We start from the raw sequence: 72089 nt of genomic DNA on the forward strand, positions 1-72089 counted from the left end.
GCAAAAGTATATGACACTAGTTTTGAGACTGTCGTAATTGTTTGATTCGGAGCATGGTTCTCTTTGTGTTACTGTACTTAGGAGTGATGCTATGAGGAAATAATGATGTGTATTGTGATCCTTCTTTCTATTGTACTGATTTTGTGAAGAATTATTACATATTGTCCTGAAACCATATAACGGTATGACTTTAAAATGCTTTTGGAAATCGGGGAATATTATGAACAAATTGTGAAGTTGATGACTACAAATGTAAATGACCTGTTTGTGATTGTGGAAATGAAGTATACCTTGTTAAATAGGTAGAACCTTGTTAATGGACTCTGATATCCGGTTTCATTATGCATAATACGATTTGAACTTAACTACAAAATGGATCTCTTTTGAAAACGATATATAATTTTGGTTAACGACTCACCTCTAAGTGACTTGTACTATGTGATTTATTCAAAGAAAATATGGGAATGTGTATATAAATTATGTAGCCAAGGAAATGATATCTATTATATTTTTGTATTTGAGAATTATATGTTTCTATATTGGCAAAATGATACTCTGGAACTTAACAGGAAATATCGTGATTATAAACCTGCCTACCGAGAATCTCATACCTTGAATGTCCTGCAATAGACTCTTAAACTCTTATCTCCTCCGATATATGATCCCATGAAATGAATATATGGAATTATCCTTTAATTCTACATGCCTGAAATAGACATCAAAACGACTAGTTGGATAAAACCATAAGATGTTTATTATGTGGAGGACTTTGGAATAACTGTGAATTGTTTAAACAACGGAAATACGTGAACATCTATGCCAGAATGGGACAATAGTGGGAGACTGAGCTTTCTAATCTATTGCATGGTAAAGCAAGTTTGGGGGACCAAACTTATTTAGGGGGGGAGAGTGTAACAACCCGATCCTCATATATGTTTCTAGTACACTTTCAGTCCCTTAATCTCTTACATTTAAAAGCCACCGCGAAATTTTATGTGAAATTAAGTTTAAATACGCGAATCCTATGGTTATGGATGCATAGCTGTTTAATAAGAGAAATTTGTCACAAGTATAATGTTTGAATTAGAAATTGAGAGCCTTAGAGGCTTGATAATTTGAAATTGATTTCACATTTGAGATTAGCATAATTTTTACGTCATAATGAGCACTTTTGTAAAAATTTGATTTGGGATGACTAAACTGATTGAGTTTTGTCCTATTCAACGTGTTTTATATTATGTATATATATATATGCCTTTTGATCATTGGTATGAAGAACCCAAAAAATATCCCTTGAGTGCATTGGAAGAGGAAAGTTAGAGAGGTAGAAGGGAAGTCTAGCAAGAGAGGAAGATTGAGTAAATTAAAGGAGCTATAGAGATTTTAAGCTCAAGGTATGAAATCCTTACTTTTGCTAAGCCTCTTGAGGATTGATTGTGAAATTCTCTTATTAATATGGAAGTTAGGGTTATGCTTGGAAATCAAGAATGTGGTGGTGTGGAGGTTTAAGCTTTGTAGAGAGGAATTATATCTTATTTCCTTACCTTGCATCTTTGAACTCATCTAAATGTTGGAGGATCATGTGCGTGTGTGTGTGTGTGTGTGTGTGTGTGTGTGTGTGTTTGGAAATTTGTGAATTGAATTGAATTGTGTTGTGAACTCAAAGGACTAAAGATCTATTTATATTTAGATTGATGTATGTTGGTAAAGTTTATTTACATGATTTTTAGATCATGGTTTAGCAATTTATAGACTTGTTTTGAGCCTTGTAAACATTCACCAAAAATGAGATTTTGCTTGAAATTCGGACTGCTCTCACAGGGGAAATCGCCGCACGTGCGGGGGTCATGGCCGCACGTGCGGGAAATGGCAAAATTTTGGGGTTCAGCTACTGCTAAAAAGGCACGTGTGGGGCTACCCAGCCGCACGTATGGGACCAACCGCCGCACGTGCGGGGTTCACAGCCGCACGTGGGGCCCAAGCTGAAAAACGCTTGTCTGCTCCGTTTTGTGTGTTCAACCCTCGGATATTATTAAAATAATTATTTGATACCCTTAAAGTGTTCGTAAATTCATTTGAACGAAACGAATCCAAAACTGAGTTAAAAAGGGAAATGAACTAATACTTGAGTTGTGTGTATGTAGGGCACATACCAGGAGCGTCTGCTACTCCACCACGACACTGTGAGTAGTAGTACTATAATCGTACATTTACAATCGTTAATAATTCTTATTATTAACGCTTTGGTCTTTATAAGTAATTACGTTAACGTTTATGTTGTTTGGAAATCGATGAGAACGTTGAAAATTTTTGTGTACATCGGCATGACTTTGGATCTACTGTGCATTCTGGTTACGGTTAATAGTTAGCATTAATGTGCTACAACTTGTAAGTTACTTATGATTCCGCATAAGAATTACATACGAATTGTTAATATTGTGCAATTGATTGACGGGAAGGAATTGTGAATGTAAACCCCGCTTACGGAAACATGATATTTTGAATGTCCTATTATGGACTCCCATCATCTTGTTTGGTATGGCGCATGTTTTATGACATTGAAATCTGCCTAAAAGGGATTATTGAAATGGATAATCGGATAGAACCGTGGGTTGCTTTATACGTCAAAGAATTGAATATCAACAACATTGTTATACGACCCATGTTATTCTGTGAATTGGTCCGCTCTCATGAAAAGTACCGTAATGACGCATGTGCTTCTGTAAACAATTATTATTAATGCTCTGTTATACGTAAGACAACTGTGTTAATCTGTAACACACGCTTTACTTACAGCTAATGATTGCCACTATCATTCTGTTATCGCATGTTAATTATGACGTAAATAATTCAAAGAATGTAAATGAATGATTGTCCATATATATATAAGTATTCATGGCATCCTCAGCAAAAGACCCTTACTCGGGGGTAAAAATACCATGGTCTTATGGCCCTTGCCCGGGGGTAATAATACTGGGGTTCATGTATGTTATGCTATACTATGACACTATATGAATGGTTCGGTCTTTAAGACCTAAGGATTTCTGGTATGGAACAAAGTGTTGTACGGAACTAAGTGTTGTACGGAACTAAGTGCTGCCATGCGAGTCACCTCTAGAATCCATACGAGCCACCTCTTGAGTCCATACATATGTGAACTGAGGCCTATGGCCGTTTTGTGAAAGTTATGAGGCCTATGGCCGTTTTGTGAACATTATGAGGCTTATGGTTGTTCTGTGACATATGTGAGGCCTATGGCCATTCTGTATGATCCACTAGTATGAAACAAAGTGCTGCACGGAACTAAGTGCTGCCATGCGAGTCACCTCTAGAATCCGTGCGAGCCACCTCTTGAGTTCATACATGCATGAAAAGGGCTTAATGCCATTATGAAAAGGGCCTAATGCCATTCTATTAAGGGCTTAATGCCATTCTGTTAAGGGCACTTAATGCCACTTTGTTAAGGGCTCAATGCAACTCTATTCAAGGGCTTAAAGCCATTCTATTTGAAGACTGGGCCCAAGGCCGTTTTGGAAACAATTACAAGATAAAATTAACTACATGTATTTTACATTATATACGTATTGATATGCGTTGTAACTCAAGTTGATCATTTAATTATTTAATTACTATTATTCACTGAGGTTGTCTCATTCTGTATTTTGTCTGATTCTGTAGGTAGCAAATCTGGAGGTCAGCCTTAACCCTCGATGGTCATCTCCCTCTTGTCAACCTCTGTGTGTCCAGGCATTTGAGCGAAGCCTGCCTATTTTTGTGGAGTTTTACTAAGTTTTTGGCTTGTACGTTGAGTTTCCATAATATGTTTCCAATGTTTTTGTTATACGCCCAAGCAAGGGGCGGTGTTTGTATATGTATATGTAAATATTCACTATCTAATGCACTGATTGTGATCCTGGCATGAAGTGGTCGCTCAATAGATGTAGTTTTTTTATTTCATGTTATTTTATAATATATGATGCTTCCGTTCAGGCCCCGTATGTAATGTATATCAGGTTAAGTGTCAGTTTCTGTATAGGTCTTTCCCAAACTTTCAGGGGTGAGTTTGGTGCGTGACAGAAATCATGGTCGAGCCTTGAGTATTCAAATATTTCAAATACCATGTCAAAGTCATGTTGTACGACTCATATATGATCGAACCACCACTGCCACGCGAATCGTCGCCAAAAAATTATCACAGAAAATATCTATGCGTTAAGTGTTTTGAACTATGGAGGACATATTGATATTTCTTGAAATCATCATAATGCTTAACAACTCTCTGGTCCTTTGGGAAGGATACCCGCGCTGAGAAGGTTAGTGTCATCATCTGTGAAGTAATTGCAACTAACATTGTGACGCTATAAATAAAATGAATGACGTTATAGACACATGTCCACAAACAAGATTCACCCAAAAAAAAAAAATTGCCACTTACCAACATTGCACTCAATTATAGCTCGAAAAATACAAATCTGCAACCAAAAGAAAGAAATAACATAAATTAGTTAGAAAAATTACACCGCAATAATATTATCCATCAACTAAAAAGAAAGTAAATTCAATCCTGCAGAGAAGCACCCATTTTTCTAAAGGTAGCAGATTCTAAACAAATTAGAATTCTTACATCTGTAAACATGCTCATGTGACCATTTTAATTATAATTCTTAAATCTCATCTACCCTCAAATTGATGTGACCCACCCATGATTCATGAAACATTCTCTTTCACAACTCCTAATTACAAATTGACAACTAAATAACCAAAACCCGCCTAATTTCCAAAACATGGGACTGATTATGGGACTGATTACCTCCCATGTCTTTCCTTCTTGTTTCTTCATTGTACATGGTGTCTGTGACCATACTCATAGTCAGTTTCCCTTCTGGTGCAGAGGTGCTGAGAGAAATCATCAATGTCTCCCAGCTGTCCGGTAAAGAACTGAGCAGTAGTACGGCTTGCATTTCATCGTCCAAGCGCATCTTGACGGTTGTAAGCTGATTCACCAGATTTTTTAATTCATTGGTGTGCTCAGCGATAGACACACCATTCTTCAATTTCAGATTTACTAGCCTTCTCATCACCAAGGCTTTCTTTCGGGCGGTCTTTGACTAGTATATGTCGTTTAACATTGTCCAAAGAGCATAGGCATCTGTCTCTTGGGCAACATGATGGAACAAACTGTGGTCTATCCATTGTCTGATACAAGCGACAGTCATGCGGTTCATCTTTATCCAGTCATCATCTTTCACTCCTTCAGGTTTAACCCCCTTTACAAAAATAGGGCCAAACGAGTCTTTTAAAAAATAGGATGACTTCCATCCGTGACTTCCAAATTACATAATTGGAAGGAGTTAATTTGAACGTAGATTCTGAAGTTGATGTGGAATCCTCTATCGCATTCTTCCTTTTACAAAAAACTTCGAATGAAAAATCTAACCATACGGATGTGTCCGAAATACACAAAATAGTCAAAAATCGGTATTGGATCGTCAAAAGCAGACATAGAATGGCTGAGATCAGTCCAAAACAATTTGAACAGTTCAGATCTGCAGGTGTACCTTAGCCGCGCAGCAGCGGATCACTCTCTGCCTCTGGGTTAACTAGTCAACAGATGACGTGGACAGCAACGTGGCAATGATTTGCTGACTTGGCAGCCACGTGCTAGTGACGTGGCGTTTACGTGTCAGACACGTGGTAGTGATCTGGCGATGACGTGTCAGACACGTGTCAGCGACGTGGTGATGGCGTGGCAGCCAGGTGGCCGACGACGTGGCATCTAACATCACACACATGCGCAACACACTCGTCTTCCTCCTTGAGCAGCGCGTGTGGTGCGTGGGAGAAAATGAGATCACGCTCCGGCTCCTCTTCACGGCGCGTGGGGCGCGTGCAGAGAGTGGGATTCACGCGCAGGCTTTGGGTGGCACGTGAGAGCTCGTTCAGGCTCTTCTTGGGCTGATCTTTGCAGTACTGGAGTCCTCTCTTGAAGTCCTTGCTTCTGGTATGCTCAAACTTGATTTCTAGGCAGTTTCAAAAAACACACTGTTTTTGTTCCGAAACGCAACCAATTCGGCTCTGATACCACTTGTTAGGACCATAGGACACCAGAAATCAATTCCACACAATAACACAAGAAGATTTATGTGGTTCGGCAATTGCCTACATCCACGGAGAGATATCCACTATAGAATTATGCTGGAGGGAGATTAAAGAACTCACACCTCGCAACTCTCTATAGAACTCTCTGACTCACAGATTATACTCTCCTCTGTGTATCACTCCCATATCTGTATTCAACCCCTCCTCACTCATCTCAATTTATAACCAAGAGAAGAGGAGTAGGTGAAGTGACAACCATGAGTGGGCTTGGTTGTGCCACCTTCACCATCCACCTTTGGTGAGTTGGTATTGCCTCACCAGCTTCCTTTACCACATGGTGCCACCCATACCATATGGATGGCGGGCTCCTTACCATGTGGGTAGTGGATGGGGCTAACATGTTCGTTTATTACGCTCCATTTAATTGGTCTGTTGCAGTTTATGATTCCTTTGCCAATAGCATTCAGCCATTTTGATGCATATAGTAGTCTTTACCTTATACTTGAGTTGAGTTTGTATACTGCTGCACGCATGTTTCATTAATCATTTGAGGATCAGAATTGTATCATATTGTTATATAAAAATTAAGAATGGAAAGAGGAATAATAACAGAAAATATGGATAGAAAATTATTGCAATATTCATAAAAACTTAAAAACAAATGCAAGCTTATAATTATTATCCCCATCATTGCAGAGGAGATTGAATAATGAATTCATCGAGGAGTCCATATTGATTCAGCCCTCTCTGCATCTCTACTAAAACCATTGGATAGGTTACGCTCAAAGCTTGATCGGCATAATATTGGTTGATGTTGGTTACATGTACAACATAACAAAGAAAATTAAAAATACAAATAAAAAAGAAAAAGAGAAGAGACTATAGCTCCAACAACACTAGCATCAGCTGTTGCAGCTTACGGAACTCACCTAGCTCAAGTATTAAGAGCAGAAAAGCAGTCTAAAATTGCACACAAAGAAAACGAAAAGAGAGAGACAGAGATTACCATTTTCCATCCCTTTGTCTAGTAGTCCAACACATGCTGAACTGTATGTCTCATGAATCTAGACAAATCTAATCTTGCATTTTTTAAACCACCATGATGTTTGTGTCCTCGGTAAACATACCATAATGGAGTACCTCTACTTAGCACTTGATGCCACCCTTTAGATAGTTTCATGTGATTTCCAATGTCCTTTAAAGCCAGCTTAAATTTCTTATTGTCGATAAAATGGTGTTTGTCCCAAACGCTACACATAAATTCGCAATGCTGGGCGGGGTCCATAATTGAGCAGTTGTGCTTAATGAGTATCACATTTCCCCTGTGGAAGAGATAATTTGAAATATAATAGTGACGGTTAAATAAAGAAAAGAAAGAACCATCAATAATTTAGAAATGTATAAAAATAAAAAAGCTACATTAAAAATACCTCCAATTAAGGAGAAGGTTTAAGAAATCTTCCAGCTTTGTTGGCACATCCATTCCTTTCAAAATAACATTACGAACTAAGAATTCTAAGCACAAAAGTTCCTTGGTCCCTCCAGATTTTGTACGTGGTTCGGTTACTAGATCAAAGAAATTAGGAGTATGATTAACCACTACAACATTATTCTCGTTAAATCCAGTAGTCACAAAATTTTGATTATGTAAGTCCAATATGAACTTCAACAGGCACCTACGAAGAAACAATTTCAAAATAAGTTATGCTAAATGACTAAATTTTATTTATCAAAATCTAAATTACACTATATATGGGTATACCTAAATCAAATAACGGGCTTTTTCTCCAAGCTGCAAATGTAATCCCCTGACAAAAGAAAACTTGTCGTATGAAATCATGGGCGAGCCTTGAGTGTTCAAATATTTCAAATAGCATGTCAAAGTCATGTTGTACGACTCATATATGATCGAACCACCACTGTCACGCGAATCGTCGCCAAAAAATTATCGCAGAAAATATCTATGCGTTAAGTGTTTTGAATTATGGAGGACATCTTGATGTTTCTTGAAATCATCATAACGCTTCACAACTCTCTGGTCCCTTGGGAAGGATACCCGCGCTAAGAAGGTTAGTGTCATCATCTGTGAAGTAATTGCGACTAACACTGTGACGCTGTAAATAAAAAGAATGACGTTATACATACATGTCCATAAACAAGATTCACCCAAAAAAAAAAAAAAAAAAATTGCCACTTACCAACATTGCACTCAATTATAGCTCAAAAAATACAAATCTGCAACCAAATGAAAGAAATAACATTAAATTATTTGGAAAAGTTAAACCACAATAATATTACCCGTCAAATAAAAAGAAAGTAAATCCAATCCTGCAGAGAAGCACCCATTTTTCTAAAGGTAGTAGATTCTAAACAAATTAGAATTCTTGCATCTGTAAACATGCTCAGGTGACCTTTTTAATTATAATTCTAAAATCTCATCTACCCTCAAATTGATGTGACCCACCCATGATTCATGAAACATTCTCTTTCACAACACCTAATTACAAATTGACAACTAAACAACCAAAACCCGCCTAATTTCCAAAACATGGGACTAATTATGGGACTGATTACCTCCCATGTCTTTCCTTCTTGTTTATTCATTGTACATGGCGTTTGTGACCATACTCATGGTCAGTTTCCCTTATGGTGCAGAGGTGTTGAGAGAAACCACCAATGTCTCCCAGCTGTCCGGTAAAGAACTGAGTAGTAGTACGGCTTGCACTTCATCGTCCAAGTGCATCTTGACAGTTGCAAGCTGATTCACCAGATTTTTAATTCACTGGTGTGCTCGGCGATAGACACACCATTCTTCAATTTCAGATTTACTAGCCTTCTCATCACCAAGGCTTTCTTTCGGGCGGTCTTTGACTGGTACATGTCGTTTAACATTGTCCAAAGAGCATAGGCATCTGTCTCTTGGGCAACATGATGGAACAAACTGTGGTCTATCCATTGTCTGATACAAGCGACAGTCATGCGGTTCATCTTTTTCCAGTCATCATCTTTCACTCCTTCAGGTTTAACCTCCTTTATAAAAATGGGGTCAAACAAGTCTTTTAAAAAATAGGATGTCTTCCATCCGTGACTTCCAAATTGCATAATTAGAAGGAGTTAATTTGAACGTAGATTCTGAAGTTGATGTGGAATCCTCCATCGTATTCTTTTCTTTTACAGAAAACTCCGAATGAAAAATCTAACCGTACGGATGTGTCCAGAATACTCCAAATAGTCAAAAACCAGTATTGGATCGTCAAAAACGGACACAGAACGGCTACGATCAGACGAAAACAGTTTGGATAGTTCAGATCTTCAGGTGTACCTTAGCTGCGCAGCAACGGATCACTCTCTGCCTCTGGGTTGACTGGTCAACAGGTCTGATGATGTGGACAGCAACGTGGCAATGATTTGCTGACTTGGCAGCCACGTGTCAGTGACGTGGCGTTTATGTGTCAAACACGTGGTAGTGATCTGGCGATGATGTGTCAGACACGTGTCAGCGACGTGGCGATGAAGTGGCATCTAACGTCACACGCGCGCGCAACATACTCGTCTTCCTTCTTGAGCAGCGCGTGTGGCGCGTGGGAGAAAGTGAGATCACGCGCCGGCTCCTCTTCACGGTGCGTGGGGCGCGTGCAGATAGTGGGATTCACGCGAAGGCTTTGGGGGGCGCGTGAGAGCACGTTTAGGCTCTTCTTGGGCTATTCTTGGCAGTTTTGGACTCCTCTCTTTGAGTCCTTGCTTCTGGTATGCTCAAAACCTGATTTTGAGCAACTTGATTTCTGGGCAGTTTCGAAAAACACACTGTTTTTGTTCCGAAACGCAACCGATTCGGCTCTCATACCACTTTTTAGCACCATAGGACACCAGAAATCAATTCCACACAATAACACAAGAAGATTTACGTGGTTCGGCAGTTGTCTACGTCCACGGAAAGATATCCACTATAGAATTATCCCGGAGGGAGATTACAGAACTCACACCTCACAACTCTCTATAGAACTCTCTCACTCATAGATTATGCTCTCCTCTGTGTATCACTCCCATATCTATATTCAACCCCTCCTCACTCATCTCAATTTATAACCAAGAGAAGAGTAGGTGAAGTGACAACCATGAGTGGGCTTGGTTGTGCCACCCCCACCATATACCTTTGGTCAGTTGGTATTGCCCCACCAGCTTCCTTTACCACATGGTGCCACCCATACCATGTGGATGGTGGGCTCTTTACCATGTGGGTAGTGGATGGGGCTAACATGTTCATTTATTACTCTCCATTTAATTGGTCTATTGCAGTTTATGATTCCTTTGCCAATAGCATTCAGCCATTTTGATGCATATAGTAGTCTTTACCTTATACTTGAGTTGAGTTTGTATACTGCTGCACGTATGTTTCATTAATCATTTGAGGATCAGAATTTCATCATATTGTAATATAAAAATTAATAATGGAAAGAGGAATAACAGGAGAAAATATGGATAGAAAATTATTGCAATATCCATAAAAACTTAAAAACTAGGGCAAGCATCTAATTATTATCCCAATCATTGCAGAGGAGATTGAACAATGAATTCATCGAGGTGTCCATATTGATTCAGCCCTCTCTGGATCTCCACTAAAACCGTCGGAGAGGTTATGCTCAAAGCTTGATCGGCATAATATTGGTTGATATTGGTTACCTGTACAACATAACAAAGATAATTAAAAATACAAATAAAAAAGAAAAAGAGAATAGACTATAGCTCCAACAACACTAGCATCAGCTGTTGCAGCTTACAGAACTCACCAAGCTCAAGTATTAAGAGCAGAAAAGCAGTCTAAAATTACACACAAAGAAAAAGAAAAGAGAGAGACAGAGATTACCATTTTCCATCTCTTTGTCCAGTAGTCCAACACATGTTGAACTGTATGTCTCATGAATCTAGACAAATCTAATCTTGCATTTTTGAAACCACCATGATGTTTGTGTCCTCGGTAAACATACCATAATGGAGTACCTCTACTTAGCACTTGGGGCCGCTCTTTAGATAGTTTCATGTGATTTCCAATGTCCTTTAAAGCCAGCTTAAATTTCTTATTGTCAATGAAATGGTGTTTGTCCCAAACGCTGCACGTAAATTCGCAATGCTGGGCAGGCTCCATAATTGAGCAGTTATGCTCAATGAGTATCACATTTCCCCTGTGGAAGAGATAATTTGAAATATAATAATGACGGTTAAATAAAGAAAAGAAAGCACCGTCAATAATTTGGAAACGTATAAAAAAAAAACTACATTAAAAATACCTCCCATTAAGGAGAATGTTTAAGAAATCTTCCAGCTCTGTTGGCACATCCATTCCTTTCAAAATAACATTACGAACTAAAAATTCTAAGCACAAAAGGTCCTTGGTCACTCCAGATTTTGTACGTGGTTCGGTTATTAGATGAAAGAACTTAGGAGTATGATTAACCACTACAACATTATTCTCGTTAAATCCAGTAGTCACAAATGTAATCCCCTGACAAAAGAAAACTTGTCGTATGAAATCATGGGCGAGCCTTGAGTGTTCAAATATTTCAAATAGCATGTCAAAGTCATGTTGTACGACTCATATATGATCGAACCACCACTGTCACGCGAATCGTCGCCAAAAAATTATCGCAGAAAATATCTATGCGTTAAGTGTTTTGAATTATGGAGGACATCTTGATGTTTCTTGAAATCATCATAACGCTTCACAACTCTCTGGTCCCTTGGGAAGGATACCCGCGCTAAGAAGGTTAGTGTCATCATCTGTGAAGTAATTGCGACTAACACTGTGACGCTGTAAATAAAAAGAATGACGTTATACATACATGTCCATAAACAAGATTCACCCAAAAAAAAAAAAAAAAAAAATTGCCACTTACCAACATTGCACTCAATTATAGCTCAAAAAATACAAATCTGCAACCAAAAGAAAGAAATAACATAAATTAGTTGTAAAAATTACACTACAATAATATTACCCATCAAATAAAAAGAAAGTAAATACAACCCTGCAGAGAAGCACCCATTTTTCTAAAGGTAGCAGATTCTAAACAAATTAGAATTTTTGCATCTGTAAACATGCTCAGGTGACCATTTTAATTATAATTCTGAAATCTCATCTACCCTCAAATTGATGTGACCCACCCATGATTCATGAAACATTCTCTTTCACAACTGCTAATTACAAATTGACAACTAAACAACCAAAACCTGCCTAATTTCCAAAACATGGGACTGATTATGGGACTAATTACCTCGCATGTCTTTCCTTCTTGTTTCTTCATTGTACATGGCATCTATGACCATACTCATGGTCAGTTTCCCTTCTGGTGCAGAGCTGCTGAGAGAAACCATCAATGTCTCCCAGCTGTCCGGTAAAGAACTGAGCAGTAGTACGGCTTGCATTTCATCGTCCAAGCGCATCTTGACGGTTGCAAGTTGATTCCCCAGATTTTTGAATTCACTGGTTTGCTCGGCGATAGGCACACCATTCTTCAACTTCAGATTTTCTAACCTTCTCATCACCAAGGCTTTTTTTCGGGTGGTCTTTGACTGGTACATGTCGTTTAACATTGTCCAAAGAGCATAGGCATCTGTCTCTTCGGCAACATGATGCAACACACTGTGGTCTATCTATTGTCTGATACAAGTGATAGTCTTGCGGATCATCTTTATCCAGTCATCATCTTTTGCTCCTTCAGGTTTAACCCCCTTTGTAAAAATGGGGTCAAACAAGTCTTTTAAAAAACAGGATGTCTTCCATTCGTGACTTCCAAATTGCATAATTAGAAGGAGTTAATTCGAACATAGATTCCAAAGTTGATGTGGAATCCTCCATCGTATTCTTTTCTTTTACAGAAAACTCCGAATGAAAAATCTAATCGTACGGATGTGTCCAAAATACTCCAAATAGTCAAAAACCAGTATTGGATCGTCAAAAACGGACACAGAACGGCTCAGATCAGTCCAAAACAGTTTGGACAGTTCAGATCTGTAGGTGTACCTTAGCCGCATAGCAGCAAATCACTCTCTGTCTCTAGGTTGACTGGTCAACCGGTCTGATGACGTGGATAGCAACGTGGCAATGATTTGCTGACTTGGCAGCCATGTGTCAGTGACGTGGCGTTTACGTGTCAGACATGTGTTAGCGACGTGGCGATGACGTTGCGTCTAACGTCACACACGCGCGCAACACACTCATCTTCCTCCTTGAGCAGCGCATGTGGTGCGTGGGAGAAAGTGAGGTCACACGTCGGCTCCTCTTCACGGCGTATGGAGCGCGTGCAGAGAGTGGGATCCACGCGCAGGCTTTGGGGGGCGTGTGAGAGCGTGTTCAGGCACTTCTTGGGCTGTTATTTGCAGTTCTGGACTCCGCTCTTGGAGTCTTTGCTTCTGGTATGCTCAAAACCTGATTTTGAGCAACTTGATTTCTGGGTAGTTTCGAAAAACACACTATTTTTGTTCCGAAACTCAACCGATTCAGCTCTGATAGCACTTGTTAGGATTATATGACAGCAAAAATCAATTCCACACAATAACACAACAAGATTTACGTGGTTCGGCAATTGCCTACGTCCACGGAGATATATCCACTATAGAATTATCCCGGAAGGAGATTACGGAACTCACACCTCACAACTCTCTATAGAACTCTCTCACTCACAGATTATACTCTCCTCTGTGTATCACTCCCATATCTGTATTCATCCCCTCCTCACTCATCTCAATTTATAACCAAGAGAAGATGAGTAGGTGAAGTGACAGCCATGAGTGGGCTTCGTCATGCCACCCTCACCATCTACCTTTAGTGAGGTGATATTGCCCCACCAGCTTCCTTTACCACATGGTGCCACCCATACCATGTGGACGGTGGGATCCTTACCATGTGGGTAGTGGATGGAGCTAACATGTTCGTTTATTACGCTCCATTTAATTGGTCTGTTGCAGTTTATGATTCCTTTGCCAATAGCATTCTGCCGTTTTGATGCATATAGTAGTCTTTACCTTACACTTGAGTTGAGTTTGTATATTGCTACACTCATGTTTCATTAATCATTTGAGGATCAAAATTGCATCATATTGTTATATAAAAATTAAGAATGGAAAGATGAATAATAGCAGGAAATATGCATAGAAAATTATTGCAATATCCATAAAAACTTAAAAACTAATGCAAACTTCTAATTATTATCCCCATCATTGCAGAGGAGATTGAATAATGAATTCATCGAGGTGTCCATATTGATTCAGCCCTCTCTACATCTCTACTAAAACCATCGGATAGGTTACGCTCAAAGCTTGATCGGCATAATATTGGTTGATGTTGCTTACCTGTACAACATAACAAAGATAATTAAAAATACAAATAAAAAAGAAAAAGAGAAGAGACTATAGCTCCAACAACACTAGCATCAGCTGTTGCAGCTTGCGAAACTCACCTAGCTCAAGTATTAAAAGCAGAAAAGCAGTCTAAAATTACACACAAAGGAAAAGAAAAGAGAGAGACAGAGATTACCGTTTTGCATCTCTTTGTCCAGTAGTCCAACACATGCTGAACTGTATGTCTTATGAATCGACACAAATCTAATCTTGCATTTTGAAACCACCATGATGTTTGTGCCCTCGGTGAACATACCATAATGGAGTACCTCTACTTAGCACTTGGGGCCACTCTTTAGATAGTTTCAGGTGATTTCCAATGTCCTTTAAAGCCAACTTAAATTTCTTATTGTCGATGAAATGGTGTTTGTCCCAAACGCTGCACGTAAATTCGCAATGCTGGGCGGGCTCCATAATTGAGCAGTTGTGCTCAATGAGTAGCACATTTCCCCTGTGGAAGAGATAATTTGAAATATAATAATGACGGTTAAATAAAGAAAAGAAAGCACCATCAATAATTTAGAAACGTATAAAAAAAAACTACATTAAAAATACGTCCAATTAAGGAGAAGGTTTAAGAAATCTTCCAGCTCCGTTGGCACATCCATTCCTTTCAAAATAACATTACAAACTAAAAATTCTATGCACAAAAGGTCCTTGGTCACTCCAGATTTTGTACGTGAGAACTTAGGAGTATGATTAACCACTACAACATTATTCTCGTTAAATCCAGTAGTCACAAAATTTTGATTATGTAAGTCCAATATGAACTTCAACAGGCACCTACGAAGAAACAATTTCAAAATAAGTTATGCTAAATGACTAAGTTTTATTTATCAAAATCTAAATTACACTATATACGGGTATACCTAAATCAAATAACGGGCTTTTTCTCCAAGCTGCAAATGTAATCCCCTGACAAAAAAAACTTGTCGTATGAAATCATGGGCGAGCTTTCAGTGTTCAAATATTTCAAATAGCATGTCAAAGTCATGTTGCACGACTCATATATGATCCAACCACCACTACCACGCGAATCGTTGCCAAAAAATTATCGCAGAAAATATCAATGCGTTAAATGTTTTGAACTATGGAGGACATCTTGATATTTCTTGAAATCATCATAACGCTTAACAACTCTATGGCCCCTTGAGAAGGACACCCGCACTGAGAAGGCTAGTGTCGTCATCTGTGAAGTAATTGCAACTAACACTGTGACGCTATAAATAAAATGAATGACGTTATTGATACATGTCCATAAACAAGATTCACCAAAAAAAAAAAATTGCCACTTACCAACATTGCATTCAATTATAGCTCAAAAAATACAAATCTGCAACCAAAAGAAAGAAATAACATAAATTTTTTGGAAAAATTACACCACAATAATATTACCCATCAAATAAAAAGAAAGTAAATACAATCCTATAGAGAAGCACCCATTTTTCTAAAGGTAGCAGATTCTAAACAAATTAGAATTCTTGCATCTGTAAACATGCTCAGGTGACCATTTTAATTATAATTCTGAAATCTCATGTACGCTCAAATTGATATGACCCACCCATAATTCATGAAACATTCTCTTTCACAACTCCTAATTACAAATTGACAACTAAACAACCAAAACCCGCCTAATTTCCAAAACATGGCATATGTGGCTTTCTGGACAAAACATCGAGAATCAACATATATAAAACCTTCATATGCTGATAAAAAAAAAAAAAAAGCTTCACATCAAAATCTTTCCCTTTAAATTCAAATTATGATATGATATTAGAAATCTAACTTGCATTTCAAACTCTCTACATTAACCTAATCATGGAGACAATCTTGCCTTTTAAAAAGTCTTTCTTATACAAAGAAAAAGAAAGGTAAAAGTTTCATCCAATTTTGACAAAAAAATTCCCATGGTCAATTCCTTTAACTTTGAAAAAATAAAGAACATTAACAAGAGAACTAGAGAGCTTGAGGGCTCTATTTCAAATACAGAATCAGGGAGTGGCATCAAAACAAAAAGAAAAAGAAACCATTATACATTATTCTTTAAACCATAACAATTCTTGAAAATAACTCAGTCTTTAAGTGAAATCATAATGTTGCATGTCTTAGATCAATATATACGAATTCTAAATATATGTACTGTGTGTGTCCATTTCTGACCACACTGCCAAATAGGTACTCAGCTGGAGAACACCGACAGAATAGATTAAGCCCAAACGACCTGTCAACAAAAAGAAGAGATTCTGGCGGTGGTTCGTCCACCCGGGGCCACTCCAAGGATCAAGTCAGTTATCTCTCAAAGATAGCAAAAGTGCTTAACTCACTATTCAGAGCATAAAAAGCATACCTTAGACCCATGGGGGTGCCTCACTTTTATAGCCAAACTGAAGTCCTCTCTCATTCTAAGACTCTTGTCCCTTATCCGCTTATCCCGAATTCCGGTATCTTCGCAGATAACCTCGGCCTAGCCGAGATGATCTCGGCGTCATGACCCGGACACGTGGCATCCTGGCTGGTACTTTGGTGGCACCTCGGCCACGTGTTGTCATTCAAAAATTATGTCCCTACAACTGCCCCGTAGGTTCTATTACCTCGGCATCCAGAGGTGATGGAACCTATATCATTTCTTCCATTTAGCACGTCGGCTAAGCTCGCTTCATTATCTACTGTCAAAGTCAGAACTCGTAGGCTCAATATGACCAAGACCTATAGTCTGCTTTCATCAATGCCTTAGAACCAACGACCAAGTTCATTCAAGTTTCTCAGCCGAAACCGTCCTCCTAGCCGAGGTATTTGCTTCAAGAACTCCAAGAGTTCCAGCACGCGTATGAGCTGGCATGCACAGTATTTCAACCGTTTTTACCACGCGTCTTTCCCCTACTGGACCGTACCTGATATGCGCCATCAAGTTGCATTACTTTACGTGCGCCATCTAACAAGTGCGCCGTCTAACAAGCACGTCATCCAAGGCACCATAATTGCCATTTTGCCGCCATTTCATGCTTTTGACCAAAATCAACTCTCTCTCCGTCTTTTCACTTCTGCATCTTCGTTCTTGTTCAAACTTTCTCTGTCAAATCCTCCATTGCTGCTTTTGCGAAGCTTTCTGTAACCAATTTCACTCTCTCCCTCCAATGAGGCTTTCGTTGCACTTCTTTGCTTACTACCACCGTCTGACACCGGTCTACCTCACACCGGCCTTTTTGTAATCTAAACAATCATTCTTCAATGTTAGGTTGAAGTGCCTTCTTTCTTTTTCTGAATGCTTTCTTTAATTTCTTCTTTCAATGTGGTTGTATGTGTCTTCTTTTTACTCTTGCATGATTCTATACTTAAAATAATTTGAATGTCTTCAAAATACACCTTAACTGTGCAATCTCCTCGGGGTGTAACACCTCGGTTGTACCCACTAATCGGTTTATCTCAGCCTCGGTTTAACACTCGAAAATATTTTTTTCAATATTTTCACAAGTGTTATTTACAACTCAATACTTCACTTTTAGCAAGACTTCTGTCCTCAAATTTCTTCCAAGTCTTGCCAACATGGTAATCTCGACAAATATATAGATATTTCTTTCAACATAACCTTGGCTTTAACTTTTAAATTTTTTCTCAAAAATTTCAACAAGTGTTTAAACCAATCTTCTTTTAACATAAGATCGGTTAACTTTAACTTGTAAACTTAAATTTCAACAAGCGTTAAACGTGACATCGGTTTCACTTCAACTTGTAAACTTAAATTTCAACAAGCATTAAACATGACCTCGGTTTAACTTCAACTTGTAAATTTCAATTCCAACAAGTGTTAAACATGACCTCGGTTTAACTTCAACTTGTAAACTTAAAATTTCAACGAGTGTTAAACATGACCTCGGTTTAATTTTAACTTGTAAATTTCAATTTCAACAAGTGTTAAACATGTCCTCGGTTTAACTTCAACTTGTAAACTTAAATTTCAACAAGTGTTAAACATGACCTCGGTTTAACTTCAACTTGTAAATTTAAAATTTCAACAAGTGTTAAACATGACATCGGTTGAACTTCAACTTGTAAAATTTAAATTTCAACAAGTGTTAAACATGACCTCGTTTTAACTTCAACTTGTAAATTTCAATTCCAACAAGTGTTAAACATGACCTCGGTTTAACTTCAACTTGTAAACGTAAAATTTCAACGAGTGTTAAACATGACCTCGGTTTAACTTCAACTTGTAAATTTCAATTTCAACAACTATTAAACACGTCATCGGTTTAACTTCAACTTGTAAACTTAAATTTCAACAAGTGTTAAACATGACATCGGCTTAACTTCAATTTGTAAATTTAAAATTTCAACAAGTGTTAAACATCACATCGGTTTAACTTCAACTTGTAAATTTCAATTTCGACAAGTGTTAAACACGTCATGGGTTTAACTTCAACTTGTAAATTTCAGTTTCAACAAGTGTTAAACACGTCCTCGGTTTAACTTCAACTTATAAACTTCAATTTCAACAAGTGTTAAACACGTCCTCCGTTTAACTTCAACATGTAAACTTAAATTTCAACAAGTGTTAAACATGACCTCGGTTTAACTTCAACTTGTAAATTTCATTTTCAACAAGTGTTAAATACGACCTCAGTTTAACTTCAACTTGTAAATTTCAATATCAACAAGTGTGAAACACGTCTTCGGTTTAACTTCAACTTGTAAATTTCAATTTCTACAAGTGTTAAACACGTCCTCAGTTTAACTTCAACTTGTAAACTTAAATTTCAACAAGTGTTAAACATGACCTCGGTTTAACTTCAACTTGTAAATTTAAAATTTCAACAAGTATTAAACATGACCTCGGTTTAACTTCAACTTGTAAATTTCAATTTCAACAAGTGTTAAACATGTCCTTGGTTTAACTTCAACTTGTAAATTTCAATTTCAATAAGTGTGAAACACGTCTTCGGTTTAACTTCAACTTGTAAATTTCAATTTCTACAAGTGTTAAACACGTCCTCAGTTTAACTTTAACTTGTAAACTTAAATTTCAACAAGTGTTAAACATGACCTTGGTTTAACTTCAACTTGTAAATTTAAAATTTCAACAAGTATTAAACACGACCTCGGTTTAACTTCAACTTGTAAATTTCAATTTCAACAAGTGTTAAACACGTCATCGGTTTAACTTCAACTTGTAAATTTTAATTTCAACAAGTGTCTAAACCAATCCCAAGCATCATTCTTCAACCCTTTGCCCCCTAATGTGAACTTAAGTTCCACTTGGGTTCTCATTAGGCCCGTGGCTTTGACCTCGTCGCCGATGTAAGATTCGAACAAAGACTGGCAGAGGTTATTAACCTTGGTCTCTTTACTAAGGCACTTAGCTTCTATCCGTGTTTGATTTTGCCGATATGACAAGTCCAGGTTAACCCAACTTAGTTCAACTTTATTATATGCAAGTAAAGTTTCTACTCTTCCATATAATAAGTCTAAGTTATTCGTCATGTTTCAATCAGAAACATCGTCATAGGGCTGGTCGATCCTATCGCATAGATTTCAAAAATCAAACTCGCACTTTATTATTGCTTCAAAAGTTATGCCCCATTGCTGGCAACCTTTCTCAGGCTGAGGTCCCTAACTTTGAACTCTCATGGGCTAACCTTCCTGTTGTAAGCCCTAGCAAGTTTTTGCCGGTATGCCCCCAGTCGAATTGCTGTTCTATCACACGTTGCAGGTGGATTTCAAAGCATTTTCATGCTTTTTTACATAGGCTTCAGCTTCCTTTTGCATGTAAGGCCAAAAGAATCCCTATGATATTGCTCTATGGGCAAGGGATCTGCCCCCTGCATGGCTTCTGCATACTCCTTTGTGGACCTTATATAAAAATTCTTTAACTTAGGCCCAGCTCTTCTCTTCTCAGACTTAATCATCTAGGCCGAGATCTTGTGCTCTGGGATCTGGGATCCGAGATCTGGAATCTGGGATCTACTCACTTGGGCTGAGCTCTTGTCTTCTTGTATCCAGTGTTATCTCAGCTTCGCTTCGGCGAACCATTTCTCTTCTCTTGTTTGGACACCTTTGTCCCTGGCGTGTCCTCCTCGGCTCTGGCATACTTTTCTATCCTGGCAATCAGCTTCTCCATGCTTTTCGGCAATGTCTTTGCCAGTGATTTTTGAAGTAGGCAATCATTCTTCAAGCCGTTTTTAAATGACACGATCGCCACCTCTTGGTTGCATCCTGGTATTCGGTTGAATACCTCATAATACCTTTTAGCATAGGCCCTAAGGCTTTCATCCTTGCTGATCTTCAGGGCCATTAGGGCGTCCACCCTCAATGGCTGTAGCTTGTTTGTCACGAACCGGGCCACAAACATCTCGGCCAGGCCTTCCTAGGTTCTCGCAGTTCCCTTTGGCAACTTGTGAAACCAGTCCAATGCAATTTCTCCAAAGGATAAGGGGAACACCTTGCAAAGCAATGGCTCATTCCCATTGTACAACGCCATCGAGTTCAGGTACAAGCCGACGTGAAAGTTGGGGTCCGACTTACCATCATAGATCTAGAATCTTGGCATGCTAAACCTCTTTGGGGCTTCGAATATGTCCAATTCTACCGAGAACGGTGTTATCGGCTTGACCGGGGAGGTTACCTCGACATCTTGTTGCTTCCTTTGTAGGTGATCTCCCAGATCCTCTTTGGTCCATCCAGGAGCTCGACTATCTCCTAACTTCAGCCTTTTCGGTGCACTACTCCCAGTTTCATTATGGGTCCTTTTGGACTTCCCTTCATTGGTTGCGTCGAAGCACAACTCCTGCCCTTGAACATGCCGATGTTCTTTGGGGTCGGCTTCCTTGGTGTGATGCGTCCTTCTCGATTCTTCCCTTCTTGACTCTCCTCACCCGACCTCCCTTGAAGGCCGGTGACAGTGTTTTTCGGTCTTGGTGTGCTAGGGGACTGTAGGGACTGTTTTCTGCCCCTCTTTTTGGGCATCCTCCTTTGCTTCTGGAATCGGCGTATCTTGTAGTGGGAACGGTGGCTGCATGACATTATTCTGCATCATGAAATTGACCACTGTTTGTAGGTCCGCCAATTTGTTCACCATGGCCTTTACCTCATCGTCCCTTCGTAGGCATCTTTCTTTCCATACCTGGAGGTTGTCCTCGTTGTAATAGCCGCTCTGGTCCGTTTTCTTTGGTACGTCGCTCTCCTAGCCAACGTCATTTCCTTCGTGATTCTTATCGTGAGTCTCTTTGTTGTAGTTGTCGTCTTTGACGTTAAGGTCTACAGGTTTCCCACTCCCATTAAAAGTGTCGTCCCCAACCTTCTCTTTATGCCCGTCGTTGGCCATCTATTCTTTTTTCTTTCCCACAGACGGCGCCAAATTGTGTGTGTCCATTTCCGACCACACTGCCAAACAGGTACTCAGCTAGAGAACACCGGCAGAATAGATTAAGCCCAAATGACCTGTCAACAAAAAGAAGAGATTCCGGTGGTGGTTCATCCACCCGGGGGCACTCTAACGATCAAGTCAATTATCTCTCAAAGATAGCAAAAGTGCTTAACTCACTATTCAGAGCATAAAAAGCATACCTTAGACCCATGGGGGTGCCTCTCTTTTATAGCTAACACAAACCTAGTCCCAATAGAAGCCTAGCTTCAATGGACTTAGGATTATTGCTAATCTTGGACTCCCAGTAGGATTGGGATAAACTCTCTAAGAGTCTTATCTTTACCCAAACTGAAGTCCTCTCTCATTCTAGGACTCTTGTCCCTTATCCGCTTATCCCGGATTCCGGTATCTTCGCAGATAACCTCGACCTAGCCGAGATGAGCTCGGCGTCATGACCAGGACACGTGGCACCCCGGCTAGCACTTCGGTGACACCTCGGCCACGTGTTGTCATTCAAAAATTATGTCCCCACATGTACATTATTGGCGATTTTACCTATGTTTTTAGTGGGATTCTGCAATTCAACCAAAAGAGAAGATAGAAAGGAGAAATTTACTGTAAGCGACAGGGATGGAAGACGAGAGAGAGAGAGAGAGAGAGAGAGAGCGCAAAGATATATGGAGTCCAGTAACGGATATGATTTTGTATTTTAATGCAATGATTATCATAATATTTTCAGGAATTCAAAGGTATTTTAAGGGATTCTGCAATTCAACCGAAAAGAGAAGATAGAAAGGAGAAACTTACTGTGAGCGACGGGGATGAAAGATGAGAGAGAGAGAGAGAGAGAGAGAGAGAGAGAGAGAGAGCGAAGATATATGGAGTCCAACGGATATAATTTTGTATTTAGTTGCAATGATTATCAGAGTAATTTCAGGAAGAGTTTTTTTTTTATTTTATTAGTGTATTGGTGTAATTCAAAGGTGTTCTAATGCTAGGAGGACGATTTGTTATGGTATATGGTAGTTATGTTATGGGCGGTTATTTTATGGTATGTTATGATATGTTAGTTTATGGTATATGGTAGTTTATGGTAGGTTATGGTATATGGTATATGTGTAATTTAAGGGTGCAAAATTTTTATGAAATATTCCATAACAACATTGTGAGGGCCAGAAAAATATAGGTACTAGCTTATTGGGCTTAACCTAAACAAAGCCTACAATGGGTCCAACCCAAACAAATATCACACCCCCCATCTATATAAAGGGGGGGCATCCCAAGTGAAAGGTATGTCTCATCTCTCTCTACAAAAACACACACCCCTTCAAATATATACACTAACTATTTCTTGATGAAAGGACTAACTTCATCATCGGAGTACTCCCGGCCGGCAACCCTGGTTGGGTGGCACCGACTATGTTCCTCATTGCAGATCTACAGGGGTGGAGCTCTTCTCTTCGTTGGATCTCTACAACATCCATGTGAGAGGATATTTCATGGTCTCACAAATGGCGCCGTCTGTGGGAACGACTGAATAGGATCAACGAAGAACACAACAAATATACTGCTGTAAGTAAACATATATGGGTTGCTTTGAGGTTAGTGCACTTTCTACAAAAGCAAAATCAATCTCAAGTAATACGGCCCACGGCTGGGTCTCATTTTCATTTTGATTCAACTTGATTTGCAATATGCAAATCTACGTACATATAATATTATATATATCTGTGATGTAAGTAAGCGTATATTGGTGGGTTGCTTCTTGCACATCAATTTTTGCCTACAAAAAGCAACAAGAACAAAATCAAAGTAGAGCATTTTCACTTTCTCTCTCTAAAACTGGATTTCAGACTTTCGTTTATGGGAGTTTCATTTCGGCATTGTACAAAGGGTGGCTCTGCCAAGTCCACGCCTGTAATTGTTTCTTTATTTAGGAATTGTTTCTTTATTTGAAGCTTTATATATTTTTATGTTGCTTTGGTAATCGTCCCGGCTGTTAGCGTAATCTTCGCACTCACAGGTAATTTAATATTTTTTATTCCATAGACTGCGAGAATACGAGCCAATCTATACGGCTCAGGTTAATGCCATAAAAATATTAATATATATATATATACTTATATATGTATAAATATAATAATAATATAAGAATAAAAATTGGTCACACTGAGGCCATCTATACGCCTCATATTATTCGGCAATATTCCGTATTCGGCGTCTCCATTGGCCCAGTTCATGCCGAATAAATACCAACTTCTTGAACTCGCACAAATGTTATTCAGAACTTGCTGATCATGTGAATGAAAATAATATTTGTTGTAAGATAATAACTATTTGCATAAATATTAATATTGACTTGCATTGATATGTGTATGTAAAAGGTATCATACATAGCTTGCCGGACTTGTTTGGTTCCAGAGCTACATATTGTCATTAAATCCTGGCTGGGTCTTCATTCTCTCTCTCTAGAAAAATTTCATGAGTTATTATAGTAATTTATGGTCGTCTTTCGACCGGCTATATATGAAGCTAATTAGGAACTCCACTTGTAAGATGTGTTCTTGGTTAAGGTTACAGCTATTAATATACATTCGGACTATTCGGCTAGTGTGTCAGCCTTGTAATTGCTTTCCTTATCCTTGGTTCAATTTACTTTAAGTAATTTACTTCTTGAGATTATTAGAACATGTTGCATTTGACTGATTCACTCTCTTCGGCATTCCTTTTTGCCCAACTAATTTTTGGAGTTTGTATTTAAAGGTTTGAAAGATCTATTATTGGCCTCATAAACAGCACGTTCGGCACTTCCTAAACTGACCACAAAGCTTGGCGCTGCTCCTTAATATAGCACCAGCACCTCGGCAAGCCAAGAGGAGTATTGATCGGCACCAACAATTGGGTCAAGCTCGACAAGCACCAAGAGGATGGCCGTGGAAATCAAGGTATTGCCAACATAAGTGTTTAAATTAACCCACTGCTACACGGATTGACAACATTCCTCGGCAAGTTATTCGGCAAAAATTACACTATAACATTTCTTATTCGGCACATTATTTTGGCGTTCGGCAATACTGAGAACTCAGGCAATTGCTCGGCAAAGCTCCAAAGCTACTTTCGTCATTTATTCAGCTTATATATTCAGCATGTCAACAACTGCAAATTCACAACTTATTCGGTACAAACATCTCGGAAATTCGGCTAACATTATTCGGCTCATTGATTACTCGGCAAGACTACTCGGCCACACACGGTAACATGCCCCATAGCATTGGACATCCTTGGCACAAAACTACAATTATTAACTGTTATTAACTTGCCTACCTCTTCGACAAAAATCCCATGCTTATTATCTCGGCATAGAACTAGCATCTCGGCTTGCCGAAATCAACATCTAAATATACAAGAGGACTCGCGTTAAATCAAGGAGTCCAAACCTACCAACCTGAGCAGCCAAGAAGTAACCAAAGTTCACTGGAAACTGCGAAATGGACCACATTTTCCGAACATTAAAATTTTCAAAGTTGTCGAAATCAAGTTTTGATCATACCAACGTGAAGTACTCATTGAGACGAGTCCAACACAACAAGCCGCGTCAAAATCAGAGCTCAAACGAAGCCGTACGGACCGCTCAAATTTTGCCCAGAAAATAGGTTCTTTCTCTGAGGAAGACGATCCAGCAAGATATAAAGAAATGATCATGTGCTTTGCGGTTGCGTTACACCCTGTTGACTTGAGCCGTTAGATCCATTTTGGCTATAATTATGCCATCAGGAGTCTGATCACAGCGATCAATAGTCCTTTCCAGCTATCTGACGCATTCCGGGACTATCCGTATAGTCAGAATTTGCAAATTCGGCTCAAAATATATATTTATATATATATATATATATATATATTAAATAAATAAATAAATAAACATACAAATAAATTGCAGATTTGATTCCGATATCACCAAGCACCCTACTCCGTCTCGGTTTCATTCTGATTTCGCCACAGCAACGAACAGGGGCACAGAATCCGTTTCAAATCATTATCGGCCTACTCGGCAATTTTGGCCCAAGTCAATTTTATTCCTTCCGAATAACAAATCTTATTCAAAAGCAATGGGGCAAATATACGTTGGACAAGAAGCTCAACTTCACTAAATTTGCAACCATTGCCAACCAAGTTCTTAGCAAATCTAACTCCGAAGGAATGCCGACACACCGCGTAGCTAAGAAAAATCACCGACCAAACGATCGGCACAATCGCCGACCCAAGTGTAAACAGACACCGATGTTTTGACACTAGTTACTCAGTAGTGCATCAACTTTACCCGGCAAGATTATTCGACCATTGTTAATTCAACATTATGCATGATCATTATTTGGTCGTGCATCAACTTTATTTGCCTAACAACATTATTTGGCAAAACATTTGCCCACTGGGACATCAGTCAATTTTTCGCTTTCCAATTGGGGCACATCAGCCGATTATCATCTCGGCACCTTTGATATGCATGCATACTCAGCCAACTTGGCACAAACATTGCAACGACGTTTACTTGAGTTACAAACTCCCGCTCCTTTTCACATAGCTTCAAGCAAGCGCCCGTTTTGGGGCAATACATTACACACTTGGCAGTCGGCAGTTTGCATATTTTTGTGCGCCTTCATTTTACCAAAGCCGAATCTTCCCTGCAACATAGGGCAATGGGAATCTACATTCCTTCCGACTAACACTTGGCATTCGAAAGCAATGGGGCAAGTGTATCTTGGACTAAACGCAAACCGAGCAACTCGGTAATTAAATAGTTGGCCCAATATCTACTTAGCAATTCCATACAAGCGGAGCAATATTATTGGTGATTAATACGTCCACCTTATTCGGCACAGGATACATTATTCAAAGTCCTTGCCATATTAGCACTTAGTTGCCACTAAAAATCAGCAAAAGTCTCCAAGTACAGCGCAATCTTCGCACTCGGCCCAGAGCGCCGATTAGCAAGGACCTACACCCATGCCCGGGGGTTAAAATACTGCGGTCTACACCCATGCCTGGGGGTTAGAATACTGCGGCCTATACCTACGCCCGGAGGTTAGAATACCTCGGCCTATACCTACGCTTGGAGGTCAGAATACCGCGGCCTATACCTACGCCCGGAGGTTAGAATACCGCAGCCTACACCCTTGCCCGAGGTTATAATACCGCAGGTCTACACCCTCACCCGAGGGTAATACCGTGGTCCAATTTTTGACTGATATGTCTACCTTATTTAATCTATCTTATTTGGTTCAGGTAATCATTTCCGTGTTCGGCCTATAGAAATATTTCTAGCTCGGCATGAAAGTCCATATTTGGAAGCAATCTTTGCACTTGACAAAATACCACACCCTTGCCCGGGGTTATAATACCGTGACCTACACCCTTATCCGGTGGTTATAATACCGTGACCCATCGTTACAGAGATAGTACTACCCACTGGGCTTTAGCTCACTTCTCTCCTTTATATACATATATTTGTGCATACATTCATACATACCTACATTCATCCAACCATTCATTCATTTATGTTATTCATTTATCAAATTTATTCTTTCTCAAAGGACCTAACATCTATTTGAACTGCATAACTCGGCAATCAAAACTCTCATTCCTTCTACAGAAGACAATCAAAGTTTTGGGGCAATTGTGGGAGCTAGAAAAATATAGGTACTAGCTTATTGGGCTTAACCCAAACAAAGCCTACAATGGGTCCAACCCAAACAAATATCACACCCCCCATCTATATAAAGGGGGGGCCTCCCAAGTGAAAGATATGTCTCATCTCTCTCTACAAAAACCCACACCCCTTCAAATATATACACTGACTATTTCTTGATGAATGGACTAACTTCATCATCGGAGTACTCCCGGCCGGCAACCCCGGTTGGGTGGCACCGACTATGTTCCCCATTGCAGATCTACAGGGGTGGAGCTCTTCTCTTCGTTGGATCTCTACAACATCCATGTGAGAAGATATTTCATAGTCTCACAAATATCTTTTTCATAACTCCAACATTATTCAAAATGTGATTCTAACCAATTATAGCGACACTCAGTACACTTCAAATTTTTATATTATATTTTTTAATAAATTTTGAATTTAATAAAAAATGCCTTACTTCAATTACAAATTTGGGCCAAATTAAACCCGATTGAGGACCATGAGTCCATGGTTAGAATAGACGAAGCAAATGGATCGATTTGGTTGGGTCAAGACGAGTTATGTATTTAAAATAATTTAATATAAACTAGCTCATTTAGGTAACGTTTACGTTTTTTATTTATGTTTACAAAAATTTTATAAACTGATTTTTATTTATTTTTAGAAAAATATAAACTACAAATGCGTTTGGTTAAAACAAAATATTTGAAATTTTTTAAAAACATAAACTAAAAAATATGTTTGTATAGACCTAAAATAAAGAGCTTATCTTTTTTATACTTTAGCTAGTGAAAAATGAAGAGCGTGGTTTGAGTTGCTCTAATATTACTCTTTATTTATTAAATTATGGTTGTTTTTTAAGGTTGATATTTTCTCAAGTTTTGATTCAGTAATCAATTTTTTTAATGAATTTATTGTTAGAAGTGCTCTTTTCATGTCAAAGTTAATTCGTAAAAGTAAACATAAATTCAAAATCAAGTAAAATTTTCATCCATTTATCTTCTATTTGATTGAACAATATTTATTTATTTATTTTGTGTGTGTGAAGTAAACTAATATATAGTCTAATATACCTTTGTAATATATAAATTGATATAATTAATTTAAGCTTCTTCAATTTTTTGGCCCGATAAAAGGATCAAACTAATTAGTTAAATGTTGAATGTGCTCAGTTGAAAAATGATTTTAAATATTAATGTCTACATACAAATTTTTTATTTTAGAAATTCAGTAATACTAAATTCACAACCAATGTTCAATTTTGTCATTCAACGTGTACCAATAAGGACTTCAAAAGCCCATTTACCATGGATATAATCACTACTGAATTTCCAATACTGAATTTCACTCACTCATCAAACTGTTCAAAACTATTAATTAGATTTTTTTTTCTTTTTTTTCATCAAACTGCCCCATAATTATTAAACCATTCAAAAATTTTAATGTAAAATTGCAAAAGCAATCGGCTAATTTGCTAAAGAAGACAATGAAGCACTAAAACTTGACCGTGAACATATAGAGAAAAGAGTATACAAATAATCAAGCCAGTATAGAAATAATGCCAAAGGCCACCATACAGAGGTCACGAACAGCATGGTTCTGATTGGTGACCGGTGATCCGCTCACCCACTGCTGTTCACACAGGTTGGCATCGTCCTTAACATTAGCTGCACCTTATTTTGATTCTCCACAGTCATTGGAATCCAATGCAATGACTGCTCCTGGTAGTTCAATTGACACAGCTTTGTTGTATTCTTCAATACATGTTCCTAAGAATTCGAACTCATGGGTTTGATTAAACAGTTTTCCTACAGTCTGTAATGTTTGGTTAGCTTTAACCAGGACTTGTTGAAGACTGATGCGAGCGAGCCCTTTGACATCTCCTTTCAAACTCTGAGGGTCTGATTCTAGAGATGTGACACAGAGGTTGAAGTTATTGGTGCACCTGCACGTTTGGCGAGTCAAATTACTGTTTTTCTGTGAAGTTGAAGCAGAGGATTGGATTGATACTATAAGGATGGCATGAAGTAAAAAAAGACAGAACAATCTTTGAGAGATCCACATTGCCATTTTGTGTAGAGAAATGATATATTTGTTGATGATATTATCTGGTCTATTTTCTTAGTATTTATAGATACAAAATGTGAGACCTTCCATCTTCATAAATATTTTATACAATAAAGTTTCAAGTGGTAAGGTCCAACACTCAAGTATTGTATAGAATATTTAATTCATTTGAAGTTTCTAACATTTTCATAATATTTCTTTGTAATTTGTGAATGTACTTGAATGAGTTTGAATGATTTATGAATGTAACCATAAATGGCTTTGAATGATTTGTGAATTTACATAAATGGAATTGAATGATTTATGGATGTGCCTAAGATGGCTTTTGAATGGTTTGTTTGTGAAGGCATATATTGTAAGAAAAAAATTAGGAATACTTACTAACACATTTTTTTTTTTTTTTTTTGGTCCAGCCATCCGGTATCCGACCCTTCGGGCCGACTAATCCGTGATAGTTAATCTTATCAAAACATGTGAGTGTGCTGGTAAAATTGTTAATAAATGTGTTAATATCGCTATCATTGTTAATATTGTAAATGGATTTAAATGTTCAAATCTCTTCCATGCAACTTGGGTTCATATTGAATTCTAAAGTTATTTATCAGATCCATTCCAATTTTAAATAGATTATCCGAGTTATTTAAACTTATTTCTCATACTCAAGTTGTTTTTTGAAATAGTATTATTAAAAACAAGCACTATTTGATTTGATTTTCATAAACTATTTTCTGGATTTTTTTTGAATAAAATATAAAATAATTTGATAAAAATAAACACCAAAAAGATAATTTTATATTTGAAGAAATTATTTCTAGTCTTCATCTTCAAAAGATAAAATTATATGAAAATGACGAGCATTTTTTTTTTCATCATATTAATTAATTTATTTTTTTAAAAAAAAAATTGAAAACAAGTTCTAAAATTCAAATCAAATAGAGCCGCTACTTCTGTGACCTTCAGCCATGATTACAAAGAAATGGAAAATAAGATCAAAATAACTCATTTATTTCCAATATAACTTGGGTTTGGTAAAAGACTCAATAATTCTAACTATACCTCTTAAAAGTGATAAAAAAATCCAAAACAAAAAAATCAGTCATACTAAAAACATGAAAGGTATTGACAGAGAGAGAGAGAGAGTGAAAAAAAAGAAAAAAGAAAGTAATTCCCAAATTCATCTCCCAAAAGAGTGCAGCAGCCAAAACAAAATCGAATAACAGAGACAACATTCATCCCCAATGAACAAGTAAATATTCTATTGAAATGTTATAGATTTTGACAGATTGACGTGAGATTTACAACCCTTTAATATTTCCTCACAAATCACCGACCTCCCGGCTCCTATAATCTTTGTATTTCCAAAAAAAACCTTTAAAACATGCGTCAACTATATACCAAACAATCTGTAAACCAAAAATAAAACATGAATGCAACGATAATACCACCTCATCGTGCACACGTGGTATCACAGTTGTATTGAATTTTTTTGGAGGTAAGAAGAGCCCCAAAAGCAAGTGTCACAAAACAAAACAACCCCTACACATAAAATGGCCATTACAAGAGTCTATGAGTCTATCCCCCAGCACTTGGGTACTCAGGATTTGCATTAGTGATCAAGCACTCAACATTGGGTGGCAGATAGTTCGAATACTCTGGAGCTGTCTTGCAATTTAATATACCTTTGTAGTATTGTTAGCAAAAAATTTGGTCTAGGCCAAATCGACAGGGGTGATTCGACAGAGAAGCCAAACTTTTACAAATAACAACAAATCAAGCAATTTATAGTCTGAACGTCCTATGCATTGACAGATTCAAGAAGTTCTTTGGAGGTTGTAATGCGAAGAAACAAGAAGGAATAAATTGAAAATCAATTGTTGAACAGACAAACTTGGAATTTAATCAGTAAAATTAAACTTCCAGTTCAATGTACATGACAATCGATAGAGAATTCTTAGTTATAGAAACTGAACTATAGATAGACTACTCCTAAGTAAGAACTAACTAAGTTAAGTTACTCCTAATGCTACAAAGGTTATAGATTTGTTTGAAGATCTTTTTAACTTCGAATTCCCAGCTTTTATATTGTTGGTCTTCAAACTCCACTTCTGCTCTGCTGCCACGTGTCCCATCATATAGCCAGTTACTTCCACTTCAATGTCCATGATCTCTACAACTGCCAGTAACTACTTCTCTGTTGCAGCTTTTCTCCTTCTAGGAAACATGACACATATCCTATATGCCTTGTATGCTAATTTTATGGCTTGACGCCTGGGCCATGTTTGGCCACATTCCACTCTATTACTAGACGAATCGACAGGAAAACTGCAACTGCCACGTCTGTCGATTTGACTATTTCCTTTCTGTCACTTGCTCTGTATTCTAGGCTTCATATTCACTCGTTTTTCACTTGTAAACTTGTGGAAACTCGTGTTCTTTAAACCTAGCATCCGCTGGACCAATTCTCTGCATTTGTTACATACAATCGACAGAGAATATACAATTTTTAGTGTCAACAATGCCCCCCTCATTCAAGACAAAAAGGAGTTTTTGCCTTGAATGATTATTTAAAAGAAATAAAGTTGGACATTTAAATATTTGGGTTGTTTATCTGTAATTTGTAATAAGGCCCAAATGCTAAAAATTAGTCCAACATAAATTCCCAGAACTTTGAGTAAGCGCAACTGATCAAACTATCAAATAAAGCCCAAACTTAAAAAGGCCCACTACAAGCTATTTGAATGCCAGAATTCAAATCACCATTTCACTATTCTCTATCTCTCTCTGCTATTTGCTTCTTTAACCCTCTGACTTCGAAAAACCCTTCTGCTCACACTCTCTAATGGCGCCCATACGAGGTCAGGTCAAAGGAAAGAAACAAACTGAGTCACCACCTGTACAACGCTTTCCAATCAATTTTCAGCAGCTACTGCGTCAAAACATCTTTAACAGCTGTATTATCCCACGCCATAGCAACTCTGCAGAAGGAGAACTGGGCCCTACTTTCAATGTAATCATTCCTGATGAGCTTACCCAATACTATCCTATTGCAGACACTGAAACATTACTCTTCAACAAAGCAAAGCTATCATGGAACCATTGGGATTCCAGCCCTAATCCTCTACACATATGGCAAAGACCTAATCCAGACTGGAAATGATGGGTCCAACGAATGATGATATACGACATTGATCTCTGGAGAGCTTTAGGTATTTACGATGCCATCAGGTTATCAACTTCCTCTCTAAATATGGACAAATGGGCCATTAGTGCTGCTACATGTTTTTGGTCTTCATCATGTAATTCCCTCATTCTAAAATGTGGTATGATGTCACCTACTATTCTTGATGTTGTCCATTTGACTGGGCATAATATGGTGAAGAGTTTAATATCTGAATGTCGTATTCTTTGGCAAACTCTTTAATCTCATCCTCATTGAACATTGTACCTTGATCGACAGTGATAGATTGGGGTAAACCAAACCTATGTATCAAATTCTTTTTCAAGAATTCAATAACTTGGACCTGTGTCACCACTTTTAAAGGTATTGCCTCTACCCATTTAGTAAAATAGTCAGTGGCTACCAATAAGTAAGAATGTGCTTTAGAAGATGATGGGAAAATTTGCCCAATTAAATCCATTGCCCATCCTCTAAAAGGCCAAGGTTTAACCACTGAATGCAAGCTGGTAGCTGGTACCCGTTGAATATTGCCATGCTTCTGGCAACTCTGATATCCTTTTGCATACATTATGCAATCTTTTCTAATGGATAGCCAAAAATATCCATACATGTTAATTAGCCATCTCATTTTATCACCAGCTTGATGGGCCCCACAAATTCCTTTATGTGCTTCAGCCATCGCTTTCATTTGATCTAATTTACCAATACAAACCAGAGTCAAACCATCATGAGCCTTCCTAAACAAATCATCTCCCATGACAACATAGTTTAAGGCTTGAAACCTCACCTGCCTACTGCTTTTTTCATTGGAATTCAATAGGTACTTTATTAAAGGGAATCTCCAATCTTCTTCTATCACATCCAAAGTGAGAATAGGTAGGAAATTCCTACACCTATTTTTAAGTGCAGAAAAGTTTCTTTTCTGAATTCAAATCACCCTTTCCTGAGCCCCTTTAGGTATTTTAGTCCAGAAGCTACTTGAGCCATCTCATTAGCCTCTTTATTCTCCAGTCTAAACCTATGTGTGAATGTGATATGGTCAAAGAAACTAGTTAACCATTTGACCTCAATTAGATACTCTTCCAGAGCACCACTGACACATTTGAACTCTCCCAAAACTTGTTTAATGACCAACTGGGGAATCTCCAAAAACCTAGAGGCTTCTAATCCTGAATTCTATGGCCAATTCTAAGCCAATTATCAAGGCTTCATATTTAGCTTGATTACAAGACTATACATGTTGTGCTTCCAACTGATATGCAAACTGATACATTTGCTTATTTGGTGTAATCAACACAACCTGCTCCAATTCCTTCATCTGTTTTTGAACCATCAAACATCAATTTCCATGGTTTACTTTCCACCAAATTGACCTCATATAGGTCTAAATCGACAGAAGTGTCAGGGTGTTCCATCAAGAAATCAGCCAAAGCTTGCCCCTTGACTGCTTTTTGTGGCACATATTTGAGACAATACTCAATTAATGCTAATATCCATTTACCCTATCTCCTCCTTAAAACTGGTTTAGACAACATATATTTAATAACATCTGTTTGTGCTATCACAAACACTTCTGTTGGCAGCAAATAATGCCTCAATTTAATGGCTGCAAAATAAAGTGCCAAACACAATTTCTCAACAGAATTATATCCAATTTCAGCATCATTTAACCTTCTACTTAGGTAGTAAATAGCTTGTTCATGACCCATATCATTTTCTTGAGCCAATAAACAACCAATCGACAAGTCAGAAGTTGATATATACAATTTCAAAGGCTTTCCTGTCACTGGTGGCATAATCACTGGAGGGTTTGTCAAGTATTTTTTGAGCAAGTCAAAAGCTTCTTGATGGCACACTTCCTATTTAAACTCATGGTCTGACTTAAGTTTCACTAAAGGAGAGAATGCTAAAGTTTTCTTGGCCAAATTAGCTATGAATCTCCTCAAAAAATATACTTTTCCAAGAAAACTTTGCAACTCTTTCTTGTTGGCTGGAGGTCTTGCCCCCAAAATGGCTTTGGCTTTGTTAGCATCTACTTCTATTCCTTTGTGATGTACTAAAAATCCTAAGAAATTTCCAACAGATACCCCAAATGCACACTTTAAAGGGTTCATTTTGAGTTTGTATGTCCTCATTCTTTGAAATGTCTGCTGCAAATGTTCTGGATGCTCATCAAAACTGTTAGATTTGATGGCTACATCATCTATATAAACTTCTAAATATTTTCCAATCAAATCATAGAAAATGAAGTTCATTGCCCTTTGATAAGTTGCTCCTACATTCTTTAATCCAAAAGGCATGACTACCATTCAAATGTCCCTAAGGCACCAGGACATCTAAATGCTGTCTTATGTGTATCCTCTGGGTTAATAAAGATCTGATTATACCCAGCATGTCTATCCATAAAGGACAAAACCTTGCTCTTGGCTGCCGAATCAAATAACATATCAGCCACTGGCATAGGATATTCATCTTTAGGAGTTGCTAGATTCAAACTTCTAAAATCTATAAACACTCTTAACTTACCATTTTTCTTCATTACAGGGACAATATTAGACAGCCATTCAACATACCTGGCTGTTCTAATAAAACCTGCATTGAGTAACCTTTCGATCTCTTCCTTGACCAATAAGGTGACTCATTCGTCATCCTTCTTGGGGGTTGTTTATGAGGAATAAAATTTCCTTTAATTGGGAGTCTATGCTCCACCAATGTTCTATCTAATCCAGGCATTTCTTCATACATCCATGCAAAGCAATCCACATACTCTGAAAGCAAACTAACTAGTTTGCTCTTACATTCATTAGATAGATTAGCATGTACATAAATGGGCCTCTTACAGGCCTTATTTCCTAAGTTATATTCCTCTAACGGGTCCTGCACATCTACCTTGAGATCATCAAGTTTGGCAGGAGCTGTCTTCAGATGTTCCAGTTGCACCTCTTTATAACTTAGAGGGCTACTGTCGATTACACATTCTGCCCAAGAACAATTAGGCAAACACTTAGGGCTAAACTTACTTTCTAAAAAGAAATTAAAAAGTCTAGAAAAAGTAAATCTAATTACATCTGTTGTCTCATCCAGCTTGTCTTCTTCTGTTACTTGCACTTGTATCACTCATCACCTTCAGCAATTTCCTCTATCACAGGCCTCTTCTACTTCTGCATCAGGCTTGGTTTGGCCAATTCCTGGCCTATCTGCTTAAAACCTTCCTCAATGAAGGCCTTGAACCTTTCAGTTGTTAAGCCTTTTCCTTGCGATTTGACTTCTTCTTTATCAATCACTACTGGGCCCAAATTCTCATCATACAGCACAGCCTCTATGTTGTTGACATCAGCCACAAAAGGATTTGCATCAGCCTAGAAGATTTCCATTCCTTTTTTATTCTGACCACCACCAGTTAGAAAAATTAATGCTTGGTGTAGAGATGAAGGCACACACCCATTAAGGTGAATCCAATCCCTACCTAGAAGCACATTGTAATTAGAAGTGGAGTCTATTACAAAGAAAGTTGTTCCCATTAATCTGGAACCAACTTGAAGCTGTAAAGCTACTACTCCACTAGCCTCAGATGATCCACCAGAAAAATTACTTATATTAACCTCAGTAGGAAGTAAGTCATCGACAGACTTACCAATAGCCTTCAGTGTCCTAGATGGGAGAATGTTGACAATAGCTCCATTGTCTACCAACACCTTTTCCACTGGTACCCCATCCAAAAAACCTTTAACATCCAGAGACCTCAGATGCTTAATAAGCTTATCTTCTGGTTTTTGAAGTAAAACTTTCTTTCCATCGACAAACTTAATAACCTCGATTGATCTCAATGGCTTGGCCTGTGTCTCAACTATTGCTATCTGAACAGCTGGTTTTGTCAAATCTTCAACATCACCTGCCAAGTTATTTGGCTGGTTTGGTTTGGCCTGAAACCTTTGTGGGATGGCCATAATCATATTGCACTCCTTAGAAGGGGCAAAGAACCAAAATGAATGGCAGCCAACTTTTCCCCAAAGTCATCACCAGAATTGTCTGATTTCACTTCATCTTCTTCAACCCTTTCATTAATATTCTTTTTATCAATGACCATCTCCTGATCTTGATCATCTTTCATTACCACATCTTTTTTGTTACTGTTATCTTCTTCATCAAACATCAGATCTTTTTCTAACTGTTTCAGCTTTTGCCTTAACAAAGCCTTCTCTGAAAGCTTACCCACAGGTCTATCTTCAGTCTCTTCTAGTCCCATTTTCCTTTCCAAAATCTGAACTGGTTGCACTGGATGGGTCTTAGAAATTGAACCTTTCACTTCTTTTCCTTTGGCAGTAGGAACCAATCCTTCCCTAGTCTACACTAAGTCTTGTCTTCCAGATGGTTTGTCCCCTGCAGCAGTGGACATCATAACATCAAACCTTCTTTGTTCTCTCCTTTTTTGAGTTATTGTTTCTCCCATTGGTCTCTAACCACTCATGGGAAACTTTGGATGTGACACTCCTTGCCATCCCAAATGGGATGGTATTGGAGGTTTCATCATTCTTGGCTGAACTAGTTGCATTTTTGGCCTCACTTTTGGGCCATGATGCTGCTGCTGATATCCTCCAGATGGTCTTGCGAATTATTGATGCCCTCTATATGGCTTCCAAATTGTTGATGGCCACTATGTGATACACCAAATTGCTGCTGATGGCCATTATATGGCCTAGTCAGAACCTTTGGGTTTCCATAAGGCTTAGAACCCTTATGTTGATTGAGCATAGCCCTCACATTACTAGCTCCAACCAAGCATGGATGAACAGGTGCTCCTTGGAATAGGAATGGAGCATCATCATTACCATAGTTCTCTGCAGGTCCAAAAATTCCAGGATCTGTTCTATCATAGAACAAATAATCGTTATCAAAAATTTGTAAATCTCCACTTCCCATAGTATTAAACCTCAGGCCAACATCTTTTCCAATTTGTTGAATCCCATTAATCACAATGGCCTTAGTTTTTTCTTTCTCAGAACCACATCTGAAACAGATGAAACTCTCACTTGGTTCATTTTGAACTCTTTTTCCTTTTGCTTCTTTTGCCATTTTCTCCAGCCTTTCCTTGTGAAGTTTTTCTAACTCCACCAACAGAACTCTAGGATTTTTTCCTTTTTTCTTCTGATCAGTGGCCACCATATTGATTTCCACCACACTAGGAAATGGATCACTGTCAACTGCCATTATTCCTTTATCTTTTTCGGCATATTTCAACATCCCTTTCTGAATTAAATCCTGCACACAATTGCGAAATGTAACACAATTATTAGTAGAATGTCTAAAAGAATTATGCCATTTGCAATATTCCTTACCAACTCTGTCCTTTTCTTTAGGAATGTGCCTGGAGTTAAAATTAAAAACTTATTTGTTAATAACTCATCAAATAATGCATCTGCTTTAGACAAATCAAAAGAATATTGTCTATGTGATATAGCCACATTCTTTTTGGCTGGTTGTGTTGCTGGCATGCTCATAGGTTGGTTTGTCTTTCTTAATGTCTCACAAACCACAGGTTTTTTACCTATTACTTGGGCAACATCTATGTCAACTTCCATGTCAAATTCGACTTCTTGATAATAAGTGCCTAATGAGGCTGCATTTTTATGTTGTTCTTCTCTGAGAATGGCCTCATAACTAGTTGCTCTTGAAGACAACTCAAATAAATCCCTAAACATCATGCCTTCAAATTTTTTCCTAAGCTCAAAATCTAAACCATTTTGGGCTAATCTTATTACTTCTATTTCAGGCATGTATACATGACAACGGTTTTTTGCTTTTTTAAACCAGTCGATGTACTGTTCTGCACTTTCACCTTGTCTTTGTTTAAATTTTGACAAGTCCACCATTGTCACTTCAGGTTCAGTTCTAAAGAACTGAGCATGAAACTAATTTTCCATATCTTGCCAAGTGTGAACAGAGTTCTCTGGCAAGTTAATAAACCAAGTAAATGCCGCTTTTGACAAAGAATGAGGAAAGAGCTTTAACTTTAAATTATCTTCATAACCAGGTTCTCTATACTGGAGTATGAAGCTACCCACATGTTTTATGGTTGATTGTCTTTCCTCCCCTGTAAATAAAGTAAAGTCAAGAATTTTGTAATTCCTTGGAATGGGAATTGTTTCCATCCATGGAGGGCAAAGACTCCTAAACATTGGTCTATCTAGCTTTCTCAAGCCTGGACCATACATTTCTTGTACGATGTTCATTATTTGCTATCTGTTGACTTGAGGTTCTAAGTATTGTTGTTGCTGCCTTCCTCCTTCAACCTCCGGTTGAAAGTAAGGATTAGGAGGACCAGGCCCTCTAGGCCTTGGATGCTTCATGTAGGGTACAAAATATGGTTGAGGCATGGTAAAATTCCTTGTATCTTGAGGCCTTACTTGATTAAATGGCCTATTTCTCTGTTCTACCATAGCCTGATAACCAGGCCCTTCAAATGCAAGATTATCATACATTTGTGGCCTTAGTTGCTCCCCAGGTCTCATTCCCATTTATTTACATTGTAATTAAACACTGGGTTTGTATGATATGTGGGTTGTTCCCTCTAAAACATTGGATTTATGTTCATTCCCTCTTGGAGTGTGAGAGGTCTATAAAATGATACGGGTTCACTTACTTTTTCATGTTGTTGAGGGGCCATTTGGGACTTAGGTTGTGCTCTTTTCCCTTGTGCTTCCTCTCCAATCTTTCTTGATTAACTGGGCTTGATGTTGGCTTTCTCAAACAAAGCCATTAAGTCATCAATCATCGCTTGGTTCTCATATGCTGACATGGAACCAATTGCTTGCTGGGTATGTAGCAAAAGAGCCCTTCTTGGATCAACTAGTGGACAACTAGATTGGCCAGTTCTTGCCACATTTTCGCCATTTCCTTGGCCTATTTCTTGCCTGGCCATTGAATGGCCATCAGTTAAGTTGTCTTGTACTCCTTCAATTCCATCGTCCAACTCTTCTTCATCTTCGACCCTTTTCTCAGGATCTTCAAAGACTTCATGCTGTTTCTTCCTAGCCATCACTCCAAATTAGACAGGTCCCACTAGGCGTGCCAAAATATGTTAGCAAAAAATATGGTCTGGGCCAAATCGACAGGGGTCATTCAATAGAGAAGCCAAACTTTTACAAACAACAACAAATCAAGCAATTATAGTCTGAACGTCCTATGCCTTGACAGATTCAAGGACTTTTTTGGAGGTTGTAATGCGGAGAAACAAGAAGGAATAAACTGAAAATCAATTGTTGAACAAACAAACTTGGAATTTAATCAATAAAATTAAACTTCTAGTTCAATGTACATGACAATCGACAGAGAATTCTTAGTTATAGAAACTGAACTACAGATAGACTACTCCTAAGTAAAAACTAACTAAGTTAAGTTACTCCTAATGCTATAAAGGTTATAGATTTGTTTGAAGATCTTTTTAACTTCGAATTCCCAGCTTTTATATTGCTGGTCTTCAAACTTCACTGCTACTCTGCTGCCACGTGTCCCTTCATATAGCCAGTTACTTCCACTTCAATGCCCATGATCTCTGCAACTGCCAGCAACTGCTTCTCTGTTGTAGTTTTTCTCCTTCTAAGAAACATGACACGTATCCTATATGCCTTTCATGCTAACTTTATGGCTTGACGCCTGGGCCATGTTTGGCCACATTCCACTTCATTAACTGCAACTGCCACGTCTGTCTCTGACTATTTCCTTTATGTCACTTGCTCTGTATTCTAGGCTTCATATTCACTCGTTTTTCACTTGTAAACTTGTGGAAACTCGTGGTCTTTAAACCTAGCATCCGCTGGACCAATTCTCTGCATTTGTTACATACAATCGACAGAGAATATACAATTTTAGTGTCAACAAGTATATAAATTGGTATAATTTAGTTTAATCTTGCTTCTTCAATTTTTTGGCCCAATAAAGGGATCAAACTAATTAGTTAAATGTTGAATGTGCTCTGTTGAAAAATGATTTAGATATTAATTTTTATTTTAGAAATTCAATAATACTGAATTCACAACCAATGTTGTTCATATTTTTCATTCAATTTATACCAATAAGGACTTCAAACACCCATTTATTAACATGGATATAATCACTACTGATTTTCTAGTACTAAATTTCACTCATTATCACACTGTTCAAAACTGTTAAAATGATTTTTTTTTTCCTTTTCATCAAACGGCCCCTTAATTATTAAAACATTCAAAAATTTTAACCTAAAATTGCAAACGGCATACTCTAATGTTGGGTTTGATTGGGAGATTTGAGAAGAGATTTGGAAAGGCAAAGAGAAAAAGGGTGTGAAACTAGGTAAAATGTAGGTATATTTTATTCACATTTCACCTACATTTTCCAATTCATTTTCCAAATCCATCCTCAACTCCTTTGTCTGGTCTCTATTTCAACTAGAGGGGAAGAAAGTTTGAATGCAAAGGTGATATTAGGTCATTATTGACACATAGTATTATCATTCAATAACTCGCTGTGTAATTCAACATAGATATGTGACAGTTACTAAATTATTATAAAAAATGTAGTTATATCTCAAAATTGGGGTTTACTGTTCATGTAATTCCATGTACCAACGATGACGTGATATCACAATAATGAATTTTTACTAGGGAATGATCTAAATTAATTTATCGATTGAACATGCAATTTAATTTCTCAGTTTATAAAATGGTATAATCATTTTTAAGTTTGTGGGTTAGTTTTTTTTTTATTTTTTTATTTAATAAATGCAATTAAAGCTTAATCTTATATATCCAAGCTCGTTTAAACATCAAAATCAAAGCTTCCACAGCTCGGATTAATATGTCCTATATCACAAGTTTGTATAAGTGCTCTTGGGTATTTATTGCACTACCAACTTGTTACTATGTTAGTAGATCCACTTTCTTCAAGTGGGTATTACAAACTTTGAATATTCTTTGGTCTGTAAAAGAAAAAGGGGGAAAACTATGTAACAACCTAATTTATCTAATTTGTGTAACAGCCTATTGTGTACATGTGTGAAACTATTTGAATAAAAAATCAAACATTGGCCTGGCTTGGTTTGTGTTTCTCAAAAAATTTTGAAAAAAATTCTCTACAAATAAGTTTTCAAAAGTAATCAAACCAAACTAATTTTTCTAAATTTTTTTTCCAAAACTTGTTTGGTTTATAAATTTTCCAAACAAATCTCTCTCTCATACACATCAAATCAATCACTTTTTCCAAAATTCTCTCTCAAAATAATTTTTCAAAACATCTTTTGAAAAAAAGTCAAACCAAACAAATTTTTGTACTTTTTATCTCAGAACATGTTTCTCAAATACAAACCAAACAAGGCCAAACAAACCAATCTCTCCCTGTTTTCTACTTCAGTTTGGTTCAATTTCTATGAAGATTTATATGGGTTGTGGATTCTGAATATTTGGGTTGTTGATTATATGATCATGTTTCCTAAAAAGTATAGATCTGAATATCAAAAAAGAGAGAACAAAATAATAATAATAATAATAATAATAATAATAATAATAATAACAAGTAGAGAAATTAATTCATGAAACGCAAAACTTATATCTTTATGATGAATGTGTACTTCCATTTCCCAGTACTGAATTTCACATTACTATAGAAGACAATTTAGACATCATTTCATTGGAACATAGAGAGAGAAAAAGTGTACACAAATCAATATATCAACCCAATGTAGAGATAATGCCAGAGGCCACCATGGCAAGACCCTGCACTTGTTTACTCTGTGTGGATACCGATACCCGTGGTAAGCCGCGGATTATAAACTGATCTCCACACGTCGTGGCAGATGTTGCAGTATTGTCTGCACCTTGTTTTGACGCTCCATAGTTGTTGGAGTCCAAAGCACTGATTGCTCCTGGTAGATAATCTGTTACAGCTCTGTTGTATTCTATAATACAATTTCCTAATAATCTGAACATTATAGGGTCCCTAGTGTCCTTAAACAGGTTTCCCACATTCTGTAATGTTTGATTGGTCTTGGTCAGGAGTTGTTGAAGACTGATGCGAGCAAGCCCTTTGACATCTGCATTCAAACTCCGAGGGTCTGAATTTAGGGATGTGACACAGAGGTTGAAGTTATTCGTGCGCTTGCATGTTTGGCGAATCAAATCTTCGCTTTTCTGTGAAGTTAAAGCAGAGGATTGGGTTGATGATGCTACAAGGATGGCATGAAGGAGAAAAAGAGAAAAACACCTTTGAGAGAAAAATGCCATTGTGTAGAGAAAATGGTATTTCAATTTCAAAACGGAGAAAAATGATATGTTGATGATGTATTTCTTGGCTTATTTTCTTATTTATAGATACAAAATGTGAGACTTTCTATCTTCATGGATTTGAATCAAAACATAGAATTTCAATGATTTGTTAATGTGCTTGAATGGATTAAAATGATTTATAAATGTAACCATAAATGTTAAGAGTAATATTAGGGATTCTAAATATTTTACCAAATATTTTATCACATTTGGTAAAATATTTAGGGTCTCTAGCATTTTTCTAAATGTTAATGTACTTGAATGGATTTAAATGATTGATGAATGTAACCATAAATGTTAAGAGTAATATCAGGGATTCTAAATATTTTATCAAATATTTTATCACATTTGGTAAAATATTTAGGGTCTCTAGCATTTTTCTAAATGTTAATGTACTTGAATGGATTTAAATGATTGATGAATGTAACCATAAATGTTAAGAGTAATATCAGGGATTCTAAATATTTTATCAAATATTTTATCACATTTGGTAAAATATTTAGGATCTCTAGCATTTTTCTAAATGTTAATGTACTTGAATGGATTTAAATGATTGATGAATGTAACCATAAATGTTAAGAGTAATATCAGGGATTCTAAATATTTTACCAAATATTTTATCACATTTGGTAAAATATTTAGGGTCTCTAGCATTTTTCTAAAAGTTAATGTACTTGAATGGATTTAAATGATTGATGAATGTAACCATAAATGACTTTGAATGATTTATAAAATGGAACTGAATGGTTTGTGGACCTGTTTGTTTTGAGTGATAAATGATAAGATTAGATTGGAAGTGAGTGAGGTGAGCTTCACAAACATCATGTTTATTTGAAAACTTGTCATGGAATTTAGAGTCTCAATGAAATCTCTGCAAGGAGAGGATTCGCAATCCTATGGATGTAGTATTGAAATCTAATCCCATAAAATTCAAGGTAAAAACACTATTTTACCTCTTACTTTACAAAAATTGCAAAATCACATTTTATATAATAAGGAATTTTACATAATTGCATAAATCTAATCTCAACCAACAACCAACTAATATTTTACATCACCAACCTAATACTCCATCTCACCGTTTTAATAATCACATCCAAACAGAGCCTAACATTTTATGAAAAGAAATTTGGTTGGGACTTTTGTAATTTTTGCTGGTTATAGCAACTTAAAATTGGATTTTGTTACCTAACGTGAGAATTATTTACCAAATTCATGCCAATTTCAAACAGATTTTTTAAATACAAATTATTTTGAATTAATTTATGAAAAATTTAAGAGATTTATCATAATTTCTATTGTCAAATGTCATGTGTAAGACCCACACCATATTAATCTTATGTGAGTTTCACACCCATGTGAGATATTTGATAGAAATTTTAATAAATCTTTTAAGATCTCTAACATGACTCTTTGGGCATGTTTGATTGGGTGGATTAGAGCATGGGATTAGGATTATTAATCTGTGGGCCCAATTATCCTATGTTTGTTTTAAGATTTTGGAACAAATTTGTAGGATTATTAGTAATGGGGTAGGGGTGTGATTATTAATCCAATGGATATTAATCCAATTGGATAGTGAATACCACACTAATTTAATAGGATTATTAATACTTCACTATTAATCTTGTGAATCAAACATGACCTTTATTTATTAAATTATGATTGTTTTTTGGGGTTGGTATTGTCTCAAGTTTTGATTCAACAATCAATTTTTTGGGGTCTCCTATTTGATTCAACGATCAATTTTTTTTTACTGAATTTATTGTTGGAAGCGCTCTTCCCATCTCAAAGTTACCTCACAAAAGCAAACATAAATTCAAAATCAAGTAAATTATTCATCCATTCATCTCCTATTTGATTGAACAATATTTATTTATTTATTTATTTTGTGTGTCTGTGTGTGTGTGTGAAGTAAACTAATATATAGTCTAATTTACTTTTGTAGTATATAAATTGATATAATTAATTTAAGCTTCTTCAATTTTTTGGCCCGATAAAAGGATCAAACTAATTAGTTAAATGTTGAATGTGCTCAGTTGAAAAATGATTTTAGATATTAATGTGTACATAAAATATATATATATATATATATATATTAGAAATTGAATAATACTAAATTCACAACCAATATTGTGCAATTTTGTCATTCAACTTATACCAATAAGGACTTCAAAAGCCCATTTACCATGGATATAATCACTACTGAATTTCCAATACCGAATTTCACTCATTCATCAAACTGTTCAAAACTATTAATTAGATGGTTTTTTTTTTTCTTTTTTTTCATCAAGCCGCCCCACAATTATTAAACCATTCAAAAATTTTAATGTAAAATTGCAAAAGCAATCAGCTAATTTGCTAAAGAAGACAACGAAGCACTAAAACTTGACCATGAACATATAGAGAAAAGCGTAGACAAATAATCAACCCAGTATAGAAATAATGCCAAAGGCCACCATAGAGAGGTCACGGACAGCATGGTTCTGATTGGTGACCGGTGATCCGCTCGCCCACTGCTGTTCACACAGGTTGGCATCGTCCCTAACATTAGTTGCACCTTGTTTTGATCCTCCATTGTCATTGGAATCCAATGCAATGATTGCTCCTGGTAGTTCAATTGACACAGCTTTGTTGTATCCTTCAATACAAGTTCCTAAGAATTCGTACTCTATACGATCATGGGTTTGATTAAACAGTTTTCCCACAATCTGTAATGTTTGATTAGCTTTAACCAGGACTTGTTGAAGACTGATGCGAGCAAGCCCTTTGACATCTGCTTTCAAACTCCGAGGATCTGATTCTAGAGATGCGACACAGAGGTTGAAGTTATTGGTGCGCCTGCACGTTTGGCGAATCAAATTAATGTTTTTCAGTGAAGTTGAAGTAGAGGATTGGGTTGATGCTATAAGGATGGCATGAAGGAAAAAAAGACAGAACAATCTTTGAGAGATCCACATTGCCATTTTGTGTAGAGAAATGATATGTTTGTTGATGATATTATCTGGTCTATTTTCTTAGTATTTATAGATACAAAATGTGAGACCTTTCATATTCATAAAGAGTTATGATAGGGATTCCAAATAATCTTGGGGTCCATAGCATTTTCCATTTGATAATTCATTTGGAGTTTTTAGCATTTTTGTAATATTTCTTTGTAATTTGTGAATGTCGAATGTACTTGAATGAATTTGAATGATTTATGAATGAAACCGTAAATGGCCTTGAATGATTTGTGAATCTATACTATATATTAAGCAAAAGAGAGTTTTTAACCCTCAAGGCCTGTGGGAGTTTCAATATCACAATTTGAATTTTCTAAATTTTTTATTTAAAAAAAAAAAAAAACTCAGCATTTATTGATTTGGTCAAAATGTCCTAATCAGCATTTATTAACTTTTTTCAATGCACATGTTTTTCCACATGCCTGCATTTATTGATTTGGTCAAAATCCCCTGATCAGCATTTTAAATCCCCTCATACAAATAATTATAGATACAATCCGTGTATAGTTACTGCAGCACTCTTTTCAACTTCTCTCATACACTATGGTTAGTGATAAGATTGTTAAATTATTTTTATAAAAAATCTTTAAAAACATAATTTATATATTAAAAAAAATCTAAAATAAATATAAATATTTATAATTATCCCGTGCATAGCACGGGTGATAGGCTAGTTTACATAAATGAAATTGAATGATTTATGGATGTGCCTAAGATGGCTTTTGAATGGTTTGTTTGTGAAGGCATATATTGTAGGAAAAATACTAGGAATACTTACTAACACATTCATAAGTTGTTGGGGGTCTTATATCTCGTTTGGCAATATCATTTTTAGTTTAAAAGTCAAAAAAATCACTAACAAAATCAAAAAGTCAATAACTTATAAAAAGTCAAAATTTTCTTTTTCTCTCTATTTTTTGCACATCTTTTCGTAAAAAATCAACAAGTTATCCCAAGCATACTAGTTTTTTTTTTTTACATCATATTTTAGTCAAAAATAACTAAAAAAACTTGTTCCCAAACAAGACCATGGGTTAATCTTATCAAAATATGCGAGTGTGGTGGTAAAATTGTTAATAAATGTGTTAATATCGCTACCATTGTTGATATTGTAAATAGATTTAAATGTTCAAATCTCTTCCATGCAACTTGGGTTCATATTGAATTCTAGAGTTATTTATCAGATCCATCCCAATTTTAAATAGATTTTCCGAGTTATTTAAACTTATTTCTCACACTCAAGTTGTTTTTTGAAATAGTATTATTAAAAACAAGCACTGTTTGATTTGATTTTCATAAACTATTTTCTGGATTTTTTTTAAATAAAATATAAAATAATTTGATAAAAATAAACACCAAAAAGATAATTTTATATTTGAAGAAATTATTTCTAGTCTTCATCTTCAAAAGATAAAATTATATGAAAATGATTTTTTTTATCATATTAATTAATTTATTTTTTTAAAAAAAATTGAAAACAAGTTCTAAAATTCAAATCAAATAGAGCCACTACTGTGAACTTCAGACATGATAGCAAAGAAATGGAAAATAAGATCAAAATAACTCATTTATTTTCAATATAACTTGGGTTTGGTAAAAGACTCATAATTCTAACTACACCTCTTAAAAGTGATAAAAAAAATCCAAACCAAAAAAATCAGTCATACTAAGAACATGAAAGGTATTGAGAGAGAGAGAGAGAGAGAGAGAGAGAGAGGGAAAAGGAAAAAATAAGCTAATTCCTAAATTCGTCTCCCAAAACCAACCCAGAGTGCAGCAGCCAAAACAAAATCGAATAAACAGAGACAACATTCATCCCTAATGAACAAGTAAATATTCTATTGAAATGGAACAAGTAAATATTCTATTGAAATGTAATACATTTTGACAAATTGACATGAGATTTACAACCCTTTAATATTTCCTCACAAATCGCTGACCTCCCAGCTCCTATAATCTTTGTATTTCCCCGAAAAAAACTTTAAAACATGCGTCAACTATACTACCAAACAATCTGTAAACCAAGAGTAAAACATGAATGCAATGATAATTCCACCTCATCATGCACACATGGTATCACAGCTGTATTGAATTTTTTTGGAGGAAAGAAAAACCCCAAAAGCAAGTGTCACAAAACAAAACAACCCCTATACATAAAATGGCCATTACAAGAGTCTATGAGTCTATCCCCCAGCAGTTGGGTACTCAGGATTTGCATTAGTGATCAAGCACTCAACATTGGGTGGCAGATAGTTCGAGTACCCTGGAGCTGTCTTGCAATTTAATATACCTTTGTAGTATATAAATTGGTATAATTTAGTTTAAGCTTGCTTCTTCAATTTTTTGGCCCAATAAAGGGATCAAACTAATTAGTTAAATGTTGAATGTGCTCTGTTGAAAAATGATTTTAGATATTAATTTTTTATTTTAAAAATTCAATAATACTGAATTCACAACCAATGTTGTTCATATTTGTCATTCAATTCATACCAATAAGGACTTCAAACACCCATTTATTAACATGGATATAATCACTCGACAATGCTACGTAGCTCAAATTTTGTGGCTCAAAAGTGGCTCAAATTTGAGCCACAAAATTTGAGTTACGAGACATTTTCCTATAATCACTACTGATTTTCTAGCACTAAATTTCACTCATTATCAAACTGTTCAAAACTGTTTAAATGTTTTTTTTTTTTTTTCCTTTCATCAAATGGCCCCTCAATTATTAAAACATTCAAAAAATTTAACCTAAAATTGCAAACGCGATATTCTAATATTGGATTTGATTAGGAGATTTGGGACGAGATTTAGAAAGAAAAATAGAAAAGGTGAGTAAAACTAAGTGAAATATAAGTATATTTATTCACATTTCACATTTCACATACATTTTCCAAATCCATCCTTAAATCTTTTAACCAAACAAAGCATAAAAAGATTTGCTAAAGAAGACAATTAAGGCCTCGTTTGGGAAGTGGCTATTTTAGTAGGCTATTTGGCTTTTTGGCTATTTTAGTAGGCTATTTTAGTTTTTGTGTTTGGGAAGATGAGATGGATTTTATTTGAGTTGTTATATTAAAAAATGTGTTGAAATGATGTTTGAAATTAAAAGACAAATTTATCCTTAAAAAAATATTTTTTTAAATTGCTATCAAGGGGTAAAATTGTAAAATGTTCATTGATGGAACAATATTTCTAGCTTGCCGGCTGTGCAGTCCCTTTTTTTTTTTTTTTTGTTTTTTTTGAAAAAGCTTGCAAAAGTGTCTTTTTGGCTAAAAAAAATTTTTAGGCTATAATAGCCTCTTTAGGCACTTCCCAAACAGCGCCTAAGCACTAAAACTTGACCATGAACATATAGAGAAAAAGTGTAGACAAATCAACCCAGTGTAGAAATAATGCCAAAGGTGACCATAGAGAGATCACGCACAGCAATGGTTCTGATTGGTGACCGGTGATCCGCTTCCAAACAGCTGTTCACACACGTTGGCATCGTCCCTAACATCGGACGCACCTTGTTTTGCTCCTCCATAGTTGTTGGAATCCATTGCACTGATTGCTCCTGGTAGTTCCCGTGTCACAGCTTTGTTGTATTCTTCAATACATATTCGTAAGAATTCAAGCAACAAACGGTCACTGGTTTGATTAAACAGTTTTCCCACATTGTCTGTAATGTTTGATTAGCCTTAGCCAGCACTTGTTGAAGACTGATGCGAGCGAGCCCTTCCACGTCTGCATTCGAACTCCGAGGATCTGAGACTAGAGATGCGATGCGACACAGAGGTTGAAGTTATTGGTGCGCCTGCACGTCTGGCGAATCAAATTACTGTCTTTTTGTGAAGTTGAAGCAGAGGATTGGGTTGATGATGCTAGAAGGATGGCATGAAGGAAAAAAAGATAGAACAACCATTGAGAGATCCATATTGCCATTTACTGTAGAGAAAATGCTATTTAATGATATTACTTGGTCTATTTTCTTAATATTAATAGATACAAAATGTGATACTTTGGCCCGTTTGAAAACATAATACTTTAGTAATTTTTTAATTTTTTGACTAAAATATGAGATAAAAAAAAATTTAGTATGTTCAAAATGATTTTTTGATTTTTTATGAAAATATATGCAAAAAGTAAAGAGAAAATAGAATTTTTGACTTTTTGATATAAGTTATAATTTTTTTAATAACTTTTTGATTTTTAAACTAAAATTGTTGCATGCCAAACGTTGTCTTTGTATCTTCATAAATGATGGGGTGGATTTGAATGGCCGAAGCATAATTTTTTTATTTTTTTTATTTATTTATTTTGGGATAAATTATATACACTCCTAAAATTTAGTTATATTATAAATTATCACCTGTAATTCTAGAAATTACATTATACTTTTTAACATTTCTAATTCATAACAAATTGGTCTTTTTATTAATAAATTACCAAGTTAATTAATAGGTTTTAATAATATTCAAATTTTATTTCAATTAATAATTCAAATAATTTTCTTATTGTATAGGTGAACAGTTAGAAATTTTATTTTTTTTAATTAATTCTGTTAAATAAAAAATTCTGACAGAAACGTATTTGTAAATTTTCAAATAACATAAGACAATTCGTATTTTAAATAAATTTCAAAATATATATTTGCAATTTTTTTATTTATTTATTTTTTTGAGATTTGTAAATGGATTTGAATGATTTGCGAATGGAACCATAATAGATAGCTTTCAATGATTTGTGAATGTACATAAACGACTTCGATTGATTTATGGATTTACTATGTGTGTAGATTACAACAATGTTAATGATTTGAATGTACATAAATAGCTTTTTATGTTTGGCTTTCTTTGCGTAATTTTTTTAGTAATTTTTTAATTTTTTTGATTAAAATGTGATGTAAAAAAATTAATATGTTTGAAATAATTTTTAAATTTTTTACAAAAAGATATGCAAAAAGTAGAAAGAAAATGAAATCTTTGACTTTTTGGTATAAATTGTTGGTTTTTTGATTTTTTTAGTGACTTTTGGCTTTTTGGGTAAAAAAGCCATTTGCCAAACGAGGCCTTATTGCGTGGGTTAATTTTTTGTTTGGGGCTAAAAAATCTCGTTTCTGATAGGTTTGTTGACTTTTTTTGCTTTTGTGATAGAAAAAATGAAATGATTATAGTTGGATGTGACATTTTGTTTTATTGGGTTAAAAATTTATTTTGTTTTATTATAGCTATTTTAGCCAAAAATTCTAATTTTAACTTATGCCAACGAGGGCAATTTTTGGTCTTTTGACTTATTTAGGTAGATAATCAACAAAATAAATGTAATTGTTCAATTTTAAATAGGTTTATATGTTTAGTCCTTTGTGTTGTTGAGGTAGATAATCTACAAAATAATCAAATTATTCAATATATGATTTTTTTTTATAAAAAAAAATGAACTGTTGAGTTTCAAATTATACTGGTCATTTATTTTTCTAAAAACCAAACATTATTAAATTAGCTTGGTACAATTATCGGATTAATATAAAAATGGATTGAATTATTAAAGTGAGACTAATGTTAGGCCCATCAATATGGACAACATCGTCAAATTGAGATTTGGACGCAAAAGAGTCTTTCAGTTGTGAATGTGGATCTCATGTATATTAGGTCTTACACTTATATGAGTTAATATTTAGTAATTCATTATGTTTGGATTGGGTGATTTGGAGAGGAAAAAAAAAAGAAATTGAGAGATATGTATTTCTCTTATTTATTTGAATAACTTAAGTGTAGAGAAATGAGAAAAAATGAAGAGAAATGGAGATAAACTCATTTCTCTTATAACCTTCATTTTCAATCTTCCCAAAAGTGGAGAAATTGGATGAGAAAAGAAACCAATATTTTCATAATACCAATTTTGTCCCTGTAAAAATAAAAGAAATAAAATGATTGAAAATATAAAAGGTTATTTTTGTAATATAATATAAAATAATTTCTTTTCTTTTCTCTTATGAAATCTAACCAAACAAGTAAGAGAGAAATCATAATCATTTCTTTTCTTTTATTTCTTACTTATCTAAACAAGAAGAAGAGAAATCACAATCATTTTTTTTTTTCTTTTCTCTTCTCTTATAACTTAAGTAATCATTTCATTTCATTTCTTTTCTCTCCTACATGTACTAATTAGTGTACTAACTAGTATACCAACACTAATTATGATATTATTATTGATTCCACTCATAATACAAATTACAAAAATCAAAAATCTCTTAGATTATGTGACATCATCAATTGGTACACTAATTGGTACATATAACATTATTCTTATTTAAATGGATTTGAATGTAACCATAAACGGCTTTTAATGATTTGTGAAAATGGAATTGAATGATTTATGCATGTACGGAAGATGGCTTTTGACATGGGATAAGCTCCCATTGATGCTTTTATCTTTTCATACCTTTCTATACCTTTTTTGTAGGTCTCAATTCGAACTCGCATCGATAATTTGAACCGTTTATTTCGTAAGTTTCATAATAAATGTCATTTATGCAAAAAATGAATTTCATCGAAAAATTATAAACACAAAAACAAAAAACATTTTGTTTTATAAAATAGATAGTTTAAATTTACAATAAAATTTGTCGTTCATTTTATAAAATAAAATATGATTTTTTCCTAAGTTTATAATTTTTTTGATGAAACTCATTTTTTATATGGATGATCTTTATTACAAAACTTACAAGGTTTCAAGAATATTTAGTTACAGCTAAGATTATATATAATAAGAGTTTACAAACTTAGGTTATAAAGATGATATGGTTAATTAAGGTTAATAATTTATTATACTGATTAATATCATTATATTATTACATTATATATATTATAAATATAATATATGTTGAAGCGGTCGGTTTCGGTTTAGTTTGGTGCACAAGATGCTTGAACCAGTACCGAATCGAAAACCGAAAAAAATCAAATTTAAAAAGCGCACAGACCGATTCTTGTTAAAAAATAGACTAAATCCTCATTTGGAAACAGGCTTTTTTAGTAACTTTTTGACTTTTTAGCTAAAATATGATGTAAAAAAAACTAGTATGTTTGAGATGTCTTTTTGATTTTTTACGAAAGATGTGCAAAAAAGTAGGGAGAAAAATGAATCTTTGACTTTTTGGCATAGGTTGTTGGCTTTTTGATTTTTTTAATGACTTTTTGATTTTTTTGGCTAAAAATGCCACTTGCCAAATGAGGCCTAAATAAAGTCGGTTTGGTCCGGTTCAATCAGTTTGGTTTGTTTTTTCGATTTTTCTTACATTCCTAATTAGGACCCACGTTTTTTTTACAAGTATGATGTGTGTAAGGATAACATGCTACAAAATCTTTTTTTGGGCAGATTCTAAATTGTGGGCTAACTACGCGAAGTTTGGTAATGTGTTGATATTTGACTCAACTTACCGAACCAATGCCTACAAGAAACCTTTTGTCATATTGGCCGGTGTGAGTAACCATTTCATGACCACCATATTTGCATGTGTTTGCTAGCTAATGAGACAATCGATACATACACATGGGTTTTGTAAACAATGATGGAGGCGATGGACAATAAAGCACCCACTACAACAAAATGCACTTTTGGCGACTGAAAAGAATTTAGTCACTAAAAGTTAACCTTTTGGTGACCAAAAAATGTATTAGTCAGTGTTCTTTTAGGCTGTAGCTACTAAATTTTTTTAGTTAACATATATTACTTATTGGCGACTAAAAAAAAAATTTAGTAGCTGAATATGCCACTTTTTGGCAACTAAAAAAATATTAGTCGGCGTAAGTCTTCATTTTAGGCTATTAAATTCTATTTTAGTCGTATAGTAATTATTATTGGTGACCAAAGGCCCCTTAGTCTCCAAAAACAGACATATTTGCCGTTATTGTTTGGCTACCAGGAAATTAGTCGGCCAATGTTCACTTTTGGCGACTAATACTTTGGTCGCCATTAACATTTGCCACTATTTTCTGACAAATTCCTAGTTTTGTTGCTAAAGGTATAATGAAATTTTAGAGGGAAATGAATAAATATTGGTGTCTGTTTATGTTTACACATTCGGTTGTTCTCTCTCACACATAGATTCTGTTAGCACCAAACCTCACCCAACCTCACCTCATCGCAAACCACTGTCGCTTGCCACCACTACCGCTCACCACCGCCACTGCCATTGCCGCAAATCATGACCACCGCCGAATCTTGACAGTTTCTCTCTCACTCTTGGTCTGTCTCTCTCTTACTCTCGGTCTGTCTTTCTGTTTCTCTGTTTCTCGGTTTGTCAACCTTGGTCTCTCTCTCTCTGTCCCCGTTTCTCTAATTCCCCCTTTCTGAATCTTGCTCAAGGTTTTTATGATGCCTTCAATTTAATTTTGTGTTGATTTTTCAAAATGGGTTTGGTTGAAGTGGTTTGATTTCTAAAGTTTTATGGTTTGATGTCCAAAACGAGTTTGATTTTAGTGGTTTCATACATTTTCCCCTCTTTTTCTTTTCTCTCTCATTGGTTTCAAAGCCCTAACCCATTCATTGTGTATGTATTTGCATGTATATTTGGTCCCTAATTGTGTATTCAAAGCCCTAATCTGTTGTGTTGACAAACCTATTTCAATGTGATGCATCTATATTTCCAAAAAAATATTGTTAAGGGCACTAAATTGTTTTCGACTTAGGAAGATTGAAAAGGCAATAAGAAAAGCGTACTAAAAAATTTGAAAGGGCCATATAATTTATCGGGTTTTGTTTTTTACATTTATGCGTTTAGTTGGTGTTACAGTCATGCCTGCTTTGGGAGATTTTGAAAGTATTCTGTCTATTATCATGCTCGTTTGTTTTTATCCTTTGAGCTTGTTTTAATTGCTTCATTGTGGAATTCAACACTAGTGGTGAGAAAGTAGGCGTTATAATGTACAGGATCCATTTGGAGGGTTTCCTTATTAGTGTTCGGGAGGTAGGGAAAAAAATGATAAAACATATTTTGTTTTCCCATGTGTTGGATAGGTTATGTTATATTGCTGTTCTGGTAGTGGAATAGAGTCTGGGAATGTGCAAAATGTTCATAATTAGTAGTTTTGTTTTGTCAAATTGGGTTGATCTCTACCACAAAATGATGTTATCAGTGTTGTAATTGTTTTTGTTGTCCCATGTTTTGTGTTAAATTTTGATATTTGTGGCTTGAATTTGTTACCACTGCATATTGCTTAATTATTCTTTTTGAATTGATACAACCAGAACTTCTTGATTTTGCTTTCAATTCTATGAAATACTGCACGCTATTCTATATTTGTTTTAACTGGAACTTTTTTTCTCTAGAAGTTTTTGCAACTTTTTATACTACTAATTTAGACATTATTACCGACCATAGGTTTATAGATAAGAGGTCTGATATTTTAGAAAGTTTTCATTTCTATGTAAACAACAACTTTAAGTATCCTTCACTTATTATTTTGCGTTGAGACTATTCCTCAATAAATAATGTTCTTTAGCTTCAAAAGGAATATCTTTGCTCTCCAAATTTTATTTACGGTTTAATTAGGCCAATCTTTTGCTTGCTATGTGTGCTTTTCTAGCTTTTCTCATTTATCAAATACAATTCACTTAGTCGATAAATGATAACTATATTGGTCTTCTTGAGATTTTCTTGAAAATCTCTGTAATTGCCCACCCAAGCCTCTTTGTCAACACTCTATTGCCTAGCTAACTAGGTAATACCAACAAGAAGTCAATACTAAATTGAATAGACGCCTATGTAATTAGGATTTTAAAATTTGCTTGTTTCGCTCAAATGGTGTTATTTTATAGCATAAATAGAAAAATATTTGGATTTATGTATAGTTGCTGCCAATAATGTTGTAAACACTTCAATTTTGTTTTTGAAAATGAAAACTTATTTAGTATATTATTTTCGTTTTCTTTAAAGTGGAATCAATTTAAAAAATTTCAAAAATTTTGCAACAAAAAGAAATATGAGCATGTTTTTAAAACAAGTTTTCATTCCCTCCTCCCTCCCTTACCACCCCCAACAACCACCCCCCAAATGGCCACCACCTACAGCCACTGGAAATCATCGGTGACCCTCCGAACATTGTAGAATTACTTCATCTTGGATGGATGAAGTTAGGATTTCCAATCATTAGGTGGATTATAGCAATCATGCTTCTCAAATCTTTTGGCCTTTGCTGTCCTTTATTCCTCTTCCCTTTTGGTGGTGGTGACTGTATATGAAGCTTTTCCATGGAAAGGGGAGAGAACTGTAATGATACTAATGCTATGGTTTTATTGGTGATATATACTTAAAATTTAGCACTACTTTGGAAGAGAATGAAAGGTTGTAGTGGCAGCTTTGCTAGAGTAATTACCTTTTTTTGTTTTAAAAATGACATTAATTGTTAGAGCTCGTTTGGGAAAGCGATTTTGGCTAAAATAGTCATATAAAACAAAATAGGCTATTTTAGCCAAATAGGACAAAATGTCACATCCGATCCATAATCATTTCATTTTTTCTCTCACAAAAGTCAAAAAAGCCAAAAAGTTATTCCAAATGAGGCTTTTTAGCCACAAGCTAAAAAAGCCAAAAAGCCAACCCATATCCCAAACAAGCTCTTAAGTGGTTTAAACCAAGCTAAACCGTGTCATTTATTTGATTAATGAATAACATGGTGTACGAGAAAAAACAACTGACCAATAAAATTTGGTCACTTATAGGTATAGCTTTGAAATTTCAAACTATTCAAAGTTATAAATCCATGTGTGTCGGTGTTTTATGAAAAAAGGCAAGTTTGGGAAGACTAAATAAGTGCACTTTTTGTCTTTTTAGACTAAAAAATTGAGATTGAAAATATGGATGTTTGGGTTAACTTTTTGACTTTTTATGGAAAAATGTGTAATAAAAAATTGTAAAAATTGGTTTGTAGAGGAAAATTTGAATTGGGAGTTGTGCAGCCGTAATTGTTGACTTTTGGTGAATAGTGTTAACTTTTTAACTTTTTGAGTAACTTTTTGGCTTTTTGGCTTATTTGGGACTTCCCAAACTTAGCCTTTTCATAATTCACCTGTAGTTTAGGCTTAGTCAATCATGCAAAGTTAGATGGTGGTCCCATAAGTAGTTACATAGTTACTAGAAATATTACAAACTTCATGACCAAGCAATTAATAAAGGAAAGTACATGAAGTTAGTTGTTTGTCCATGTTACTTGATATTATATACTAGTCTACAATCAAAAAGTATATGACAAAAAACAAGACATATAAAATGGCAAAAACTACAGATGCTACTTAGTTATCCATAGTAAAGTTCTTAAGTTCTTTTCATAGTGGAAGCTAATCCCTTGTGGGAACTTTTGTCTAAGAATTTACTTTTTGATGGTTGTTAGGGATATGTTATACTAGTGAGATTTTTCCCTATATTATGTGGTCATGGGATACCAAAGCAATGCTTAATAAGTCTGAGAACTTAGAATTTGGATCCAAATTTGTACTCACAATTTGGGTGTGTGGTGAAGATTGAAAGAGTATATTCATTTTATTATGTTGTTGATTCTATGTTCACTAATAGGTTCAGTTTTGAGTTCAGGAGAAGCTTATAAAATTCCTGAATAGGACAAATAGGAACTTCTACTATCGACATATGTTGCATATTGTGGACTTTCCATTATTGCATAATTTTCTATGTGTTGTCCATTTCCATGTTCGTATTTGCTTGCTTTGTAGGGTTTGATAGATGGACAAAGTTGGATGATGATAAAAGATAGGTTGAAAAGTAAATAGTATCAACAAGGTGTTCAGTTATTTATTGACTCTGCTACGAAGAATTTAGGCCCACAGTCGATTGCTTGAATGGTACAAAATTTAGTCGACAAGTTATATGGTTGCACTTGATTCGAAGAGGAATCGCGTGTTCTTATAGAACTTGGGTGCACCATGGGGAACATGTTTCGATGCATCATGATCAACCTAGTGTGTCAAATGATGATGGTCGAAGAGATGGAGCTGTAAATTTTGATAGTCACGATAACTTGGGCGAATTGCCTATTATGTTGGAACATATTTACATGAGTGGTCTCATAGATGATCATATCGACGAAGACCCTAATAGCTCAGAGAAGGAAAATTTATTGAAGTTCATTAAGTTGTTCGGTGATGCTCAACGCAAAGTCTACCCGGAGTGTGAAAAGTTCTCCGTGTTGTCCTTTGTTATTAAGATGCTACACGTGAAGGTGTACAATAAATGGAACAACAAATCTTTCGATGTGGTTATGCAAGTTTTCAAAGACATCCTACCAAAGCGTAATGAAACTGTTCCATGGACCCTTTATGAAGCAAAAAAGTTCTTACGTGAATTAGGTTTGGGATACGCGCCCATTCATGCATGCAAGAATGGTTGTATTTTATTTTGGATGGGCAACACACAACTGGAGAATTGCCCTACATGTAATGAGTCTAGATACAAGTTCAACGATGAGAGTGGTAAAAAGATTCCTTACAAAATATTGAGGTACTTTCCTTCGACGCCAAGGTTGAAGAGTTTGTACATGTCGAAAAAAACAGTTGCAGATATGAGATGGCACAAAGAGAAGCTTGTGAATGATGGAATATTAAGGCATCCAGCTGGTGGTGAGGCATGAAAGGACTTTGATAGGCAACATCTTATGTTTTCTGTGGATCCTCGAAATGTAAGGCTAGGGTTTTCCATAGATGGTTTCAATCTGTTTGGAAGTATGAGCACATCGTACAGCATGTGGCCTGTAATCTTAATGCCTTACAATCTTCTCCCGTGGAAGTGCATGAAAGAGCCATTTATCATGATGTCATTGCTTATTCCCAAACCATCAGCACTTGGAAGAGGCATCAATGTTTACTAGCAACCATTATTAGAGGAGTTAAAGAATTTGTGGGAGCATGGTGTGCAAACATACGATGCCTCAACCGGTGAAATCTTTAGAATGCATGAAGCAGTCATGTAGACCATCAATGACTTCCCTGCATATAGTAACATGTCTGGTTAGAGTACATAAGTTTACTTGGCTTGCCCTAATTGCAACATAGATGCATCATCTTAGCGTCTGCAAAGTAAGATAGGGTATATGGGTTCCCACCATTACTTGTTTGAGAACCATAATTGGTGAAGGAGTAAGCTCTTCAACGGTCAAATTGAGAATCAGGCCAAACCTGTGAAGTTATCGGGAGAATAATATTGCAACAAATTGATTCTGGGACGTACAAGTCGTATGGAAAGCATCCAGACAACCGAAAAAGACAAAGGAATGAAAATCTAACTCCCAATTGGACAAAAAGAAGCGTTATGTTCGACCTACCATATTGGAAAACATTGAAGTTTTGACACAACCTTGATGTCATGCATATAGAGAAGAATGTATGTGACAATCTGGTTGGGACACTATTGAGCATAGATGGCAAGAACAAGGACACAAAAAAAGCGCGCTTGGATTTGGAGGACATGCTAATCCGGAAGGAGTTACACTTGAAGAGGTGTTCCAATGGCTCATTTGAGAAGCCTCCAGCATCATACACATTGTCCCCGGCAGAGAGACAAGGTTTTTGTGATTTCTTGAAATCGATTAAGTACCCTGATGGCTATACAACAAATATATCCAACTGTATCACCGCTCATGGTGGTAAATTAGTTGGCCTCAAAAGTCACGACTGTCATGTCCTTCTACAACGACTACTTCCAATTAGGATGTGTGGCTACCTTTCCTAAGAGATTGGGACCACACTTTTTAAGTTGGAAACTTTCTTCAAATAGTTGTGTTCAAAGACATTAAGGGTGACTGATTTGGAGAAACTGGAGGAACAAATCATACTTCTACTTTGTAAGCTTGAGAAGAGTCTTCCTCATGTTTTTTTTGATGTCATGGTTCATTTGACAATTCATTTGCCTCACGAGGCTATGCTTAGAGCGCCTATGCAATATCGATGGATGTATCCCCATTGAGAGGTGTAACTGTGCGCCCAAATCATATTCATTCAAATATAGTACAAAATGTAAATATTGATATTCAAATCAAATTGCCATGTAGGATGCTCAGACTTCTGAAATGATTTGTTGGCAATAAAGCTTAGCCGGAAGGTTCCATTGTGGAGGCTTACATTTTCAAAGAGTGTATAACATTTTGTTAAATGTATTTGGACGGAGTTGAAACGGTGTTTAACCGGGAAGAAAGGAACTATGACGGGAGTGACAATGGTCCGGGGTTGGCGGTTTTCACTCAAAATGGTCGTCCGTTTGGTCTACTCCAGAGGGTAACTGATGTGTCTATAGCTGACCGCGAAATGGCACATTGGTGAGTCCTACACAATAGCTCGGAAGTGAAAGAATATCTACAGTACGACTTAAACCATTGAAATATATACTATATGTCAACTATATGTTTTTTTTAGCATTCATTGTTGGTATAACCTATGAATTACATTGTATTAGGGAACACAAGATCTTGTTGCAACAACAACATGGAAATGCATGCGACATTGCAGAGACAATGCAAAAAATTTCCTAAATGGTTCAAAGATTGTGTAAGCTAAATTCCTTATAAATATGTTTACACATGAAGTTAAATTATGTCGAAAATAACATTTAACTAAATTGTTTATGTACCTGAACCAATTGCAGAACCAAATCACCTGAAGCCACTGATGCGATGTGGTCATTAGCTAATGGTCCTAATGGCTTAGTGAACACATATTCGGGATGCATTTGTAATGGCGTCTGATTCCATACTATCAACCGCGACAACCATCGTAAAACTCAAAATAGTGGATTGGTAGTGGAAGGGCACCATGAAGGCCAATTAATAAAGTTCTATGGCTACATTTGCAAGGTTTGGGAAATGACATTTGTTTAAACATCAGGTTGTTTTGTTCCAATGTGAATGGTATAACACCGGTAGTAGCAAAACTTTACTTGTCGAACCACATTTGACAACTGTTGATGTCAGAAGTCGATGGTATAAAGATGACTCGCTTGTGTTATCAAGTCAAGTTCAACAAGTTTTCTATGTTCCTGATACGAAGTTAGGTGCCAATTGGAGAGTTGTAGAAAAGTTTCAACATTGACGAATTTGGGATGTGCCAAAGGTGGATGTGCTAGAAATTGATGATGTGTTCCAAGAAGATGAAGCCACTGATGTTGTACCAATTGAGCCTATTGGTGATGATGTGGTTCTGAGTCGAGATGATATTGAAGTTGAAATTATTTCAATGGAAGTTTCGCAGTCCAAGAAGCATGTACAACCCGAAGGTGTTATGGATGATGCCTTCATCTGTGATGATGATGGTAACAGAGGGTGACGATGAAGAAGAAAATGAGCTTGAAAATGATTTTGATACAAATATGGACATAGAGTGTTGATGTATGACTGCAAAAGCTCAATATGTGTTTTCTAAGTACATTTATGAACTTTGCTTTTTTGTCCTTGTTTTGTTGATCTAATGCGAACACAAAAGAAGCAAACTGCTTTTGTTATTCATCTTTCATGTAGTCATATGGGACCTCATGTTTTCGTTTTCGAGATGTTGTCATGTTTTGCGCAATGTTGAACCTCTTAATTTGTTATTTATATGCTTAACATTGGTTTATGTACAAGCCCTTTCTTTGACTAGTATTTTTAAATTTGTTGCCTATTGTGTTACATGGTAATTTCGTGAATGATAAGTTTCTATAAATAATCCATATTGCTTGAAACATCATGCTTTTAGTTAATGTATATCATGTATTTTACTTATTGCAGCTTGCATCATGGTTCTTGGGATGAAGACAGGTCGGCGTTAGAAAACATCAAGTGGCGGCTTATTGTTAACCTCAGCAGCATCTCTACATGATATTGCCACTCCGATGACTTTATCTGATGAGACGCAACTGCCGGATGATACACAGATAGTTGTCGATGAGACGCAAACAATTGGCGTAGGTAAGATCTTTTTACTTAAGAATTGTTTTTTTATTATTTAGAGCTAATTTGTGATTTGTTGCCCCTTTTTGAGCAGGGTGAACTACGTCAACTCGTGTATGAGGACCTACACTAGGAAAAGGAGTGCAGAAAAAAATTGCTAGCAAAAAAGGAGAGAAATTGTATGTTTATGTCAATCGGCTGTTGAATGCAATCACTGGAGGGAATGCCACCCCTACAACGAATGAATTGGGACTGCAAATTAGGAGGTTATGCCCTCTCAAGGGCGTGAGGTCATGGAACAAAATTGATAAGAGTACCAAAGATGCTATTATCCAAGCTGTGCTCGTAATTATTGATCTTCCGATAAATGTCTTCATTACGTATATTTGTAATTGCTGAAATTAATTAATTTGGCACTTCACTTACTATGCTTGTAGGACAAGTTCGATATCGACGAGGATTTTCATAGTGATGAACAAGCTCAAAAGATCGTTGATAGAAAGGCCTATCTCTTGTGCAAGGATTGGAGATACAATCTAAAGCAAGAGTTCCTCGAACTTCAGGAAGAGGGTGTTGATGATCCCTACACTCATTTGCCTACAGGAGTGAGCTTGGACGATTGAAAACATATGATTGATGTGGCTTGGAAAGATGAATCTCATTTGGTAACAAATAAATATAAACGACTCTGTGGATTTGAAATTGTATTATGGCTTGATATGTAATAATTGCTGAATAATTTTTTTTTGTAGAAACGATCAAAAGCTGGTAAAGCAAACAGGAGTATGCTACCATACAATTATACAAGTGGATCTCGATCATTTCCAATAGCTATGTCGATTATGGTGAGAAGTTGTTCATCTCAAGATATAGAAATCGCTTTCCATGTATCAATTTTGAATACTACTTTGCGCAATTGTTAATTTTGTTATTTGAAAATAACAGGTAGATAAGAATGGAGATCTGGATTTTCCCAAATTTTATTCAAAATCGTACAAGTTGAGGAAGACTAACGACTGGATTCATCCCAAATGTGCTGAGCTACATGTAAGTATTGAACATTGAAACCAATTGTATTTCATATTCCTTAATAAGGTGGACAAAATTCTTTCGTTATTGTTTGTGAATCAAGTTAATAGTCTACTTTTTTTTTTTGTAACGATAGGATGAGATGGTGAATGTACAAGTAGTAGCCACTGAAGTGGAGACGCCATTGACCCAGGAGGAACTATCAAGGCAAGTGCTTGGACAAAGAAAAAATTACTTGCGTGGATTTGGCATAGGCCTACAACCATTTGATAGTGCGGCACGAGCTTGTAATAAACATATGAAGGCAATGAGAGCTGAGATGGAGGTACTTTGTGAGGAGCACTAAAGAGATCACGAAGAGCTAATGAGGGAGAAAGAAGAGTGCCAAAGAGTTCGTGAAGAGCTTATGAGGGAGAGAGGAGATGATGAAACAAGTAGAAGAAGGAGAAAAAGAAAGGAAGGCACAAGAAGTTCAACTCAATCATCTGAATGACGTTTCATGGCTCACAACCCTCTTGCAATGTTCAGATGGTCGTCCTACTATTTGGTAAGAAGCATTTAATTCATATGATACTAAAAGTTCTACAAAAATAAGGTGATATTGGCATTGTTGTTTTGAAGAACTTGGAATTGTTTTGACAGGTTCCTATTCAAATTTGTTAGAAGGCTGCATTCAAGACAATAGGATACTTGCTTAAGCAATGCTAAGGTCGTAGTTCTCACTTTGATGTTAATATACTTATGCTTGCCCGTGATACTTATACTACCAATAGGGTACTTCATCAAGCGATGCTTCTGCTGTGTTCATACAGAATAAGTTGTATGAAAGTGTGAAGCCTAACAAGATTACTAATGCAATTCAATTTCCTTCCAACCTGTTGTGAGATTAAGAACTACATACATTCATTTAAGTTCATTGAAAACAAATAAAAATAATCCAACTTAGTTTTATATTGCTTTTGGGGGGGTAAATGCAAAACAGCCACCGAACCACTGTATGAATGCATGGGCAGCATCCTTGTGACAAATAGCACATATGGCAACTGACGGAATGTAATTAGCATGCGAAGGTTGGGAGTTAGAGCCAAAAACTCCTTAAACTTAGTCGAAAAAAATCGGTAGGGAGGCAAAAATGCAAAACAGCCCCCGAACCACTACATGGATGTCATGGGCAACATCGTCAGGACAAATAGGACTTGTGGCAACAAACGACACGTAATTAGCAAGCGTAGGTGTAGACACCCCATTTTTGACCGACCTTAAGACTCAGACGTCATCGGTTGTGCACGCGGTGATTGCGCATGTTTGTGCTTGTTTCGAGAGCCCGAAGGTCTCGATTGGGTGCCTTGTCTTTGAGCCTCTTAACCCTTTGTGTTTTGGCCTTGGTTTTTGGGCCCAACCTTGTTGCCTCTTGCCTAAGGGAAGGAGAGGCCTTGCCGGCCACTTTTGGAATGTGCCAGCCACATTTGGAATGTGTCGGCCACTTTCTTCCCTTGTAGGCCACTTAAATTGGCTGACAGCCTTTTTTTCTCCTTTTTAGATATTTGTAGATCTTTTGAGCTAACTGTGGCTCACTGAACTCATCCTCCATACATGTATGGAGGGATTGAGCAAGCTTTTTGCTTGCATTACTCTATAAAAGGGGAGCTTCCTCCCCCTTGAGAAGGGTTCAGATTTTTCCAGAGTAAAAATCTCCCTCTCTCTCTAGAATTCTCACTTTCTCTCTATATTGTGCTATTTTGAGCCTTAAAGTGTTGTTTCTTCACACTTTTGCACACAAACACCTACTCAAACACCTTCACTTTGGAGTTGAGGTCCCTTGGAGCTTGTTTTGAGGTCTTAGCATTGGTTTTGGTCCAGAAATTGTTGTTGAAGTTGCTGTCTTGCCATTGTTCTTCAAAGGTAAGAGACTAGTCCATTTTAAGCCTTGTTTTGATTAAGTGTTGTACCACCTTTGCATGCTACTTTGAGGCTGGTTTTAGCCTCATAATAACCCTGTTTTTAAGGTTTTAAAGTGTTGGTTTGAACCTTGTGGGGTTATGGGGGTGGTCCCCCTCTTTTGCTCTTTGGCTTGTTAAGCCTTTTGAGCCAACTCTCTAAGCTTTTGTATTGACCTTTGCTTGGTCTTTTAATCACTGAAACTTAGAGAAATTTCAGTGGTAAGAAGTTACTCTGGTGGTCCAAAATAAGAGGGGGTGATCCCCTCTCCTTGTATTCTTGTTTGCTTGTGTTGGTGGCCTAATACATGAGCATGAATTTCTCCTTCTCTTAAGCTGAGTTCAAGCATGATTTTGTGACTTTTTGGACCTGCCTTAACTCTATTTTTGGTTGGTTTGGTCATTGGTTGCTTGCATCTTATACTTGTAGTGTAATCCTACTTGTTGGCCTAACATGCTTCATGCCTTATGCCTCTCATCCTAGCTTGTATTGGCTCCACTCCAGCATGTTTTTGGTCATTATTTAACATGCCTTAACTCTGATTTTGGTTGGTGGAGTCACCTCTTGCTTGGTTTCTGTACTTGTAGTGCAATCTTACTTGTAGGCCTAACATGCATCATGCTTTATGCCTCTAATCCTAGCTTGTGTTAGCTCTATCTCAGCATGTATTTGCTATTATTTTAGCATCCCTTAGCTCTATTTTGAATGGTCTTGGCCATGTGAGTCTTGCCTTGTAGGGTTGTAGTGTAAGTGGCTTTGACTAGCATTGAGTGTCAAGTCTCTAGCATGCTCTATTTGGGTTGATTGTATGCCTTGGCCTCATTTCTCTCATGATTTCAGTGTATATGGTGTAGTCACACTCTCACATATTCCACTCCTTCATAGCTTTTGTGAGTTGTGCCTTATGCCTTGCTTATGAGCCAATATGTATGCATGCTTGTCAAAGCTTTTGGGCCACCATTTCAGCATGTTTTGGCCTTTATTTTGGCATGGTTGAACTCTATCCAAAGCTGGTTTAATCATTTGTGCCATGTATTGCATGCTTCTTATGTAGTGCCCTTTACTAGCCTTGTGCTTTAGGCCTTCTAGCATGCTTTATTTGTGATGTTTGTATGATATGGCATCATCTAACATGTAATTTCAGAGCGTATAGCCTTGCCATACTCTCACACATATCACTCTTTGATTGTGTTTAAGAGTTGTGTCTCATGCCTAGTTGTTGAGCCGGTGCATGAACATCATTTTCTTGCCTTTCATGCCATCATTTCGGAACATTTTGGCCATTGTTTTGGCATGCATAAGGTCTGTTTAGGGCTGGTTTGGTCCATTGAGCATTGCATTGCATAGTTCTTGTGTTGTGTCCTTCACTAGTTTCAATGCTTAAGGACCCTAACACGCTATACTTGTGTTGCTTGCATGATATGTCATCATTTGGTATATGATTTCAGTGCCTATATCTCTGCCATACTCTTTTATTCATCACTCTTTCATTGTGTTTGAGAGTTGTGTTTAATGCCCAGCTTGTGAGCCAATGCATAAGTATGTTATTGTAGCTTTTGGTGCTTCATTTCCAACATGATTTTGCCACTGTTTGGCATGATGTAGGTCTGTCCATAATTGGTTTGACCATTTGAACGTTGTAGTGCATGCCTCATGTGTAATACATTTCATTAGCTTTGATGTCTTAGCTTCTAAACATGCCATGCATGATTTGCTTACATGATAAAGCCTTGTGCATGCCACTTGAGCATTGAAAGATAAGCACCTTGTTTGCATTGCATTATGTTTGGATCGGACGTTAATCCAAACACAAGGAATGTGGCACGTTTCATACTCAAAGTGATGATACGTGTTGCATTTCTTGGTTGCCGACACCCTTGAGCATGCATGATAAGGTGGAGGCTCTTATGTGTTGTTTGTGCATTCACTAATATTATGAGAACTTGGCTCCTTGGCCATCATGCATTGAGATACGTGATTGGTGGCTTGAGAGTCGAGTACTACGCTCCTTTGAGCTTGAGAAATGATAAGGAGAGTAGTTGCACACACATTTCCTTGCAAATGCATTGTTCTGCTTTTGTTGATCTCTGTTGCAGCAAAGTTGAGATTCTGGAAAGGAAAGTGGCCAGCTGGCCAGTTGTAGCAAAATTTGTCCAGAATGCTCCTGTTTTGAGGCATATGCAACCTGAAAGTAAGTTCGATGTTCTGAGGTCACCGTGAGTGCAAACAGAGGCAACTTATGGCAAGGCAAGGCATTTCTCGGGCGAAGCGAACCGAGCATGCATCTCTCCCTCGCCCTCGAGGCCATTTTAACTGTTTTACTTAGTTAGTTAATTTGCCGGTTTTTGTAATTAATTAGTTAACGTGTTTAGCATATTTAATTCATCTTTGTAATATTCTAATTAGCTTAGCATAGCCAGTTTCAATTCATTTTGTAATTAATCAGCTTAGCGTAGCTAGTTAGCTGATTCATTCGGACCCTCCGTTGAGAGGGAAAATGTTGTAATAAGTGTGTGTGTGTGTGTGTGTGTGTGTGTGTGTGTGTGTGTGTGTGTGTGTGTGTGTGTGTTTGTGTGTGTGTGTGTGAATGTCTTCCAACCCCACGTCTTTCTCCCTTTTATTTACCAGCTTTTGATGGTTAGTTTTAGGGCATGTTTCAATTAGCATACTTATGCTTTGCATGCGTGCATCATTCATTTTGTCTTGCATGCACCGAGCTCGGGGCATCATTCAAACTACATTGTATTTCAATACACTTTCTTGAATACGTGTTTCAAAGCATGTTATCAAGTATTGCATTCATATGCCATTCTAGATAGCCGAGCCTATTTTAGTTGTATTTTTGCATGTGTTGCATTAGGCATCTTAACATAGCTAGGATCATGCATGATTTCTAACTAGCTTCTGTTTTGGCTCGGAGTACACTGTGAGTGTTTACGCTTTAGCATCCTTGCATGTGTGTAAGTGACTGCCACGATAGCATGCTTGCCATGAGGCTATTTGCTTAAGTGTTTAACTGCATGAATGCCTGTGGATAAAGACTTCATTGCTTGAATTGGAACAATTTATCAAAATGTGAGTTTTAAGCCCACTTGAAGTGGCAAATCATCATGCTGTAAGCCCACCTTGTTTGGTGGCAAATCCGCGTTTTAGCCTACTTGCGAGTAGCATCTTCAAACCATTTTCGAAAAACAAGCATGAGAAGTTTTGTTCCAAATTGAGTGATTTAGTCTATACTTGTGTGCTGTGCGCATCACGTAATAATGTTAGCTAATAACCGGAATAAGAACGCATGTGTTTTCAAAAACAACATATCATGTTAGTAGAGGCCGATCTTTTGATCGGGTGAGCGGGGGTGCTCATTTCAGGACCTTGCCCCCTTGTATCCAAGTTCCCGAGCCGAGGCAACTTTGGTGATGACAGACACGTGGCCTTAGGCACGAGTCAGGGTTTCCTAAATTTTCCAAAACAAAATATTTAGGTGGCGACTCTGAAATTTGGCAAAGCAGTCCATGTTTGGTGCTTTTTTATTAAAATCGATTTTCCAAAACGATTTGCCGGATTTGGACTTTTTGGTGATTTATTAGTCTTACATTGCACTTTGTGAGATTAGATTTAGAACCGTGACAGGAGTCCGAACTGTAGTAGCTATGAACCAAATTCGCACCCTCGCGCGTGGAGCGGAGTTCGGGCGGCCTACAGTAGGTTGGGAGTTAGAGCCAAAAATGCCTTAAACTTGGTCGAAAAGGGTGTTCGGGGGCTGAAAACGCAAAATAGCCCCCTGACCACTGTATGCATGTCACGGCTAACTTCCTCGTGACGAATAGGACCTGTGGCAACAGATGAAATGTAATTAGCACATTTAGGATGTGATGACCAGTTTCGCTTTACTTCACTTCACTTTTGTCTTCCTTGGATTTATGATATCCGGAGGCTTTCCTCAAATAAAATTTTTGTTCTAGTTTTGTTCGGTATTGAATTTCCCTTGTTTCGAAGGATATACGGTTAAGTCCGGAGTGCCCGGGGGTCGAACCAGAAAATTCTGGGCTGCTGGGCCAGGGCCTCACGTGCGGGGGATGAGGCCGCACATGCGGGGAGGGGTGAGTTTCAGAGAGTTGCACACTGTCTAAATTGCAGGTGCAGAGGGGAAGGTACGGAAGGAGCTGCACGTGCGGGGATCATAGTTGTACGTGCGGGAGGCAGGCTCCGCATGTGCGGGGGCAAGTGCCACATGTGCGATCGGGCCTGAGTCTGAGGGGCTCTATTTTTTTTCATTTTTTGAGCTATGTATATCATTTTTCTTGTATCACTCTCTCACTAAAAATCACCTCCTCTCCTCTCTCTCTCTCTCTATATTCCATACACCAAAACACTTAGGGTTCTTGATCTCTTTGGACCTATTGTTTTTCTACCCCAAGTTCCTTCATCAAAGTTGAGGAGCAAGGCAAGAGCTTCACTCTGTACAAAGGAGATCGTTTTCTACACCATTTGATCCTAGGGTTTCATCAATCTCTTCATCAAGCTTGAGGTAGGGAATCACTTAGAGTTATATATACGTTTTGCAAGCTTTTAAATGATTATTTTGAGAACTCTTCCTTGTTGATTTCGAAAATGGGTTTTGATTCAAGAATTAGGGATGTTGTAGAAGAAGCTCATCTTTGATTCTTTTAAAGATTTTCTTGAAATATTGGACAACATGGGTTGAGATTAAGGAGTATAATGAGGTTTTGCAAAGAGATGGAAAGTGTTAGGGTTTTTGTGAAAACCTAGAAATTTGGGGTTTCTTTTGAAAATGTGAGAATTCTATATTGATTGTTTGTAGTATAATGACTTCTTGACGTATAAGAAATTGGGAACTATATTTGAACTTGTTGACAAATGCTTATGCATGTGTAGTGATGAGTTGATCCATTGGTTGAGATCTATGAATTATGAACATTGAAATCTTTGAGAGGTTAATGTTCAAGAATATTGCATATGGCCTTGAAATGGCTAAGGTAAAGAGGATGGTACAAGATGTGGAAGGTTATCATATGTTGTTACATTTAATTGAACTTGTAGTATTTTGTTAATTTATGTTAAAGGGAGGGAAATGGGATATGTGGTTGTCATCGTATTATTGGAGATACTTAAAAATGGTAGGATGTTATGAAATTTTGAGCATCATTTGCATTATACATTCCCTCAATTGATTTTATTGCATTCTAAATTGAGTTGGGAAAATAATTACATTGAGAAATGAATATTTGAAATGAGAATCATGGAAATGTTATGGGGTAAATACGTTGGTAAGTTCGGTTAGGAGGTGTAGATGAATTTGATAAGTTGGCCTGAGTGTCCGGAGTGAAAGACCGAAAACACGCGCGAAAGAGGTACCACTTCCTTCCGATTAGCAACTGGTAAAGTGGGGTTATTGGTAGTGCTTGTTGAGCCTACTTGCAGACACCAACCTAGGGATTACCTGAGTCGTACTTACCGCCCCTACTGATTAAAATTGGAAGTTTTGGAATTGTTGAGATAGCAAACTATTGTTGAAAGCACGATAATTTTCAAAAGAGCATGCAAATGAAATTTCATTTAAAATGGCATTGCATGACATTCGTATCTAATATTGGAAATATTGCATAGATGTATATACTTCGTTAAGTATTCTTTACTGGGCTTTATGCTCACTCCTATAGGATTTTGGTGCAGGTAAAGATGTGGTGATCCCGCCGAGTTGAGGACGTGGACATATTTTTTGTGAAGGGTGGATAACTCTGTTTTGTTATGATTTAATTGCTATCCAATGGCTATTCATGTATGGGTCCGAGAGGCCATTTTTGTGTAACTAGGCTTAAGCCTTGGAAATTCTATGCCCATGAGGGTATTTTATTATTTTGGAACATGATGCTCTGCATGCTATAGATTCATATATTTCTATATCATTGAATGTATAATCCGCATGTGAGACTTTTTTATAAATCACTTTGATTGATGGTACGATGATTGGAATATTGTTATTATTGTTTAGTGGGCGTGGATTGATGTAATAGATTTATGCTAGATTATTTCGGGGCGTTACATTGGATGGGAGTTAGAGCTGAAAACACCTTAAATTTAGTCGAAAAAGGGCATTCAGGGCTTGAAAATGCAAAACAACCTCTGAACCACTACATGGATGTCACGGGTAGCATCGTCGTGAAAAATAGAACTTGTGGCAACAGACGACACGTAATTAGCATGCGTTGGTTGGAGTTAGAGCCGAAAACGCCTTAAACTTAGTCGAAAAAAGACGTTCGGGGGCTGAAAACGCAAAACAGCACCCCGACCACTATATGCATGTCACGGCCAGCTTCCTTGTGAAAAAATTGGATCTTCCGCAACAGGCGGAATGTAATTAGCACGCATAGGATGGGAGTTAGAGCTGAAAACGCCTTAAACTTGGTCGAAAAAAGGCGTTCGGGGGGCAAAATGCAAAAGAGCCCCCGAACCACTATATGGATGTCACGGGCAGCATCCTTGGGACAAATAGGACCTGTGGCAATAGACGGAATCTAATTCGCACACCTAGGATGGAAGTTAGAGCCGAAAACGCCTTAAACTTAGTCGAAAAAGGGTGTTTAAGGGGCGAAAATGCAAAACAGCCACCAAACCACTATATGGATGTCATGGACAGCATCCTCATGACAAACAGGACCTGTGATAGCAGACAGCGTGTAATTAGCACGCGTAGGCTGGGAGTTAGAGCCGAAAATGCCTTAAAATTAGTCGAAAAAAGGACGTTCGGGGGCCTAAAACGCAAAACAGCCCCCGACCACTGTATGCATGTCATGGCCAGCTTCCTCATGAGAAATAGGACCTATGGCAACAGACAAAATGTAATTAGCACGCGTAGGTTGGGAGTTAGAGCTAAAAATGCCTTAAACTTAGTCGAAAAAGGGTGTTCGGGCGGCGAAAACGCAAAACAGGCCCCGAACCACTTTATGCATGTCATGGGCAGCATTGTCGTGACAAATAGGACTTATGGCAACAAATGGCATGTAATTAGCACGCGTAGGTTGGGAGTTAGTGCCGAAAATGCCTTAAACTTAGTCGAAATGGGGTGTTCAAGGGGTGAAAATGCAAAATAGCCCTTGAACCACTGTATG

The 72089-nt window shown here is 36.6% G+C and overlaps 2 protein-coding genes across 2 annotated transcripts; both read right to left on the bottom strand.

Annotated features, from left to right (window-relative positions):
• Positions 1-42485: 42485 nt before the first annotated feature.
• Positions 42486-43037, bottom strand: LOC114275681 (cell wall / vacuolar inhibitor of fructosidase 2-like). The gene has a single exon (XM_028217677.2). The coding sequence runs from the start codon at positions 43035-43037 to the stop codon at positions 42486-42488; it is 552 nt and encodes a 183-aa protein (XP_028073478.2).
• Positions 43038-45505: 2468 nt separating this feature from the next.
• Positions 45506-54261, bottom strand: LOC145802549 (cell wall / vacuolar inhibitor of fructosidase 1-like). Its single transcript, XM_082895276.1, has 2 exons — positions 54206-54261; positions 45506-45920 (listed from the first exon to the last, which is right to left on the bottom strand). Exons 1-2 carry the CDS (start codon positions 54259-54261, stop codon positions 45506-45508), a joined length of 471 nt encoding a protein of 156 aa, XP_082751402.1.
• Between the last annotated feature and the right edge of the window lie 17828 nt (positions 54262-72089).

This window comes from Camellia sinensis, chromosome 11 (assembly GCF_055761805.1).
Source record: "Camellia sinensis isolate YWXY chromosome 11, ASM5576180v1, whole genome shotgun sequence".
Classification (NCBI taxonomy): Eukaryota; Viridiplantae; Streptophyta; class Magnoliopsida; order Ericales; family Theaceae; genus Camellia; species Camellia sinensis.

Bases quoted from the DNA above. Each gene is read 5' to 3' on its own strand.
- LOC114275681 (XM_028217677.2), bottom strand. From the start codon at position 43,037: ATGGCATTTTTCTCTCAAAGGTGTTTTTCTCTTTTTCTCCTTCATGCC.
- LOC145802549 (XM_082895276.1), bottom strand. From the start codon at position 54,261: ATGGCAGTGGCGGTGGTGAGCGGTAGTGGTGGCAAGCGACAGTGGTTT. The intron at 45,921-54,205 runs GTGAGGTTGGGT...CCAAACGTGCAG, and splicing joins CGACAGTGGTTTGCGATGAG to GCGCACCAATAACTTCAACC.